Here is a 72089-nt window from a genome sequence, read left to right as displayed (position 1 = left end):
GATTTGATTGATTCACCACACACTTTAACATAAAAGTAAACATGCACAAGTAACACATAGGGCACACACACACGTATAAAAAGTACTAAAATCCCCACACTTGAGTTTGATGATTGATTTGATTAGCTTGATTATTGATTGACTAGCTTTATTGCGTTGTTACTTCCTATCATTCACAGTCGGTCGTTGATTCACAGTTCGATTATCGTCCGATTAGTTTGATTATACAACACTTACTCCAAATAATACGAAAATCAAAATGAAACTAAAATGAAATTAATCTTTATTAATCTTTAATTCCAGTAACAGTCAACACTTGACTTTGACTTTGACTTTTGGAAAACACGGGGTGTTACATGCATCTTTCCTCATAGTCGGCCAATAGTATCCTGTTCTTAGTACCTTCAAGAATAATGATCTACCCCCAGTTTGGTTGCCGCAATCTCCTTCATGGATATCCTGAAGTACCTCCTTGGTCTCAGGATCCTCCAAGCATCTTAGGTATGGTCCGGCAAGAGACTTCTAATACAAAACATCATTTATAATAGTAAAACGAGATACCTTCATCCTGAAGGCCTTAGGATTCTCATCCTTTGGGATGTCTCCTTCTTTAAGTTATTTTATGATCGGAGTTGTCCATGATTCAGGATTCTTCTCAGGATATTCATTGTTAGGATCCTGGATACTTGATACTTCCTTATCCTGAGGCTTGAAGTGTTCCATAGCAGGATACAGGATATGTAGCACTGGTATTTGAGTTCCTTCCGGTATCCTGACTGTAGATCCCAAATTTTCCAAAGCATCTGCCTCAGCATTATCCTCTCTTGGTACCTGTTCAAGTGTAAAAACTTCGAAATATCCTTCTAATTTTTTGACAATTTCAAGATACTCGATTAATCTTTCACCTTTGACTGCATAGGATCCATTGAAATGGTTAGTAATTAACAAAGAATCAATATATACTTGCAAATTTTTAATAATCATATTCCTGGCCAACTCTAATCCTGCAATCAAAGCTTCATATTCTGCTTCATTATTAGTGGCAGAAAATTCACACCTAATAGCCTGGGGTAATATGTCCCCCTGTGGCGATTTTAGTAGTATACCCAATCCTACACCTCTCACATTAGATGCACCATCAATATATATTGTCCAGGATTCTAAGGTTTCTCCTAGTTGTTGTACTTCTAGGTCTACTTCATTTTGAATATCACTACTGAAATCAGCCACAAAGTCTGCTAGAGCCTGAGACTTTATAGCATTTCTAGGTTGATATATTAGATCATAGGCACTTAATTTTACTGACCACTTAGCCATTCTACCCGACATTTCAGGTTTCCTAAACAAATTTTTAACAGGATAATTAGTTTTAACATGAATCCTATGTGTCTCAAAATAATGTCTGAGCTTGGTTGATGCCATAACTAGGGCCAATATCAATTTCTCTAAGTGTGAATATCTAGTTTCAGCATCTAATAAACTTTTACTAACATAATAGACAGGATACTGCTGACCTTCATGATCCTTTACCAAAACAGCACTTACTTCATTCCCTGATACTGCAAGATATAGGGATAATGGTTCACCATCCTCGGGCTTCATCAATAAAGGTGTAGTTGAAAGATATTACTTTAATTGCTTTTCTCCCCATTCGAATCTCTTATTCTTTTTCAGGATATCGTAGAATTCCTTACATTTCTCTGAGGATCTTGATATAAATCTGTTCAATGCTACTACCCGTCCTGTTAATCTTCGTACATCTTTCATGTTGGAAGGTGACTTGATATCCAGGATAGCTTTGATCTGTTCCGGGATTGCTTCTATCCCGTTTTTAGTCACCATATATCCTAAAAACTTTCCTGCCCCCACTCCAAAATGGCACTTGGCATGATTTAGCTTCATGTTATACTAATCCAGTATATCAAATGCTCCTTCAATATCCTGGAGATGATCCTCAGCTTTCTTGGACTTCACCACCATATCATCAATGTACACCTCCATGGTTTCCCCCAGTTTGTCTTTAAACATCATATTCACCAATCTTTGGTATGTTGCACCTGCATTTTTCAAACCGAAAGGCATAGCAGTATAACAGTAAATACATGTTGGTTTCATGAAAGCAGTATCCTCCTGGTCTGAAGGTTCCATTTGGATCTGCTAGAATCCTGAGGATGCATCCATAAAGGTTAACATCTCATGACCGGCAGTTGCATCCACCATCGAGTCTATATGAGGCAGAGGGAATGGGTCTTTAGGACATGCTTTGTTCAAGTCTGTGTAATCTACACAAACTCTCCATTTCCCATTCTTCTTTTTAACTATGACCACATTTGCTAGCCACTTGGGAAATTTAACTTCCCTAATCATCTTGGACTTCAATAATCTTTCAACCTCCTCTTAAATAATTGCGTTTCATTCAGGAGCAAACTTCCTTCTCTTTTGCTGGACAGGCTTGAAAGACCTGTCAATTCCAAGCTTGTGAGTTATAATATCCTTAGAAATACCTGTCATATCCTCATGCTTCCATGCGAATGTTGACATCCTGTATTTCAAAAAGTTAGTTAACTGAGTTTCAATATCCTGAGGGATATTGGCTCCTACGAGCACCGAGATATCTGGATTATCCTGGTCCACGATAATTTTCTTAACATCCTGCTCCGAAGCCTCCACGATATCCTGGGCCCGCATCTTTAATTGCTATCATGTTTTGGGCTTTGTTGAGGATTTCATCGAGGAAGAATAACATTCCTTTGCCTCTTGTTGATCACTTTCAACCTTGACAACCCCCCAAGGGGTAGGGATCTTGATACACTGATGATAGGTTGATGGGATAGCCTTCATATCATGGATCCATGATCTGCCCAATATAATATTATAGTAGGATAAGGAGTCCATGACACAGAAACGTTGCATTGAGTTTACTCCTTCAACATATACTAGCAGCTTTATTTATCCCACAGTATTCTTGGCCTCTCCACTGAACCCTACAAGTACAGTGGATTTTGAAGTGATCTCCATTTGGGAAATATTCATTCTTTTCAGCGTTTCCAGTTGAATAATGTTTACGGAGCTTCCATTATCCACCAGTATCATGCGCACAAAATGATTAGCAATATATAAAGTTATTACCAAACCATCATGATGGGGATCCTGGACACTATCACTGTCATCACTGTTAAACGTTATCACTTTATCAGCTGTGAGGGTCGTCATCCTGGTTAGCTTGTCCCCCCGTTTTGCCTTAGCCTCCTTCGCATGTCTTTTTGCTACAGAATAAGAGGTTCCACAAATGTCGGATCCTCTTGAAATAAAATTAATTATCTTGGCGTCTGCGGGAGGTGATGCTACTCGTTCAGGATCCTTCTCAGTATCCTGACCTTTATTCTTCTTTCTGCCCAAGAGATCCTTTAGGTATCCTTTACTCAGCAGGTAGCTTATTTCCTTCCTCAGGGCTATACAATCCTCCGTTACATGTCCAAAATCCTCATGGAAGGCACACCACTTAGATTTATCCTTCCAATTGGCCTTTTGCTGGTTCTTCCTGGGCCACCTCGCTTTATCTCCCAAACCCTGCATAGCATACATTAGTTTAGGTATATTAACAGAAAAACAATATTCTGACAACTCAGGATATTCCTCAGGATCCTCATCTTCGACAGCATTCACTTTCTTGCTGTCATTCCTACCGTATGGTTTAGAGCGGTATGGTTTGTGTGAGGATTCTGACTTCCTGCTAGTTGATTCATATGTTGAGGATGAATTCATCCACTCTTGCATTTTCTTGTCGTCTTCTAGTCTGATATATCTCAAAGCCCTGTTCCGAGTTTCATCCAGGTTCCTGCAAGGATTCATTACAAGATCCTGATAAAATTGAGAATCCTTTTGCAACCCCATTTTGAATACCTATACAGCTGTAGCAACATCAAGATGTTGGATATCTAAGGATTCCCTGCTAAACTTGTCCACATAATCCCTTAAGGATTCTTGTGGACCTTGAGTTATCCTGTAGAGATCACTGGTTAGTTTCCCAAAACTTCTACTGTAAGAAAATTGACTATTAAACAAATTAACTAAATGAGCAAACGATGTAATTGAATGAGGTGAATATTTAAGAGCCATTTTAAGGCTGATCGTGTCAAAGTAGAGCCAAAACCCTTGCAGAGGCATGCTTCCTTGAGGTCCGGAGGAATAGGATTAATCTCCATCCTCTCCCTATACTGAGCAATATGCTCCTCAGGATCCGTGGTCCCGTCATAGAGCTTCATGTTGGGAGTTTGAAATCTTTTTGGGATTTTAGCATCACATATAGGGTATGCAAACCGGGATATCCTGTGGCTATCCTGGGATACTTCTGGAATTGGCTGGACTACCCCAGGTACACTGGATATCATATCTTTCAACTTTTGAAGCTCCCTAGAGAGTGCCGAGGTTACACCTGTATCCTGCAAGGATCCAAAACTATTAGTAGCAAAAGTATTAAGGGTATTAGACACGTTACCAGCTTGAGGATTCTGGCCATATCCTGGAGCATATCCTGAACTTCTCACAATTGAAACCCTGACCGATGAAGGTATCTCAGGAGTATGACTCTAGGAATGGCTTGGTACAATATTGACCCGGTTATCCTCAGTATATACTGCCGAGCTAAAGTTCAATGCTCTGGGCTGCAAGGGAGTGACATTATCCTCAGCAAGCCTGCTTGAGCTGGATTTCAAGAGATGTATCTCTCTTATCAGCATTTGGTTGGTCTCCTGTTGTTGCTTCATCTGATCCTGTATACTACCAAACAAAATTAGAATTTCATCATTAGAAGCCATAATAGGGGTTCTCCCTGAAGCAGCAGATCCTTGAACATTCTGAGTAGGGACAATATCTTGAGTTGTGTGAGTTTCGGTCCTCCTTGGAGGGGCTTAAGGCTATGAAGGAGCTTGCGTCCTTGGAGGAGGTGGAAGCACCGAACCAATTCTTGCAGATGTTGTAGCAGACATGGTAGAAGAGCTCATATTTGATTTTGAGGCCATTGAAAATAGTTGTGCAAAAAGTTTTGAAAATCGAAAATTAAGTAGTGATTTTAAGAAAGCTTTTAGTAGAAATAGCACCACTTGCCCCACGGTGGGCGCCAAATTGTTTTGGTCAACAATAACCTAAGCAATTTAGTAATCAAATTAGTTTTGTGAGGTAGTGTGCTAACAATGTGTATTGAAAATGTCCTGGTTTGGTTGTTTGTAAAGAAAACAGTTTCAGGATATAGCTCAGGATACCGAGCTATACCTATAATCAAACAATGAGTAGAAAAGTAAAGGGTGACACGAGATGTACGAGGAAAGCCCTTGATAAATCTAGATTGCCGGCACAAAACCTCGGGAGCTGACAATCGCAGTTGCCTTGTTCTTCTTATTACTTCAAAAGTCAAGATACAGTGCAGGATATTGACCAGATCGTTGCTAAGTGTTATAAAATGAAAGTGTGTGAATTGCAAGAGAAAGTGTAAGTGTTCGAGAGCAGTGAATGTGATGTCCTCTGTGATCTGGTTATCCGTCTATTTATAGTTACACAAAGAAAACTAAATTTCCTAAAATAGGGGGATGCCATGGAATATTCCCATATGAACGTTGGCGACCAAGTATTGCGGCTTCAACGTTTCCTTTTTAACAAACTAGACCGAGTCTTCAGGGGAAGAAGTCTTCATGAACGTTATGCACTTGTACTCGTAACCTGCAATCAATTCGTTAGTAATCCTCAGGATACAGCATCAGGATGTTACAAATATCCTGATCCAGCATCCTGGTTGTGAACATCTATTATGTAATCAAGATATAATTCAAGATACTATTCAGGATTTAGAGCAATCAGTGTGATAAGGACGGAACCTAAAGGCAGTTTGATAATTTCATAGTCGGTGAAATTTCAATTGTTCCTCCTCCTTTCACTTGCATTGTGCCGTTGTCCGCGGTATGGATTTGGGTTTTTTGAGGTTTGGTCATTGAACGCATGTCGAATGGTTCGAACGTCATGGTGTCCGTAGCACCAGAATCAAATATCCATGATATGTTCTTTTCATGATTGATTGCCATTTTTCCTTTTTTTTTTACCTTTTTTTCCTTTTTTTAATACTTTACAAATAAAGAAACTTTTAGAATAGTATCAAATCCCTCGATTACACTGACAGATCTTTTGAATCTTTTTAAATCTTTGAAATTTTGTCCCAAATACTCTTTCCACAATAAACTCCACCAAATAGTATGAGTATCCTATGACATAGTCAACGAAATATATAATTATTTTGTTGTTCTTTGGTTTCCAAATCCCATGAAGATCAAACAAGCAAAATATATAATTATTTTGCTAAACCACCAAGAACACAAACACTTGTTCTTCGGTAAAATACCAACGACACCGAAAAATCGCCTGAAATACTTCTAAAAATCACGAACAAACCACCTTCTTGAACCTTGAATTCTTTGATATCACTAAATCGAGCCTTCGTAAAACCCGCGTACAACGTTATCGACCAGATTTAAATACGCTGCTCAGATGTATTTATCAAAATACCCATGTATTAAACACGGAACTAACCAAGCGTACTTAACAAATATGCTGGCACTTGAACTCGTGTTCAAGATTTAAGGTTGCTCAAATCCGCCCAGATAAGAGGTTATAGCGTATTTATCAAAAAATTAGGGTTATAGCGTATTTATCAAAAACGGCGGCGGTGAATTAGATGATCGGATTAGGATTCTGCAACAGAGGGCGGCTGAGAAAAAGACTGATCGGAATAGATTGTGGTTGAATCTGCGGCTAATTTTGGTGTTCGATTGAAAAACGGTAGTGGCTGGACACGTATGGAAGTTGATCTGAAAAATGGGTGTTTCAGATTGGCTGTGTTGGTTGGCTATGCCTGCAGGAATGTTCCAGGATTATTCTAGAACTGATCGGCCTTTGGAGTTGGTTTTTTTGATTTTCAGGTTTGAGGTTTGAGATTGTTTCAAGAATCAGAAACCTGCTCTGATACCATGTTGACTGGTATAGAGAACAATCTCTGTAATAGGGTTGAATTGCATTGAGAATGGTATTGAAAAAACTTCATTTAGGGTTACAAAGAAGGGTGTTTATATAGAACACCATGTTACATATTTACCCCTATACTACGACACATTGCTCACTTTCCGAGAGTCTTTTCTTAGTAGTAAAAGGTTCCTCCGATTGTGCCTTAAATTTAAATATTCCTTCTTTGGTATCGGCTAAATATCCTGATGGATCAGGCTGGGATGATGTTCCCTCATTTTTCTGTGAACTTTCTAAATGACGATAAGCGTCCGACGTTCCTTGATCACTCATACTGTAAACTAACAAATAGTCAAATAACACATAACACATAATCACATAATTTATTTCCTAACACGGAATTTGAAATTCAAGTGTCAGCAGAACACTCTTTAGCTTAAATCAGTGGCTGTAGCTCTGATACCACCTTCTGTCGCAACCCCCGACCCCTGCCCGGGAGCGGGCGGCCGCGAGCTACTCAGAGTGGTATCGGTGTTTATTAATTTGGCAGCGGAATACATCAGGAGCGTAGAAAATATTTTTATCAGAGTAAAAACACCAAATTTTTATAATAATAATTTATGAGGATAAAACCCAAGTTCATTTGGTAATACATTGATAGGGATAAACCCTAATTATTGAAAACAAAATGTCTTGTTTATTTAGGTAACTTTTATAGCCATTATTTCAAGCCTTCAGTGTTCTCCAGCTGGCTTCTATTGGGCTTTCATATTACGTTACCTGAAACGCATTTTAAAACATTTTGTCAGCAAGAAATACTTGTGAGTGAATCCCAGTTTAATGAAAACAGGTTTTATCATTTCACATTATTGAGGGCGATCTCGCAATTGTATTTGTTTATATTTCTACTTTAATTACCACCCACGGTACTGTCAACCCGACTTGTGGTAATGTTACTACTCACCGTGTAGTAACAAATTTTGTATACAAAACCCCAACATACCGACGATAATTGTAGAATACAAATACTCAATCCCTGTTGAACATGATTTAAAACAATTGAGGTTTTGTAAAAACAGTTTACGAAAAGGTTTCACAAAAAGAGGATTACTCACATTGCAAGTTTAGATAATACTAAAGCTTCCTGAAAATCTCTTGGTTATTATCTATTAAATCAAATAATGCACATGTGTTAGTAAAATAACCCAATTCAAATTAACCGCACAACTCAAGACAACATTCCAATGACTGAGTCGGGCAGAGCCGACATGCATTACAGAAATTCTAAATCAATCGGGTGTACACATGAGACAGAATTCCAATGACTGAGTCGGGAAAAGCCGACATGCATTACAAAATTTTAAATCGATCATGTAGGGTAATAGATGGGTTATAGTACTTACAACGAGGCAAAGCTTCGCTACATAGTGGATATTATGCCTGAGCAGAGTTTCTACTATAAAGAAGTCGAGAGAGAATTCAGAAAATGAACGAGGATTCAAATGATCTCGACCCCCCCCCCTTATATAGGCTGATTTGGGGGTCTGTCGCGCCCCGCAAAAGAGAAGGCTACGGCCTTCGCGGCCCGCGAGCGACCACGAGTCAACTTATAGCCTTGCTAAGTCAAGGGGTAGGCCCGCTGAGTCACGTGCCACGTGGCACACCATGTGTCCGGATAAAGATCAGGCTGTCGCGCCCCGCGACAGACCAAGTGGTCTCCGTCGCGGCCCGCGAGAGACTATAAAATTTCGTTTTTGTTGATTTTTTTCAAGTGTAGGTCTAATACGGGTCCGGTTTTCACATACGGGGTATATTTTAAGACATTTCGGGTGCCCAAAATATTTTTAGGAGGGTAGTTATATAAGACATCAACCCGGACTAGGTTGAGTCTTTCCTAATTCCCTATAGTTATGGCTCTAATACCAATCTGTCACACCCCAACCGATGGCGGAATCATCGGGGCGCGGCACTGAGCGAAACAGATTGTCCAAGAGAATCCATAACACTATTAATGACAGTATATTAATCGTTAACGTCCCATACCATCAACATATAAAGCACAAATAGTTATTACAGACATTGTTCTCAAAGACAAATAAATTGTTCCAACAACTCAGATTTTATTCGTGGGTTTCTAGTCCACCTAACTTGATTCATCACAGCGAAGCATAGCATCCTAAACACCTGTCGCATATGTTAAAAATAAAGTCAATACACAGAGTGTAAAGGTGAGTACACAAGTTTAATAGCATATAGTATAGCGAAAACGTTTACACATAACCAGCATGTAACACGTAGAAATGTGAAGCAGGTAAGCTATCGATAATGACATATGCAACCGACATGACTGCGAGTGTAGAATGCGCAACACATTATCACCATTGTGACCATGTGAAGTAAAAACCTTAACAACCCCTGTCCACGACAGGTGCTGAGTCCAAACTATAGTACTATCGTTGCTAAGGTGTCAGACAACAATCGCTGTGTAAACATGACATCAAGCATTCATCAAAAACACGTATAACATACGAGAGCGGTTAGCGTTCAAAGTGTTTGTGTTGTGTGTTGATGTGATTTGATAATAGTAACGTATGTAACACCCAAAAGGGCGTTAAGCGAAAAAGGGTTCGAGTATACTCATAGTATGTGTTCAGTAAATAAACACAATCTTGGATTGAAGGGAGCGCGGGGAGATTAGCCTGAGCACAGAACGATAGCATAAGCGTTGAACAACGTGTAAACAGTGCGTCAAGGAGATAAGTGATCGGATGATGAGTCGATCGGATGATCATCCGGAAGGATGGTCATCCGGACGGATGACCATTCGATTGGCTGGTCATTCGATTGCAGGAGTGAGTTTGTAAAATGTTTGAACTTTTGAAGTTTTCATTGTAGTATAATTCAAGTCATTCAATCGGATGGTCATTCGGACGGATGGCCATTCGATCGGATGGCTATTCGATTGAAAAGCTGATATCCTTTGAAGTTTTGTAAAATTGTTTAAGTGTTAAACTTACAAGTCACCTGGTCGAATAGTCATTCGATCGGATGGTCATCCGATCAGATGGCTACTCGATCGGCGAACTAGTGTTCTGAAAATCTTGTAACATTTTCTAAGTTAAAAGTTTAACGGAGACGGCGTGACGTTGTGTTAAACGACGGAAACCACACCAAGTCCAACTCAGTCGATCGGATGGGAATCACCCCATTCGATCAGACTTAACTGTTCCTGAAGGTGTTTCATGTTCAACCCGTGAATCGGCCATCTCTTCGGTAGAAATCCATTTTCAGACCGGTTCTCCATTAGAGAATGAGTAGAGAGCCTGAACGAGTCCAGATTCTAACAGTTTTGAGTAAAAAAGTGAAAGATGTTGAGGAAAAGTTTGAATCAGTTGATGAGTGTTTAGATCTTGGCGAAATCAGAGTAAAAACATGTAGAAATCCTTTAGATCTGAACCGTTTTGATGAGATGAGGTCACACTTCAGTGTTCATAAGAACTCGAGGTGACGTCACCCTAAAACAGTCTAAACCAGGCGATTTCATGGTGAAAAGTAGTGATTCTTGTGGGGAAGATGATGTAGATGTGTGTAATGAAGATGGAAGTACAAGATTTAGGATTGAAACTTACGAGAATCACTTGGAATCGAGAGAAAAAACCTTGAGAGCGTGCTGGTCGGATAGGGCTGTCACATCAATGAACAGTTGATGTGACAGGGGGTATTTATAGTGTGAGAGGGTGAGAGGCAGTGGAGAGTTAAGTGGGTCGGATGGCCAGTCGATCAGATTGTTACTTCACATAATAATAAATTGTAGTTTCGAAATAGCGTTAACTAATATATCGATTATCGAATCTCGAGAGTATAAGAAATAATTAAGCAAGAAAAGACAGATCTGAATAACAACCTAACTTTTACTTTAACTTTGACTTTGACTTGTACTTTGACTTTGACTTCAGAAAGTCGGGTTGTTACACCATTAAAAAAAATAAAACGCCATTAAAAACAAAACGCCAAAAAATTAGTGATAAAATGCGTTGGATATTACAGGAAGAGGAAACAACACAGTAACTGGATTTTAGTTATTAACATTTATTAGAAGAAATTCCCTCCTAAATTACGCACCAAAAACATCATCATATAAATGACGTAAAACGTCTCTTCCATAATCACTTCAATTTATCATTTCTGCAAAAACATCTTTAACCAAAAACGCCAATTTAACCAAAACGCCAAAAATGGCAACAATCGTTTGGTGGAGATACACTCTGGCAATCAGGCGATTCGTCCTGCATTTTGATAACAGAAGGAGGGTGTATGTTAGGACGATCAAGGCAATTTTGAAGATGAAAGAAGAAGTATAGAGGGGTATCTTATCTCTTGGCATCGCTCTGGATAGCGAATGCCATGAAACACATATGCTTATGAAAACATTAACAAGGAAATTTGGACCAATCAAAGCAGATGTAAAGCTGGACCCTGTCATGACATCATGGCGTTTTGATGATGAAACAGACATAGTGACTGTTATATACGACAGCGAAGAGCAAGAAGACTACTGCCTTGAAAACATCATGACAAAGCAGGGGCTTGGGTTCATGGAAGAATTGCATAACGCCACTTGTTTGAACACATAAATCGACTCAAAATTGGTGTTAATGCAAGACATGTTCAAATGGAGGCTTCAGAATCTTCAGGAGCAAGAAGCCGATGAACATGAAGGTGATGACATGGATGAAGATCTAGATGAAGACTCCGTGGAAGAAGATGACACAAGTGATGGATACTTTTCAGATAAAGTACCTTCTGGCTAAGGGTTTTAATTAATTTTTTCTTCTGTGTTATCTCCTTTTTTAAGATAATTAAATGATATATTTTTTCTATTTATTTGCAAAACGCCAAAAAATACTACAAAAGGTTATTGCTTACGAAACGCCAGAAATAACAAAAAATATTTTTCTTACTTAATATTTTATTTTCTCCGTTATTGTATTTTGTCATCTTGGTCTGCGTAATGCCATTTAAAAAAATGCCAAACTTGGAAGATGGGACGTCTATCACCCTAAAAAACTGATAAAAGCCGATCAAAATAGTAAATACAAACAGTAACTGAAAAGACGGTTACTTTATTACTATCATTTATTATAATAAAAAAAAATCTCACCTAAACTACGCGCCAAAAAACTCCTATAAGAGAGGGGTCTACACACAATGAATTGATCACACCCAGAAAACAAACGTCATGTTCTCTAGAAACCACTCACTTTAAAACGCCAAAAAAGGTTAGTTAAAATAACCACAGATGGCAAAGCTTTCACTAAATGGATTCTTCTCTGAGGGGGTTATCTCTATAATCTTTTGCTGAATGAGATTGACAAATATTCAAGAAAAAAAGACTGATGACAATGATATGTGAGCTTTGTTCTTGATGAATATAGGCATGGCATGAAGGGATCAACACAAGTGTAAAATGCTATTTTGGACTCCATTATTATAATAGCATTCAAGAAAGAGTTGATCTTTAGTGACATGCCACCAAACGAGAATATCACACCAAAACACAGGATGGCACTAACAAGCTTCATCTAAAAAAGACGGGTTTTATGTAGGAAAGTTGGCATCTAGCTAAGGTATTCAAAGGTTCAAAATGTCAAAACAAATTCAAGAAGAAGAGGCTGATGACAGTGAAAATTCAGATGAGAAATTAGATTATCATTTTTAATTTTTTTCCTTTTTCACTTTATACTATTTTATTATCAAATTATCTGTTGTTTTGTTATCTAATTCTCTACAAATAAAATACATTATTATATAAAATGCCAAAAACTACAAACAGCAAAACGCTAGTAGTATGAAAACTGTGAGAACGGGTGCTGGCAAAGCACCTTGTCAATATATTAAAACGCCAGAAAAATTGACTAAACACCATAAAAAACATTTGTCTTATTGTAATCTTATGAAAATATTAATGACACGTAGTGAATTACTATACAACGCCACAAAACGCCAAAAAATTGACTAGAAAACGCTATAACGCCAAAAATTATCTATGTGACACAAAAACAATTAATTCAAAGCTAAAAAGTTTAATGAATACAATTAACGTCAAAATAATCTTAGACGCCAGAAAATGTTATAGCGCGTTGGGAAAATAAAAGAAGATTGAAAAGACAAAAAAAACCCCTCACCCCCTAATCATATCCCGCGCCACGTGTTGGGCCAGGATGCGTTCTCACACTTTTGGGTGTTTTCTCCTGATCCCGACACTATATATATACAGTGGATGGTTCAAATGAAAACCACTTTTAACGCGAAAACTCAAAAACTAACTTAAAAAGCCTAAAAACACACAAAAAAAAATTTTTCAATTTTTTTTATTAAAAATCGCTAGTTTTTGTATATAAAAAAGACTTTAAAAAAAATTTGTAGTGCACGTAATAATTCACATGTGTACTATTACACATGTGCACTGCAATTTTTTTTTTTTGAAAAAAAGTTTTTTATATATATTTTAAATACCGAAAATTGGTATGCAAAAAAAAACTATCGGTATGTTTTTTAGGCTTTTTTAGTTAGTTTTCGAGTTTTCGCGTTAACTAGTGGTTTTCATTTGAACGTTCCCCTATATATATATATATATATAGGATAAGGATTCATTAGGAACCATCCTTTATTACGAGAACCGCGAGAACAAGTGTGAACACATGGCATTTTTGTAATTAAAGTGAAATTCCATCTAACAGGGTTTACATCTTCCATCTTTGTTCTGTTCAAATAGTTAGGGTTTACATCCTCATTCAAATCATCGTTCACTGCTACCACTCCCCTGACAACCGCCGCCGCCGTCGACACATCACCTCTGCCACCACCGCGACACCACCCACACCACCACTTCACCACCGTGATAACTCCTTCGCTGATAGCTCCTCCGAAGACAACTCATCCAGTGACATTCATACATCTGCTCATAAGTGACCACTGCAGTAACTAATTCGGCTCGTCCTTCTACGATTACTCGGTTGAATACATCATTTATCCGGTAGTCACAACAAATTACATACTTTTTATTACATCCATTTTGTTACCAATTTCTATGTTGTTACCAATTCCCACTGTAAGTGTCCTTATACGATTACTCAGTCCGATTATATTGCTATTTGTCATCTACTTACAAATAGACATGATTTCATGTGTAGCGCCTTTGTGATACATATTAACCACTTGGGGCGTCCCAGTGGCCAGCCTCACCCACCTCTTCCCAGAGGACCCGGATTCGAATCCTGGCAGGCACATCATCCAGGCTTTCGCTTCCAGTTGGGTATTAACCGCCAGGTAGCTATGGGGTTAAGCTAGCTTGTGGAGTGGGATCACTCTAGCGGTTGGGAAGACCGTGCAATATCCCCCGCCCCTTTGTGATACATATGGCATCTTCTGATTCATCACATATATACCCTCCTCGTCAATCTGATGGGTTCAAAGTTCAAGTAGCTAGAAAAGTCCTGGAAGAATCTTGCTTTGGGTCGGATTTTAAGGTGTCCGAGTGGCTTAACTAGGTCCCTATTAAAGTTAATGGTTTCATATAGAGGTTACTGCAGAATCAGGTTCCAGTTGGTGAAAATCTGCGTGCGAGAGGGGTTAGTACCATTACTGGTTGCTGCTTAGAGTGTGCAGGGGTTTCGGAGTCGATCACGCATGTTTTTATTGAGTGCCCGATAGCCAAGGCGATGTGGAGGAAGATCTATTTTTGGTGTAACTGGGATCTTACAGGCCTCTCATCCCTGGAGCAGCTTGTTCAGGAGTATACGCGACTAGATTCTTATGTCAATAATATATTGCTTTTGGGTATAATTTACTCCACTTTATGGGTAATTTGGAAGGATAGTAAAAACAGGCTCTTTAAGGGGGGCAAGCGTTCTTTGGAGTCGTCTTCCGAGGATGTTATTAACCTCTCGGATGGGTAAAATATCGTTCGAAGTTCTGTGTTGATAGCTGGGAAGGCTGGATTAATTTGTTTTTTTTTTTGTTATTTTATGTTTTGTATGGCTGTGTATGTGCAGAGTATGTTCTGCACTTTTTTGTCTTGTTTAGATTTTTACCCCTTGCTGTTGTTTTACCAGCTAATCGCTGGTATTTCTTTTGTGGTATGAGAAGTTTTGCTGTTGTTTAAAAAAAATTAACATTTGCTTGATTACTCTATGTTCCTGTATCATTGTTTATTTAACATTGTTCATTTTTTTTGTTTATCTTATTGATCAATACAACGATCGTGCACATGTGCATTATGTTGATAACACCCATACTTGTCACCAATCGTGCACATGTGCATTATGTTGATAACACCCATACTCGTCACCCGTAAACTGTTAACCATCATTAACATGAACATGCACATGTGCATCACGTTAGCAACACCCCATAGTCATAACTAATCATACTTTTAACCATTAATACATAACCGTGCACATGCGCATCACATTGCCAACACCCTTTAATCATCTCCCTATAATCATATGTTAACCATCAGCACATTTCCCATGCACATGTGCATCGTAACGCTAACACCCTATAATTATCACTCTAATACCCTATAATTATCACTGATAAACTGTTGACCCGTTATAATCATCACTGATAAACTGTTGACCCATTATAATCATCACCGATAAACTGTTGACCATGTATACATCATTGACCGTTTAAACATTGTGCGTACACATTCCATATGTTTTATTAATTATGATATTTATATCCTCTTTTTATTCATTTTATTTTTTTATTTATATATAGAAACAATCCTACATTGAGCATTGTACACATCGGTACATAATATGTTCAAAAGAATGGTACATATTATGTTTAAAAGAAAGACAACCAAAAAATACATGAACTACTTATAAATTGATTATCACTTGTTTTTTTGTTTACATTCCTTGTTTAGAGTTATTTTTTATCTACTTAGCGGTGTAGTATTCACTATTGTATTCATGACCAATTAACATAAATTACCATCATGTCTACTCTTTCAACATCATGCACATGTGCATTACCCAACGCGTGCATTTTCAACATTGAAACCATACCATCTAAACTTATCAATGCACGGTTTTTAATGCCATTATGTTTTAACTACATGTACTCCATTTTCAACCCACCTATTATACATTGCATCGTATACATTATGAACATGTGCGTTCCCACCATATACTATGTCAAACAACATTATACATTACTACCTCTACGTTATACGCATGTGCATTGGCAACATAAAATATGCCACTCATCATATACAATAAACCATACAACATTGTAAACTACATATACTATACCAGACACCATCATACATTACCACTATGCATAATATATATATATATATATATATATATATATATATATATATATATATATATATATATATATATATATATATATATAAATATGCACATGTGCATTGGCAGCATAATCATTTATGTCACAACAATAAACACTTGTGTATTTCTAACATATACTATACTAACTACCATATAACATTTGAAAACATTGCAAACTGATTATAATCATCCGGAAACACATCATATATCACCACTATGCATACTAATTCACCTTATGACCATGTGCATTTCCAACATATACTATACCATATTACATCAAATTACTGAATTAACGATCGTATAGTTGTAATCGTCCAATAAACAAATATAGATTATCAATAAAAAATAACTAACATATAAACCACCATACAAAAATAACCACAATTTTCAATATAACACGTTCTATGCAACTTTCTTTCATTAATGGTGGAAGTTTTCCACCGTCTCGTCGCCCTTGTCATCCATCACATCATGCTTTTTACTTGTCCTATTCCTTGTACTTCTTTCTCCTACAATAACTGCACATGACAGCAATAATTGAAACATAACATAACCGAAATGCAATTTCAATTAGTATTTGCATTAAACACCTTTTTTCATCACCGTAAACCATATGCATTTGTGCATCTATATGCATTTGTGCATCTATATGCACTTTGTGCATCAATATGCACATGTGCATCACATGTCATTGTCATTATGTACTTGTGAATCAATATGCACATATGCATCACATATTCTTATAATGATATTTAAAATCAATCCATATGTAAAGTTCAATGTTATGTGCTCAAATTCAATATGCATATATGCATCACTTTAAACAACATCAACAGAATCTAATTACACAAAATCATAATCACTTTAAACAACAACATCAACAGAATCTAATTACACAAAATCATAAACACGTATATTAAACAAAATTACTCATGTTCGCTATGCACATGTGCATCACATGAAACAATAACATCATCATATTCTAATTACACAAAATCACAATAACAGCATCATATCCTAATTACACAAAATCATGTATGTTACACAAAACTGCCCAAGTTCACTATGCACGTGTGCATTACCTAAAACAACAACACCAGCATATTCTAATTACACAAAATCATCTACACGTATCCTAAACAAATCTGCTCAAATTCACTATGCACATGAATGATATTATTAACTTTATTTGCTCAAATTCACTATGACACACTCATTGAATCATCTATTCTTATAATCACGTTGCCCTAATTACGAACAGATTAAAAATCCACAATGCTTATAATCACGTTGCCCTAATTACGAATGGATGAAGAATGTACAATCGATGATTATGTTCCTAATATATATAATACGACTAATTTTGGACGAACTTTGGGAACTAACCTCGATTATATGACTATCGGCTTGTAAAATCTCAGATCTGAGATAAAATCTCAATCCAGATGCTTAAATATGGTGAACTGCTTCAATATGGTGAACTGGTGAACTGATGACGGTGAAGTGATGATGTATTTGAGATGATGATGTAATCAATGAACTGCCGAGTATTGTTGAGAGATTCAGGGACGAACTGTTGAGTATTGTTGAGAGATTCAGGTTGAAGGTTAAGAAATGTTGAGGGATCTGGATCTAATCAGAGGTTAGAGAGAGTGGACGTGAAAGTTTGTATTAAATGTAATTTAATTTGTGCTTGAAGTCCAATAGTTTAAAAGTTGTTTGGTATTTACAAAATTGCCCCTGTTCACATTGGTTCTCGCGGTTCACGCAATAATGGTGGTTCTCGCATGAACCCTGCCCTATATATATATATATATATATATATATATATATATATATATATATATATATATATATATATATATATGGCCAGGATCATTTCAGAACCATAAATATTTACAGAACTCGCAGAACTCCTAATAAACAATCTTTTTATTTATATATTTTTATGTTTAGGATAATTTTATCATTTATTATGTATATTTTTACGATTACATACATGTTAAGAGTAATTTTATCATTTTTTATATGTAATTTTATAATTACACATATGTAAACTAGTTTTTTTACATATATGTAATTAGTTATGACACATATATATAATTTTGGCAATTAAACATATGTAAACTACTTTTAACATGTATGTAATCAAAGAAATACATATAATAGATGATAAAAAGATCCTAAATACAAAAACGTATATATAAAATGATTGTTTATTAGGAGTTCTGAAAGTTCTGTAGTATATATATATATATAGGGTGGCGTTATTGTAAAAAAGGGTTTTTTTTTGTGAGAAGTGTAAGAAGTGTTTTAAACACTTAGATTTTGTAGTTAATAGTTAAGATCAAAAAAGACTTGAAAGATAAATTATGTTTTATTTTTTTGACTAATTTGGCTAGATTGGGGGTAATAGTGTTTTTTTGTTTAAATAAAGAAACTGCCATCAACCTTCATGCATATGCAAGTTTCCCCCGTCTTTTTAAAACATCAGTAACTTTTTATACGTAACATTTAAAAAAAATACATCATAATAACGAGCGTTTTTTTATCTTTAATAAGAGTACCATATGACTATACTTATATAGAGAAAAAAATTACATTTCAATCGGATGTTTTAGTCCATGGTGTTGTGTCTATGTTTATACAATGGTGTTTTAATTGTATTGTGATTCAAGGCATAATGTTTTAAGCATTTGGAAACATTGTATTGTGATTCAACTTAGGGTGTTTTAACATCTGAAATCTGGAAACATTGTATTGTGATTCAAGTCATGGTGTTTTAATATCTAGAATAGCAATACAATCATCCCCAGATGGTGTTAAAACATCATGACTTGAATAGCAATACAATCATTCCAGATGTCAAAACACCATGACTGTATTACGATTCAAGTTGTGGTGTTTTTGGAATCTGTATGATGTTTGATACCTATAAAATAAAAAATAAAAACATTCCAGATGTTAAAACACCAGGATCAGATATTGATATGTAAAAAAAAAATTATCTCCTAAAATAACTCCTAAAGTGGGTACAATTTATTTTATAATTAAATTGGTTTTTGAAGTTAATTATCTTATTACCCTTAATTCATAAAATTAAATAATGCCATGTGTCGTCTCCATAATATTTCTTATAAACTTCACCCTTTTTAAAAAAACCTGAACCTATACACAACCATGCAAGACTTCTTCAGTTTAAAAGACAACAAGTGTGGGAACCTGTTCCATTACCAAAGGATACATGTTCAATTGGTAAAAACACACACATATATAGTCTTAAAGAAAAGAAGATAATGGGAGGGTATAAAAGAAATCCTACATTTATTTACTTTCTCTCTCCACATGTAAGGCACATGACAATTCTCCCCATAAATTTAAAACGTCCATAATTTTTTCATACAACATTTTTTTAGAAAAAAAATTCATCTTAAGAACAAACGTTTTTTATCTTTAATATGAGTATGATATTGCTATGTAAAAATAAAATACAAAATTTTATTTTTACTAGGTTTTCTTTACATTGTATTAAAGATTTAGATCATTGTGTTTGTTACCTGGTTTTGGTCATTATGTATTTACTAGGGCTTCTATACATTGTGTTATTATTAAAACTTATAACACGATGTTAATTTGGGTTTAGGCTACTGTGTTTTTATCAAAACCTTTTACATAATTTATGACACAATGAAGATGGTGCTGTATTTGAGTTTTCTATACATTGTGTTATTGGTTATGATTATTCTGTTTTATTATGTTGTCCATTCTGTTTTTGTTTTGTTGTTCATTGTGTTTTAATTTGTTGTTCATTGTTTTTATTATGTTGTTCATTGTGTTTTTAGTCTGATGTCCATTGTGTTTTACTTTGTTATTTATTGTGTTTTTTTGTTGTTGTCCATTCTGTTTAATCTGATGTCCATTGTGTTTTTTCTCTGTTGTTCATTGTGTTTTTATCTGCTATTATTAATTGTCTTTTTAATCTACTTTCCATTGTTTTTTTAGTTTGATACTCATTGTGTTTTACGTTATGTTCATTGTGTCTTTTATCTGTTTTCATCGATTTTTGTTTTTGGTTTACTTTCCATTGTGTTTTGTGTTTAAAACTCACTGTGTTTTACGTTATGTTCATTGTGTAATGCGCAACTGGGTTTTCGATTATTTTTTTAAACTATAACAATAGGGTACTCATATTAAAGATAAAAAACGCTCGATTTTATGGTATAATTAAAAAAACAAATGATGTATAAAAAAGTTACGGACGTTTAAAAAGTGAGGGGGACGGGATAACATGTGACTTGCATGTGCATATTCTTTTAATTATTTTGGACAAAATTACCCTTCCCTCTTGATTCCTCTTTGAACACTTGTCACTCTATGGTAGCTTCTTATCCTTTTTATTTTTAAATCTTTTGTATTATATATACTAGCGGTAAGACCCGTGTGCAAACACGGGTGGTTTCTTAGAAAACCATGCATAACACATTTTATTAAACGACAAATGACTATAATAAAAGCACACATGTATTTATTGATTTATACTCAAGTACATATACATACCCATTGTAATAGAAGTGATGAAGAAGTAAACATGCACACCTAAGTGAAGTAAATTACATAATCATGTAATCCCAAAGTTGCTAGTATAATGTTACCTATTCGCCTTTGAAGCGGCAGAGTTCTTAAGAACAACATAACTTACAACCTTTTATAAATATATGCCTATATTTATCAAAAACAAACTAAATATATGACTAAATTTATCAAAATTTGCTCTGGAAACATGCACTACACCTTGGCATTGGTAACCTTCATTCATGTCTTCCATCCAGTGAACCATGATTTTAGCCTTTGGGTCAATCCGGCTTCCTTAGTGTCACTTTCGGTGTCGGTGTCACTATCTCTCGAATCCTGCATATGTTGTAGTATCGGGTTGAAAGTAGTCTAAAGTAAAGTTAATAGAATTTAAAAAAATAGCAAAAATGTGTTGATAGAATTTAAAAAAAAATAGAATTCCACCTTAACATATGCTACATTCTTCCCATAAGCTTGCAACCCTCTCACATGAAAATCACAAAAATTCAATATAAAGTGACATGTCTGCCCATTATCATCATTACAATTTAATTGATGAGATTACTTGAGCTCGGTAATTCATCTACTTTGCCTTCTTTTAACCAATTACAAATAACAATTATGAATTTATTCATTTAACGCAATCATGATAAATGAAAACATGTCAGCTTACTGCTTTCGAAGCTTCCTCAGAAGTCGAGAATGAAACAAAACCAGTTCCTTTGCTAGCTCCATTAGGATCTCGCATGAGCTGTTCATAAAAAAAAATCAAAATAAAATAAATTCACAGTTCAAGAGCTTATTTTATGTACAAATCTAAACTTCATCCTGGCTTGACTCTTGTAATGCTGTTTGACCACTGTTTGACCAAAATTAAACCACTGTTTGAAAAAAAAAGGTTTGTTTGACCAAAGTCAAACAACTGTTTGCAAAAATATAATTCTTAGTGGTTCAAAAGTCTGTTTGACCAAAGTTAAAACACTGTTTGACCAAAGTCAAACTACTGTTTGCAAAAAAAGCAACCATTGTTTTCTCCACAAAACATTTTTTTTACCCAACAGTGGTTTCAAACATCTATTTCATCTATCTGTTGACCCAACAGTGGTTTAAAAGTGGTTTCAAAACACTATTTTAATCCAAAAGTGGTTTCAAACACTGTTTTCATCCATCTGTTAGTAGATGATTATCGATTGATGTTCATTCGTTTAAGAGTCTAGAGAAATTAAAACTGAGAAGTGAGGCTCACCATCGAGATGTTCAAGACTTTGTGAGGTACCAACGACGGATGATATTGACATTCGTGGTTGATTTCTAAAATCGATTATCAAGAATCAATATTAGTGATTTGATTTCCAACATTGCCTCTTCATTTCCGTTTCCCCGTCTAGACGACTGCCCAACTGCTTTGGTTTTAAAACTGAATAAACAGATACATAAGTAGCAGGAAAAACAATGATAACCTAGAAGATCAAAGATTAATATGTTCTTAATTTTGCTTATCATCAATGTCTTGAGTATTCAAATAGTGATCGACTAATTAATAGAGAACTAATTCCATATATACTAAGTCAAAAGACTACAAAACCTTCAATATCAATATCACATGCACAATCTAAAGCTAAGAAACAAAGACCTCTGTAAAAAAATATTTTTTTGCTTACTTTGTCACGTAGAAAGACAATGACGGCAAATACGCACCAACAATCGCTGAACAAAAACAACTACTAAAGTAATTGTGTCTACCCACAAACAGCATTCAGATAAAAAAAAATCAAAACAATGATCCTAAAACTAATCCATATAACCAAAAAAAGACTATAAGGTGCTAAAACATACACAATTTGCTAAAACATCCATTTAAAGTGTTAGCTGCTGTGGCAAGTTGGTTAATCTCTACATAAATGTGTTGAAGTTTCGGACATCAAAGAGCTACAAATATCACACTCTTGACTGCTTCCTTCAGGTCAATGGGACAATTTCTACAATAGTACAACCAAATATCATTCAAGATTGATCAAAATAACAGTAAAAATCAACATTAATTAAAAATAATGTTCATATTATTTTAAATAAATAAGCTAGCTTACTTTTGGGACTCAATAATGGGAAATCTAGCTAGTTCACAGCATCTTCTCTTCCCTAATTACATGTTCAACCTGATAAAACATCAAGGATGATTATTAATTCAACTTAGATGAAGCACTAAACCCAAAAAATCAAACGACATACTCGAATTTGTGCCATACGGTCCTCGCCAGTCTCAAGCAACTGAGCCAGCTCCCTCTTCATCTATTAAATCTGTACTCCTTTCTTACTTTTCATCAATTTAATCCCAGATGTAGCTAATTTCAACACCGTTTTAATGAATAATCAATCAAACAACAAAAACACCAAATTTAGCTACTAAGAGCAAATCGAGTGTACCTATACGAATATTAGGGATTTTTAACTGCAAAATTACTGAATTAGAATGGAATAACCACCAAGCAGCCACAACACCTATGAAACCCGATCCACAGTTGAAAAAAATAATAAGTCGATACGAATAACGAAACTGACACTAACTGACCAGAGACGAACCTGAAATCATGTTATTCTCATTGTTCGCCCATCATTTTCTTCTATTCGCCTTATTACCTTCATTCGTAATCCCCTTTCCCCTCTGAATCATTGGTAAGATTGACCTAGATATTAATAGCAATTGCGTTGAACTGAATACTGAAAGCCATTGCACACATTTAAGATTAGCCGAGATTTCATACTTGTGTTAGTGGAATATAACTGTATGCATTTAATGGGTTCTTCCTATTAACACTGGCATTTCGTGCAGTATGTTGAGTATGGAACCGAGGGCAACATTCTGCTTCTGGAGACCTGTTTGGACCACTTCAAAGTTTTTGAAAAGGACTTGAAAAGTACTCATCTGGAACCTGTGGTTGCGTCAGTTTTTAGAAAATTGTTGGAAAAGCCGCAGTTTAGTACTGTATTCTAAATGTCAGTAAGGCCAACAGCAATCACTGAGGAATTTTTGGTTAATTTTTCTGTTGCTCTACATTTGTCGGCACATGAGAAGCTTGGATTTGGTCTTGCTTTAACAGCTTCAGAAAATAATGACATCAGAATGGCTGGTGAGCTTTCTTATTGTTTTGTAATCTTCTTAATGCTCTATGTTTTTGCCGATATGATAATTATATCCCTTTTTGCAGGAAGAAATTTCTGTATGAGGCAAATTGAGGAATTATGTGCTGCCAGTGCCTCTCTATAAATTGTTGACTATGTTCAGGATGCATTGTTGTTTCTTAATAAATCCGAAGCCTCCACTGCAAGCTATCTACCAACTGTAAATTACACAAAATAGCAAAAATAAATTAATTAAATTAAAAATAATAATCAGTTTTATCATGAGATATAAGTGTTAAGGGTCATGAAGCGAACCATTTTGTACGCTTTGGATGCACGTCTTGAAATTGGTCTATGTGATAACGATGAAAGAATCAGATAAACGGCTTTACTAAAACGGGATATCAATATAATGTATGGATGTGATGTCAGTGTGATAATAAGATCTTTAAGTATTTGATAAATCCAGATAAATCAAGATATTAATAATTTAACTGATATTAGATGAAGTGACAAAAAGGAATATTTTTTAAAGAGAGTTGAGACGGTTTATGTAATGGAAATAAACTCAAATTAGATTAAAATATTATCTAAAACAAATTATTTGACCTCTAAATAATAGATAATTAGAAGCACACTCTATTTATATGCATATCAATAACTCATTAGTGTGACTTCACGTCATGATAATCGATTCCAAAACGCAAATATCACAATGAAAGATGATCAGAAGCACACTCTATTTTTTGTTCTGTCACACTTACAGCTAGTATGTCATCTATCTCATTTTGCAGCCTCCACTGCAAGCTATCTACCAACTGTAAATTACACAAAATAGCAAAAATAAATTAATTAAATTAAAAATAATAATCAGTTTTATCATGAGATATAAGTGTTAAGGGTCATGAAGCGAACCATTATGCAGTTGTTATCTCTTGTTCGGTTTGATGAGAATTCAGGATTTAAAAAAACGAAATCCTATAACACATATCTCCTTGTTGCCCAAAATAAAAACCCAGCTTAGTCAAATCTTTGACAGATCGATTTCATGCCAAACAATCAACATATCAAATTGCGATAAACTCAACAAATAAACAGTATCAGTTGCAAATAGATTACTTGAAACCCATTAGTAAGTTGTTTCGAGGTATGAGAAACTGAAATCAACTGCAAATAGATTCACAGAGTCATAATATCAAACACAAGAGTAGCAATTTTGTGTAAAATGAAGTGATAGTCGATGATAATGTGTAATTTCAAGATCTGATAACTCAACAGAATCACTAATAATGTCGATTCTAGTAATTACAAAAGGAATATAGATTAAAAAAAGGATAAAAATTGAACCACAAACCTAAAACTTTGAGTACTACTTCCCCTAATCTGTTCTTCCAGTATCTCCAGCTTTGAGTACTACTTCCCCTAATTTGTATGCGTCCAAATAGATGCATATGAACAACTTATTCAGATGTATACGTTGGGTCTTGGTCGCCATTGAATCCTCCAAAGTAAGAAATTTGGAGTTTAGATTTAGGCTTTATGTAATCAGTTAAACAATATCCGAGTGAAACGTACCGAGAGAGAGAGGAGAAATTGAAACCGTAGAGAGAGAGTTAGGGTTTATGTTTGTTATGAGGATTTGAAATAAAAAAAACTTTTTATATAGTTTAAATTTTGAATCTGGAGCCAGAATTTTGAAATTTGAATTGGCCAGAGGTTTGAAGCATGAATGGAAGGCAGAGGTTTGATGAATAATGACAGACCTTTGCCCTTTTGAATAAGGGCAGAGCTTTGAAATATGAGGGAGGGTTAGAGCTTTGCCCTTTTGTATATGTGGGCAGACCTTTGAAAAGGTGATTGTGGGCCAGATTTTGAATTTTAAAGTCTTTTAGTATTAAGCTTTATGATGCAATAATGACATAAGAAAAGCATTGTTGGACAGCCTCTATGGCTGCCACATCAGTTTTTCTTATATCATTGGGATTTCTCCTTTTATAGAAAGTATAGATTAAATTAAAAAACTCATATAAAACATAAACTTATATCTTAGGCTTATTTAAAATTACCAATCTCATAAGTTATAACTTAAGTCCCTTAGGTATTAGCCCAACATCCATTCTAGTTTTAAAATGATAATAATAATAAAATTAAAAATAACAACACAACAACAATGAACTGCAAAAAAATAGTTTACATTATTTATTTCGTTAAGACTTAAGGAGCACGTGTTTTGGGCCTTCCATAGGGTATCTAAATTCTTAGGACTGGCCCTAACTGTACAATTTTGCCTTTTGTGACTTTTTCTTTATTTTTTATATTTTTTTGCTTTTAACTATTATACGTTTCATTTTTTTAAAAATTTATCATAAAGCATTTTTCATATTTAATTTCAACACTATAACATTTTACTATTTTAGAGTTTTGTCTACTATACTTTTCATCTTTTACAAATATGTCACAAAGCTTCAACACTATAACATTTTAGGCTTTGATCCCTATACTTTTCATCTTTTACAAACTATTTGTTTATGTTTCATTTTAAATTTTGTGAGTTAATATGCTGTAACACGCGTCTGTGGTTCAACGATTTTACATCTATTTTTCCCGTTTAACAAACGGCCCCGTTGCAACTCGTTGGTCCTAGTTTGACTTATTTTCTTTTTTCTATGTTTTACATTTCGCTCTAATTTTTGCGTGTTAACACGTCACAAAGGGCGTGCATGGTTCAACATTTGTACATCTACTTTTCATTCGGTTTATTAGTTTACTTGCCCCGCAGCAACACACATGTAACAGCCACGTTGCAACTCGTAGGTCCTAGATTGACTTATGTTCTTTTTTCTATGTTTTATGTTTGGCTCTAATTTTTGTGCGTTAACACGTCACAACGAACATGTATGATTCAACATTTTTACATTTATTTTTCATTCGCTTTATTAGTTAAATGATCCTGTCCTAACATACGGGTCCCAAATACTGTTTTTACATCTCTTTAATAACTTATGTTTGATGGGATAAATATTTTCTTAATCGAGATAAATTGCAAATTAGTCAAAAACTGTTTTATCTATTTGACTCACATACTAACAAGTGGCACTAGCCAACATAAAATAAGTTGAGTCGTAGATGAATCAACTCCTACGATGTGTACCGCGTTTGCATTGACTTAACCAACACTTATTTAAAAACCGTTTGGTGGTTTGAAATTTAAATTAAAAAATAAATAAGACGTCATCATATTTCCATTTCCAATATCTCGTTCATGTTTTTTATTGGTTGACATGGATGGTCAACAAGTGATCAGGCTTCTTTATTTTTATTTTTTTCATTCTTCAATATATATAGTTTATATATCATCAAAAGCGTATTTCTTCATCAAAAGGGTATGTGGTTGAATGGTTTCAACGTTTGCAGAATGAAAGCACCTGGGTTCCACACCCGGCCAGTGCCAGTTTATCTACAGTTAAAATTAACAAACCTTTTTTTTTTTTTAAGATTATATAATAAAAAAACTCTGAACTTTACCTAATTTTGTTAAAAATCATTTTTTAGGTTAGTTTACGCTGCTACTCTTAAATTTTAACAAAGTTACTCTATAGTTCCTAAACTTCATTAAAAAAAATTCTATGGCAAGCGTATTTTTATCTACGTCTCAATGTCATTTTTATTATGCGATCATGTTATAAGTAGTATGTACAAGTAGACGAAACACAAGCGTGCATGTTATCAAACTAGAAAATATTCGGCTTAGTGTGCCGCAACGCGGACAAGGCGTAAAACTAGTATCTATACAATACTAAAGGACTTGAACAGTAGTGTGAGGTTGTCATTTTTTTCAAAAAAAAAATAAAAAATAATAATAATAATAATAATAATAATAATAATAATAATAATAATAATAATAATAATAATAATAATAATAATAATAATAATAATAATAATAATAATAATAATAATAATAATAATAATAATAATAATAATAATAATAATAAACGAAAAACCTTTTTACCTCCGAAAAAAAATAATATATTCATTAATTCATAGGTAATTTAGATATTGCCATTTTCTAATATCATGTTTAATTATACTAGCATCTTTTGTTTGTATGTTTATTTTACTTATATATTATAATCGATAATCTTCATTTAATTAAGGAAAAATTACAAGTTTTGTCGTTTATCTTTATAGTACTTTACAGGCGGTGTCCTTTTTTTAAATGTTGACAGGCGGTATCCTTTAGTAGGTATTTTGTTACAAGTTTTGTCCTTTCCACCCAACTTGGTTAAAAAACTCAGTTAATTTTTGACACATGATAAGCACATGAGGGTAATTATGTCTTTTCCACATCCCTTTACACCTACCCTATTTATTATTCCTCAGAAACCCTTTTGATAACATCATTCACCCCCAATTCGTCCCTCAGGTTTCACTCTTAGAGTTTCTACCACACAAAATTGTTGATCAAAGAAGAAGATGTCGCAGGACGATCAAGGATGGTACATTTGAGACCATTGTCACACCTCGACCGCGTTAAAACAACGAAACCGCGGCGGAATCGTCGGGGAGTGTTGTAACAGAATCATTGTTTCATAACACATGGAAATTTAAAGTTTCGTTTTATTTAAAGATTAACCATTTACATTGGCTTGAAATCTAAACAAACAAGTTAAACATGGTCTATCATTGTTATTAAGTTACTAAGGCCTCGTCCAGTCCTATGTGAGCATGCATCCTAGCAATCAACATCATTCAACAACACCTGAAACATATGTAAAAACAAAGTCAGTAAAGAAATGCTGGCGAGCACATAGGTTTTATGAGAGTGTCGGATTCATGGCTAGTTTACATGTTGCAATACCTCATTAGACTACAAGAGTCAAAAGTAAAAAAAACTGGTTTTGAAAACTGTATAATATTGCAACATAATTAACCAACTCAAATCAAGTTGGTTATAACTTATAAAATCTCGTTGCCATGATTCTTAATCCCAAAACATTTGTTTAATTAAATCAAATTGTAAAACATCTCGTAAAAATTCGTTAATAAAACTTGTATGGTTTATATCCTTTCGAAAACATTGTTATGTGACATCATTTTAAAATCGTTTAACCAAGTGAACTAAATAATGCCACGGAATGTAATATGATAAAATCACTTATATATAAGATGTACCAACGGCGTATCTACCATGCTTTTATCATATCACACCCGTCCCATTATCTAATCACCATCCAAAAACCAATCGTTTATCCAATTCGTTTAACTCGTTAAAATCGGTTCAGTCGATTAAATCATTCTCGTTTTAATTGTGAAAACTACTTTTGGTCGTCTCGCTAATAACATCCAAACCTTCGTGACTCGACTATCTCAAAACTCGCATTAACAAACCACCAAAGGGTAAGTTAACAATCACAGATTCGGTCGCTACCCACCTAACCCACACATAACCATGGGTGCAATCTGATAACGGGATTTGTCACATCCTATGGTACCATAACCTAATACTGGTCGGTTCGGCCAAAATTAATGAATGTTATTTGTTATGTAACTAGGTTATCACCCGTGAATACTCACGGGTTGAATATTTAAATTTTATTAATCACAAATGTTTATATAATATCTCAAGTGATCTCCATGCTACCATTTTTTTTTATTTTGCATCTTCCATAACATGTAAAAAATTTGACCCTTTATAAATAAATGAGTCGATATATAACATGTCAAATTAGTAAAACAAAATATTAGCTAAAAAAGAAATAGGTTGAATGGGACAAATGTCGTCCGAAATGTCTTTAAATTGTATGAAACTTCCCAAATGACTTCTTAAATTTAATTTTAAGGTTCAATAAGCTTCAAATGAAATCGCGAGGCTTCAAATGATGTTTTGAGGCTTTACAGCTATGTTTCCAATGACCAGCTCTGTTTCCCAATGACCACCTGAAAACAAAACAATTACATTTTACATCATTTATTTGCTACAAAATATGACTATATCTATATATATTACAGCATCGTCATACTAAATAGAGATATGAATATATACCATCGAAATAGGAACATAAACCATATAAGAATATGATTGTTTAAGAGAAAGTTCGTGAACAGTATAAGCCATATATATTGAGAATCGCCTAGTATAGATTTAGTTTAAGAACCCGCGAAGTTCGTGGGTTGGTAAAAGAAATTTTCTTCATTATCACCGTTGACATAATCTTTTAATGAAAGAAACGTTCCGGTACTAACGTAAATGTAACTTACACTTAATAAATGAAATAAATGAATACAAAAAAAATCACAACTTGTTAAAGACTTCTTTATACGCGACATTTGTTGTTACAATAGAGCACATCTACATTACTAATATAAATGGGGTTTAACATGTTTAAAATACATTATATTATTTAATTTTGTAGACCATTAACCAAACCCATTTAGAGACCGAACTTTGGGATATAGAGACCCAAACGACAGAAGCAATTACTGCCCTGAAGGGCTAACCAAAATACCAAATAAAGGGCCTCCAAAATAATTAATCTCTTTGGTCCCATTTAGCAAACGCAAAACACGGTTGACCAACCACTTAATAAAATTACCATAGGCTATCAACATGAATATATTAGGGACCAAAATATGCCATGAAAATAAATTAGGCCCACTTGTCTAAATGCCCATAACACCAAAATCTCTCCCACTTGTTGCCATGGACCATGAAGACAGATAACAGAAGCTTGCAAAATAACAGAAGAACCCCCAAACCAAACAGAATTAAACGAAACGTGCCGAACAGAAGAAGCTTCCGACCCAACATCGAAACCAACCGAATATTATAAACAAACCTCAACCAACAACCTATTACCCACCAGCTAAAAATATAAGGATTCATAATTACTAACTTTTTTGGGGTTTTGCGACTACAGGATCAAAAATTTTACCTGCCTTCATCTAATGTGTAATAAATTGAGCCTGCTGTCTATTATTGTTTTTTTTTTTCAAAAATATCTATTAAGACATCATTATGTATGCATTAGACCTGGAAAACAATAGGGTTGGGTTACGAACTTCCAAGCTCCATCCATCCATGAACTCATAAATGGGATTTGAAGATGAAGTGTTATACATGCCATTAATGCCAACATTGTTCGAAAGTCCACATGGTTTTATATATCTTTTAAGAGCTAAATATTATAATTTGAAAATAAAAGTATTAAGCTAAACCAATGAGTGTTAAGTAATGAATGTTATGTGTTCTTCAAGTATTTCTGTAGGACACATCATTCCCAACGTGAGTTACACAGCTGAAGTGGCTTTGCGAGTTTACCTTCTTGTTGCGAATGTATATGTTAATCAAGACAATACCTGAACGAAGCATTGTAACAGTAAAAAATATTATCTAAAATAGCAAAGAGCATGACATATGAAAGCAAAAGAAGTAAAGGAGTCAACCTCGTTTAAATATTTAGCACCGGGTTCAACTAATTCATTAACTGTACCATAATCGTATAGATCGAAACCAATATTGACCCAAACCCATCCTAACTTTTTTTCTTAATAAACACATCTTAACCGAAACCCATCTTAACCCAAACTCATTGTAACCCATACTCATCCTAACTCATACCCATCCTAACCTTTTGCTTCTAAATCATCCAGGCCAATGTAAATTTCTAGAAGAATATACTAAAAGTAAATACTTTGAATGATTTCTAAATTGTGCTATACGAAAAAAAGGAACTTACCATTGTCGCACTAAACTTTTCTTTTTCATTTTGCTACCAATAAAAATTTCATTTTGCCATCTCTTTGTTTCATCTATCAACAATAAAAACTGGATTTTCTAATGACAACAATGATTTTATACAATTAACCTTTCATACCTTATCGACAAATTGTCTAGGGGACATATGAAGTGCATTGTAGCCACCATCGTTAAAGCTCAAGTTGATGTAAACATGGTCCATAAACCAATATGAATTCCAACTACTGATGTAAAATAATCGATAATCCATAACAAAGTTACCCGCATTCCTTCCCACAAAATCAAACTAATCTCATTTTTGTAATTTATAAAAAATAAATCCCCCCCCCCCCCCCTTCCCAAAAAAAAAGGCCCAATTGTCTCCAAATCAAAATATCGAACACCTAAGTGTATACATACTACACCCCAAAAGTATACAATGCATATACTAAACAAAAACTGAAAATACACAAATAAGCATTATTTGAAGAAACATACTGGACTATCATCGTCAGTAGTTCTATTAACTTTCATTATATGTTAACTATTTTCAAAAGTCACTGGAAAAAAAAAACACGATGGTTTACTGTATAAACATTATTTTGTGACTTTTTAAAATAATAAAGGATGATATAATCAATTTTAGGTCGGTAAAAAAAGTCAACGAAGGAAACAAAATGAAGTAACGATTAGATCAGAGAATACAGTGACCCTTCATTCGAAGTACATCTCTCAAAACCCTAATCGATTTGAGGTTGTCCATATGAACCGGGTTTGACTCAAAACTATCATGCTTGTACCTACTAATCATCATCATAGTCGTCTGATACAAAACCATACCCAAAAAATATTACTAAAGAGTTTTCGACAACATAAGAGTATACTACAAATGACATATTTGAATAAAATCAAAACTATATTAGCAAGCAATACTTACAGAAGCAGACATGGCTTTCAATTTCACCCCACCAGGTTTCCGAACCTATAAATTGATCACATATAAACACAAAATCAAAACCTATTAATCAACTCAATCAACAATCAAAAAACCAAAAACAAAGCCTTAATCCAAATAAACCACTCACAACAGCAGTAGACTTATTATAAGGATTCTCCACTTTAAGCAGCTTCCTCAACTCACCCTACAAAATCAAGATGTCAAATTACACAATGCTATCAAATAGCTCACCCTACAAAATCATGATGTCAAATTAAAATATATAAGACTATTTGTAAGAAAATATGTGATTTTCAGCCATGAAAAATATATAAGACTATTTGTAAGAAAATATGTGAGTTTCAGCCATGATCTAGGGCTTAATACAGTAAATGATTCACTCTTACTTGGTTCTAGAATGTCACTTACATGGTTATATATGTAAAAGCATAATGTAGCTTTAGAAACTGCAATGAGAAAGTCAAAACGTTTTACCGAGGCCTGAGTTGTTTTCCACTTTAGTCAAATTAACCAGTTTATATCTTATGATGAAGCTGTTTGGGCGATTAAAGTAACAACTAATCAGCCTGTGTGTTATGTGTGATACTAAACATGCCTGAGCTTTCTTAAAAACTGTTCCAATATAAGAACAAATTGTTTTCCACCGATCTGCAGTTGGCATTAAAAGCTTTCACTTCATTGACTGTTATCTGCAGTTTGCATCTGAACTAAGGACTTTAAAAGTTTAATGCATAATCCAATATCCCACTTGCATTATAATGTTAAGACCCATACTTATATCATAAAACATCAGTAAATGAAGTTTTATAAAAGTCTAACTGAAGCATTTCATCAAACACATGGAAAGCAATTCATCATATACATGAAATAAACATAAGTTCAAATTTGATTTTGGAATTGAATCAAAAAGAGCATCTGGATTTGCATTAATACACCAGAAATAAAAAATTTGATAATATCATACCTTTGACTGTAGAGTTAACTGTGTGAGTGAGTTCCTTTATGTGGTCATTGACGGACGTGGTTTGCAATAGCACAGCGGTGGAACAACATTCGCTACAGAAGAAGAGATGGGGGCGATCTAGTTTCGGTTGCTAAACTATGCAAAACTAACTAAGTTTCTGTGAATTTGTTCCTTCTTATTTTTTTGTTCATTTCATAATCACAGGGGCGCCTCTTCTTCGGGGGGTGAACAACAATGATGTGTATTACGCACCGGCTCCATCCGTTTCCCAAGTCAACATGGTCACAACCTCTAATTTTCACGATTGGCTTGGTCATCCTTCCATCAATACATTCGAATCTATGGCAAAGTTATTTGGTTTTCCTTTGAATAAATGTTAAATTCTAAGTTTCTTACAAACCTTATTACTAACCTTGTCGGGATCATGTCATTCGCCACCCGTTAGACAAAGAAATTTATCTTTATTGATGCCCAATTCAACCATACATGCTTATATTCTTCCTGCGTACCCGAGCTTCTCGCCATCTCTCTTCCCAGCCCCAGTGTCGAGAACGTCCCAGACGCATCCCTTGACCAGCACCATTTGTCTTTTTCAGTCATAAAGGTGGTTGAGTTAATGACTTCCAAACATTGTGTAAATTCTACCGCCATTCCTTTGAATTGCGGTTTAATAATAGCATATCTGCAACTTTGCAGGTCTTTAGAAATGACAGAAACAGAGGACCTATATTCGTCCAATTGTCAAGCTAGAATTGGGCAGCCTCTTTGTTACCGGTTGTGCATACCATACTTCGGAGAGTATCAATGTTCATACATGAAAGAATCGATTCACTTTTGCATATATTCTTCCAATTTCCAGTTGACAATTGCTTCCAAGGAATTTGTTTGAATGATCTTATGTCTGAATGAACTGCTGTAATAACCTTGACCTATACAATACAAAAAATTGAGCAAACTAAAACACAAAGTTAACATTAATTAAAAGGGTATTGTTAAAATAACAGTAACAAACAACAAACTCAGATTTCCAATTGTACATAACATATTAACATCAAGAATATTAGAAGTATTATAACAGCGGAATTAAAGACCTTTTGATCCCTGCATGTGAAACCTCAACAGATCAACAGATTGATGCACATTATTATTAAAACCATCGCCATTCTCAATCTTATACAGGTAATCGAAAAATGCAATCAACTACCTTAAGCTCGTGACAGCGTGTACCTATATTAACAATCCACAAATCACTTGCATCACCTAACGAACAGTGAAAAATTAAGTTAACAATGCCACAAACCTAAAAACATAAACAACAAAAACTGAACACATGAGCTCTAAGACCAAAGGCACGTGTTAAGAATAAAAGAAAACACTGCACCAAAAGTAGAATGGTGTAAAAGAGAACGGGTTCGCAACCTGTGGCGACCGATTTATGTTAAATTTCATACCCCACACCTACTGGTTTAGTGAGATTATTCAGACTGCATGGAGGTTGGTTGATTAATGTTTACAGGATGAGAAACATCTCTTCCACCACTGCAAGGTGATAATTCTTGTCAACATCATCAATGTCCACTATTGGTTCCTCATATACATCTTCATCCTAATAAACAGATTCAAAAAATTAGTCAATATAACTTTAATATGAAGAATAACAATGAAGGAATAGATGATTAAACCAGTTCACGCAAGGCTGCAATCTACAAAGATGCTTCACTCAGCTACGTTATCTCAGATAGTGATTAAATGTGTCCTCCATGTCTACCTATAAAAGCAATCGTGTCAAGCCATGTTAATAGACTGCCCAAGCACCACCAGATGCCGCCATCTGAGATGGTGGAAGCACCATAAATGCTTCACCTTTGATCATACACACCAAAAGCCATGAAGAATTGGCCATGTTCACCATAAAGAAAAAAAATTAATTCACTTGTAAGCCTTACAAATTTCTTAATATACATTGTAGCACTAATCCCTCACCTAACCTTGTCCACAAATTTGACTTCTATTTTAGGTTTGAAATTATTTATAAAATATAACAATTACACATCTCAGTTAGTTAGTTTGAAGTAATATTTCATGGCAATTCATCTCACCGGCGTAGCATCCCTCACAACTTTAAATCCAATATGCACCATGTTAAGAGTTTAGCCATTGATCACGGAGCAAACGGAAAGAATAGCTAAACGTTTAAGAAACCAAGAGAGAACGATTAAGTAGATACCTGTTTAGATCGAAGAACACATAAGATTTTAGGCAAGATTGATGGAATCAGAATCACTTTTTGATAGTTAGGGTTTCAATTACAAATAGCGATTGATCTACTCAGTAATTCTGCAAAATAGCAAGCAACATTCAAAACAATGACCAGAAATTTCTTGCTGAAAAAGGTGAAGTTAGGGTTTAAATACATCATGAATCTACTCAAATCGATGGACGATTCAAATGAATCAACCAATTTTGTATGGATTGTATTGCAATTAACATCAAATAAAAATTTGATAGCGAAAAATATGACCCTAGTTTGAAAGAACGAACCTGGTAATTGGGGATTGAAGAAGAAGATGTAGCGATTAGGATGATGAATTCGAAGTTGATGCAGAGATTGATATATCACAAAGAGCGTATGAGTATAACAAAGCGGCGTGAAGGAGAAGAATGAGACATTTAGGTTTTGAGAACAATTATATACGATCCAAAATCCGACCCGAAGAATTATGGATCCCGCGTCCCTCTTTTCTTGGTTTGTGTTTTGAAAAATTTGGTTTATGTATATAGAATTGAGAAGGATTCCCTCCTAAAATCACCTTCTACTCCATCATAAGATGCCACATCAGCAAAATAGCTTCACCATTCAAGGACAAATAGCCCAAATCATCTCCTTTATTAATATATATAGATTACAACCAACAAGTTTATTCACATTATCGAAATCGTTATTAATTTAATATAAACCATTTTAATCATTTTTTAAACCATCGTTTAAACCTTGAAATCATTTAACACATGTGAATCACCCTAAAACAATTGAAAACAGTAAAATAGGGGAACTATGTACTCACATGAGAATGCTTAGAAGTCTTGAATAAAACCAAGCAAAGCTAAAGGGATCACAGAAATCAATCGACACCTAATATAAGTAACTACGTTAATAAATCGGACCTAAATCGGAAGATCGGATAGAATGAGGTGTTGTAAAACAAATGAGTATTGGAACTCATATGATATAGTTTAACAAAGCCTACATTCTAAATCGAAACCTATCCTAAGTGCTTACGACCCATTACGACCCATTAAGGTAGCTTATGCTACTTTAACGCGTCGTTCGCGTAAAACGCGTTTGAGACGTCTAACTAGTCCTATGACAAGTATTATATGCCTCACTACAAAAAAAATGTCATTTAGTGGCACACACTTTTAGTGACATTTAGCCTTTGTGCCACTAGTTTAGGTTTATAGTGGCACTTTGAGTATGCCATATTTGATTAACACACTTTTGGTGGCATATAGTTTTTATGCCACTAATATAGATTTTTAATGGCACTTTGTGCATGCCACATTTATTTAACACATACTTTTACTGGCATTTACCTTTTATACCACTAATTTATGTTTATAATGACATATTGCGTATATCATTGATAATTTCAAGCAACTCTAATTTCCTTTATTGAAACCCATATCTAATCTGTAATTCCAAAATACAATACTAAGAAAAAGAATATATAAAAAAACAAACAAAATTTCATCATAGTTAGTTAAGAACCACTGTAACTAATGAATCCATCAATATCCAAAAAAATAGATATGATAAGCCATAATTCATGACAATTTGTGACAACCTGATCCATGCAAATAAGTTATACTATTTTTTTCATTTTTTAAACACATAATTTAAACACATAAAAATTAAAAATGATATATTAAAAAAAATAAAAAGAGTGATTATATTAGTTTCAAATAGGGGTGCAAACGAGCAAAAGCGAGCCCAAGCTCGACCAGGCTCGAGCTCGAGCTAGACTAACTTATGAGAGCTCGGGCTCGAGCTCGGTTTGTTGGTATTTTCTTAACCTCGAGCTTGGCTTGGGCTCGGCTCGTTTATTATCTATAAATTAATATATTAAATAAAAATAATATAAATATACTTTTTAGGCTCACGAGTTCGATAAATGAAGCTCGGGCACATTTACTAAATAAGCTTATTTTTAGGTTCGAGGTCGGCTTGTAAACAAGTTTAAATAAGCTCGGCTCGACTCGGCTCGTTTACACTATGGCTCGTAAGGTTAGACGAGTCTAACGAACTTCACATGTGAGGCTCGAGCTCGAGCTCGATAAACAAACGAGCTTTATTTTAGGCTCAAGCTCGGCTCGGGCTTGATAAGGCTCGGCTGGTTTTGAGCTTTTTTCTCGAGCTGATCTCGAGTCGCTCGCGAGCCGCTCGGCTCGTTTGCACCCCTACGTGAAACCGAAACCAGTTATTAAAATTACCCAGTTTGTGCTCCTCTATGTGTCACTGGCCAAACGTATTTCTATATGAACACAAAACAATGGTTTTAGACCATTAGTCTATGTTAAATTCGGTATCTACACACCTAATCTCCATTTTATTTCAACTTTTCATTTTCTAAACTTTGTTTCTTTCAACATTCGGTTTAGTTATAATTTGCAAGTCATGGTAACAAACTAATGGCACCGCGTGAAGTTTTCTCTGCTCTCCTTTCTCTCTCTACAACCTTTTACCTTCACCATCATCCAATATACATATTACAAGAAAGCTACTCTAAAACTATAACCGTGGATTGACAATCAGACGACCCAAAATAAGAAGGGTATTGTTTCCAGCCGTGCTTTTTCAAATATAAAGTAACTAGGGGTATTCCTTTTCAGTCGTTGCGCAACATCACAATTTAGATTCAATTAGGTACGGTTACAAGCATTCCTCATGTTAATAACAGTTAGTCATTAATCTATCATGGTGTTGTTTATAGTGCACCGAACAAAATTTGAGACGCTTATGCGTACAACTTCCTGTCATTAGCATACGGTTTACCATTAGTTACAAGTTTTTCAAAGGTAATCCGTTGCGCTGTTTATATAAGTAGGCAATAGTGTAGTCAGTACAAAGTCGAAGATGTGTTGTTTCCCTAGCAAAATAACCTCAGCACCTACATATATTAAAAACATATATTATTTCAGTATAAATCGCAAAACTAACTGGGAGAAAAAAAATAGTGAAAGCATGACTTTGCAACCTAATGTGTCCACAATGTAAATGCTTGATTCAGATGTAGTGAGCCACCAAAGGGTGACTCTGTGCCGCATTATTCACCTGTTTTTTCTGCAAGTCCTGCATGCATCATCAACAAACTATATTGACATCTTGAAATTATTAAGCATGTCTAAAGATTTTTAGTTGTCTTGAATTTGTATATAATTTAGAGGTGGAAATTTTGACCTAGGGTTTATCTATAATCAATATGGGTCAAATGGGTAACTGGTTAAATAGAAGATGTAGTGCAAGAACCTGAGAAATACATCCACAAAGTTTAGAGGGAAATTAGAAGAAGATATAACTATAGGATTCTCTAAAGTCTAAACCAAACCTGTCTATTTCAGTTTCAAATTTAAAGGTTTCCTACGCAGATTGTCCTTTTCGTTAGCAAAAGAAGCCGTAGAAAGGATTTCAATTGTGTAACTAGCACTTTTAAAGAAATTGTAACCTGCCATCAGGGTTAAGGGTTAAAAATACCTGACCACTTCCCTGAATTTGCCCTCTATACACTGATCCAAACCCACCCTCCCCTAAAAAACAATCAGGGCTAAAAATACGAGTTATAGCCGCATGCTCACCGAATGTGAAAGTCTGAGATCCAATTTGACCAAATGGCAAAATGATGCCTTTTTTAAATTGACCCATTCTGACTTAAACCCGTTTACATTCAAACATTAACAGAGCATGATCATGATCTGACACCTAATCCAACCCGATTCACATATTTTGACGGCCATTTAATGAATGATGAGAGAGAGATTTACCATCTCACCAGTAACGTATATCAACCTGCTTCTCATCTTTTTTGGACGCCTCATATAGTGCTGAAACAGGTTGCGGTTGAGCCCAAATGACATTAAGCACCACTACTGGTTCAGGCAGGCATGCATGCATCTGTATACCTGAATAGATCATATCAAACCCATTAATCATAACCTTGACTCACCCACTAAATTTCATATTAAACCCGTTAATCATAACCTTGACTCACCCTAAGTTTCATATCAAACCCATTAATCAAAACCTTGACTCACCCTCTAAGTTTCCTATTAAACACATAAATCAAATTCAAAGAAACTCATAGGGGCAGAGGAACTCACCATCCACAAACACAACTCCAGCCACTGACTCCGATATATCCACAAGAATTTTTGTGGGTTTCATCATCCCACCATGCATAAGTACCTCCTTTTCTCCCTTAACTGCAACTATAAGTTCACTAACCTAAAAAAACCAATAGCATTAAGAATTAAAAACCAGTTCAGTGTATAATTATGGTCAGTATATGATAGGTTAGAAAGTCAACTGATCTAACTATGGTCAACTGTACCATATCTAGTAGTATCATATTCAAACAGAAAGTCAGCATTCTAAGTGAACTAAATCAGAAAGTTGACCTCATAGGTTAACATCCTAAAGTCAACATACTCACTACATAATACTAAATTCCGAAAACAAAGTTACATCAAAGGTTTACAATATAATATTTGTAACTAATTAAAAATAAGACTCATCGTCGTTTTCTTCAACATCTACTTCATGTTCCATATCAGGTGTAATGTCAATGCCATCTTCACCATCATCCCCAATCCTATGGAAATTAGGCACATTAAATGTGCAATCATCAAGAACTCCCATGTCAAATACATCTCTTACTTTTACAAATCTGACAACCTCCCAGTCTTTATGCTTGGGATCTGTGACATAGAACACCTTATCAACTTGTGCTGCCAATACAAATGGATCATCAGTTAAACTAGCCCCTGTATGTGCCTTGTATGAGAAATTTACCAATGTTACACCATTATCTGTCTTGTAGCCCCTATTGATATCAACCCATTCACATTTGAATAAAACTACTCGTATTTGACCTGAGTAGTTTAACTCAATAATGTCATTCAATTTACCATAGTGGTTAACCACGCCTTGAACATGCCTTCTATCTCGACTACTAGCGTAATTTTCACCTTCTACAGTAACAACAACACCACTATTTTGGGTTTTTAGTGACTTCTCTTGACTTTTTGTATGAAAACGATAACCCTTAACAAGATATCCAGAGTATCGATTCACACTTCTAAGCCGACCACGAGCAAGCCATTTTAGATCTTCAGTTACTTCATCACCTTGCTCTTCCAAATGTGCAACCTACAACAAAGTTGTTAATAGTCATTTTACTAAGATCCCAAACAATAAATTATAACGTATTCATAATATTTATTTTGAATTACCCTTTTCTTGAACCAGTCAGCAAACTGTTGGCCATGAATCTTGTTCAGTTCATAATCTGGTATCCGACGAGAACCGTATTGTCCCTTGACTATCCGTTTGTGTTCCCTTAAAAGAAAATTGATATTACTATATATTTTTGTGATAGATGAATGAAGAGCAAGAGTAACTAATAAAAACACAAATTATTTTACTCTCGAAAAGGTGTAACTGACTCAACATTGAATAATACATAGCGATGTGCTTGAGTGAGAGACTTCTCATTAATGTCTGAATTTGAAGATCTCCTTCTTTTGCAAATAGGTACTCCCAAATCCAATTTACGACCTAAGGCACGACCAGGGCAAAGATTGTTGGATTCTTCAATGTGATTTTGGTGACCCTCATCATCGTTCCTAACTGCTCTAGTAAAAACAGTTTCTACTTTGGATAGATATCTAGAGCAAAATGTTATACTTTCCTCAGCTAAATAGCCTTCAGCAATTGATCCTTCGGGATGAGCTCGATTATGAACGTATGACTTAAGTTTTAGAAGGTCCCTGTACATGTCATACTTCTAAGTCATTGATCATTTAGAAATAAAATAAACTAGTTTTAGGACATGTTATAGTTTAACTGTTGTTTTTACTTGACTTAATGTCATACAATAGGCCTAGCTTGTATAGTTACAAAAGACACTTGGTTTTGATCTGTAAGTAGTTAGAAAATGCATGAACAACTATTTTGCATTTGTTATGCCATACATAGTGTATTGAGTACCAAAATACACCATACGCAAGGAAGAGGAACAGAGCCAGGTTCATAACTAGTTTTTGGATCAGAAAATCCTACCCAATAAGAACCGGGTAGGATAGGGTATGGAACCGGTTTGGTTCGAACAATCTGAATTGAATCGACTCTGCCTAAGTTGGAAGAGATCATTAAAAAACAGCAAAAATTCATTTTGGCATATGATCGACCAACTTATGTGCACTTTAATGCAATCATTTTCAACATATAAATCAGAATATCAATATACTCAAATGTAACCATCCATAAATCATTCAATATACACGAACCCAACTCCAATTATCATACAAAATCAAACGAGTTGTACTGAACTTCTACCTGAATTGTTTAATGAAACTTGAAATTTATATGGAGCTTAGCTTGTAAAATCAGGTTATAAATTTTGTAGCCAATAGCCAGTTGCGACTATTCCACCCAATAGCCAGTTGGGCCTATCCCCCCCCCCCAGATACACTTTAATTATATAGGAATGTAGCAGATAATGGATAGCATTAATAAAAACATTATTTACCTTTCAACAGGGTACATCCACCGAAATGCGACAGGACCTCCAAGCCTAACCTCTCTCATTAGATGGATCACCAAGTGAACGAATACAGTAAAGAATGATGGAGGAAATATCTTCTCTAGTTTGCATAAAGTGAGATGAACTTTAGACTCGAGAAAATGTAGATCAACTTCAGATAAGTCCTTGTAGCAAATGGTCTTTAAAAATTCGCATAACTCGATTATAACCGAGCTTACATGGTCCGGCAAACTTCCACGTAATGCAATCGGCAAATACTCTTGCATCAACATGTGACAGTCATAACTTTTCATCCCAATTAGCTTGCCCTCATTTAAGTGTACACATCGAGAGATATTGGATGAAAATTCATCAGGAGGCTTCATTAACTTAAGGGTTATTAAAAATTGAGCCTTTTCACCTCGAGTCATTTGATAGCAAGCTTTTGGCATGAAAGTGATACTACTTCTAGGCCGCTTCTTTGGATGCAATTCTTTTCTTATACCCATTTCTTGTAAGTCAAGCCTTGTTTTATAGTTATCTTTCGACTTTCCTTCTTGTCCTAATAAATTCCCCACTATGTTGTCACAAACATTCTTTTCAATGTGCATCACATCAAGATTGTGACGCAACAGCAGATGCTCCCAATATGGCAACATAAAAAAATACTTTTCTTTTTCCATGGACTACGAACATCATTGTCGACAAGAAATTCTATGTCAGCTACTTGTTGTAGAACCTCCTCTCCAGAAGGAGGAATGGAGCAACTCTGAATCCGTGGCGTCCAACAAACGATCTAATATCTGAACGCCAACTATGGTCAGATGGAAGCCACCTCCTATGACACATGTAACAAAACTTTCTTCCATGAGTTAGCCATTTGGATTCAGTACCAAAACCACATACGAGACATGCAAGTTCTCCTTTAGTGCTCCACCCAGATAGATTGGCATAACCTGGAAAGTCTGATATGGTAGAAATAATAGAAGCCTTCAACATGAAGTGTTGTTTCGTTGAGGCATCAAATGTATTAACTCCATCCTCCCATAACTCCTTCAATTCCTTAATCAAAGGTTGCATATACACGTCTATCTTGTTTCCAGTACTTTTAGGACCCTGGATGATTAAAGAAAGAATAAAATTTGGCTGCTTCATAACCAACCATGGTGGTAAGTTGTATGGAATAAGAAAAACTGGCCAAATACTATTTACCGAATTCATTTTCCTAAATGGGTTGAAGCCGTCAGTTGCTAGAGCTAGACGAACATTGCGAGGATCAGTAGCGAATTCAGGAAACTTTTCATCAAAATCTTTCCAAGCTGATGCATCTGCTGGATGCCGCAATTTTCCATCTTTTACACGCTCTAGATGATGCCACTTCATAAGGTTAGACGTCTTTGATGACGTAAACAATCTTTGAAGTCTAGGCTTTAAGGGAAACCATCGTAATATTTTTAAAGCCTTCCTCTTGGGAGGATTTACTTCATGTTCTGGATTAGCTTCATGAAGTTTCCATCTAGAAGATCCACAAAAAGAACACACTTCATCCTTCTCCTTGTCATTCCAAAACAACATGCAACCATTAGTACATGCATGTTTTTTTTCATATCCTAATCCGATGTCGGCCATTAATTTTTTCACTTGTGGTGTTGTTTTAGGTAACAAATTTCCTTTAGGTAACAAATTTCCTTTAGGTAACAAATCCTTTAAAAAGTCTAACAACATAGAGAAAGATGTGTTACTCCATCCACCGAGACATTTTATTTGGTACAAATGCACCACACAAGATAACTTGCTGTATTTGCAATTCGGGTACACATTTTCTTCGGCTTCCTTAACAAGGTCATCAAATTTGCTTCTTCTATTGTTCGTCTCTTGACTATTATTCCAAGCATTCTCATGTATCCCCACTCCACTTCCACCTTCTGTTTCAAATATATCATCCAACATTTCATGCAGTTCATGGCGAAGTATCTCTTCGTCATCATTATGGGGTGTGCTCCTCGATGCAACCGTTGTGCCTTCCCCATGATATACCCAATTCAAGTATTCAAGCCGGAACCCTGAACATATGAGGTGATCCAGAACAGTTTGTCTACTCTGATATTTCATATTTAGACACTTTGTACATGGACATTTTATTTCCCCCCCATTGACACAAGCTCTCTCAAATGCAAAATTCAAGAATGTGTGCACCCCATTAACAAAAGTTTGACTTAATCTTGGTGCAAGGTACATCCATGATCTGTCCATTACTATTCAAAGTGAAAAATAACAAACTTTGTAAGTATTACATATTATACAAAAACATATAACTGAGTACAAACAGAGGAATGAAGCCAAACTTTGTAAGAATAAACCTAAATTGCTTAATACCATGCTAACAATATGGTAGGTGAACTAAATCTATTAGTGGATGTGCTGATCGATATGGAAGTCAGTTACATGGAAACCATGAGTTAAGATATGCAGAGCTGCTGATATTGATTTAATTATGTTTGTTTTTCAAGCTCGAACTCGGCTCGTGCTAGACTCGTTTAGTATTTATTAATTAATTTATATTAATTATAATTATTATTATACATATAAATTTAGTTATTTTTTTCTATTTATATAAATGGTAATTATTATTATATAAATATATGTTTAATATAAAATATATAAACAGAAATCTCATTTAGGCTCGCGAGCCGGCTCGAGCTGATAAGCAAAGCTCGGGCTCGGGCTCGTTTACTAAACGAGCTTCTTTTTAGACTCGGGCTCGAGCTCGAGCTCGTTTAAGCTTGGCTCGTTCAAGCTCGGCTTGTTCGATCTTTTTTTCAAGCCGAGCTCGAGTAGCTCGGCTCGTTTGCACCCCTACTCGGAATCATTTTAATGCAGCCAATGTTACCGTCGCCTTAACTACTAGGGCCCAAAGTTGGGAGCCGAAGGCCTTGATACGCCACCACCGGTTGGAGATCAGACCCATATTCAGTTCCTTGATGTTGATACCTGATATGTGCAGCCCTCGTTTCTTCTTCGAACCCACTTTGTTTCTTGCATGTTATTATAATATTACATACTAAATATTGTTATTGTATTGTATGTTTTTGAATAGACAATATGGGTAGGCGCAAACAACTACATATCACTTCTACCGACATCAGTAAAATACAAGATTATCCATCAAATTCTGATGCACAAGGAACTAATGCAAATTATCTGAATTCTCTGATGTATTTTTTTTCTTCTTCTCATTGGTTAGTTTTTGACTTTGACTAGGTAATGTGTACATGGAAGATAGACTAGCGAGGATTCAGGAGAACCAAAAAAGACTACGAGAATTAGGAGTTAAAAACGTTGTGGACTCTATGACAAGTTTGGTAGACAGTAACAAAATAAAGAAAAAAATAGTGAAACGGAACACTCGTGCGGGGGATGTAGATTATATTCAAGATCCAGGTGAAGATTCAGGTGATGATTGTGAGGAAGATAACCAACAAGTTGGTAGAAGTATTGTAGTACCTAAAAAGGTAATATGATTATTCAAACTTTGTTTATTTTATTTTATATAGAAATGTGATCTAATGAAAATAAATCTGTTTTAGCGACACCATTCACAATATATTCCACCAATGTCCATGAGTAGAATAGCTAATCTAACGAAACTACGTCGGGTGCTTGCTCCAAATGTCTCCCAAAAGGTTCCGTCTACTTCAAATGCAACAAAACCGAATAAAGAAGGAGCAAAGAGAAGGATGATTGATGACGAGGACGAGGAAATATTTCAAGGTATTATTTTGTTAATCTTAAAGTTTATTCGCTTAAAAGTACCTTTTATATTGATTTACTCTTCAATGCTTTAAGAAGGTAATAAAGTGGATACGGAAGTAGATGGTGCTAATGAAGATGATGAGCATGGAGTCATGGCAGATCCCAACTATTCTGAAGATGAAAACAACGATCAAGAACAATTGCATGGCCCTGAAAAAGATAAAGCAACAGGTTCTGATTAAACTTACTAACAAAATTATGTTCTCTTTCAATAGTATATATAAGTTTTTTTGAACATCTAATGGTGTATGTATTCCACCGATGGTCCTAGTAAAAACATAAAGCAAAATTATTCCACTTCCACGCATCATCCCCCAAACTCATCTTCACTTGTTTATCTTCACTTGCTTTAGAACTTGGTGTCCAATTGTTAGTACAAAAGCTCACTATGTTGCCTACACCAACAATATCTTGCAATTTTCAAAAATATTGACCTTTTACTTCAGCAACTCGTTATCTATATATAACTAAATTACCATTATTATTGTGACTTCGTGAAGATGATAATACACATAGACTATGTTTTTTTGTATGTCTTATTTTATCAAAACTTGTTTAGGTGCTCCCAAAAAGGTTAGAGGTCTTACCCAAAAGGCCGAAATATGGAAAATGAATACTACTGAAAGAATAGATGTGACATTTAATGACCATGGACAACCAGTGGGGGAAGAAGGCAAAGAACTTGTTCAGTATCTTGGGATACTTGTGAGGATGGCTGATCATGTATCAATTGAGTATTCTGACTGGAGAAAAGTTCCTATTGTTGGTGCACGGAATGTCTGTTGACTATGTATACATTGAGTCTTAGGTCAAGATAAGTCAAAATAGGAGCTTGGTAATCAAAATTAGTGTTTATTATAGAGGTTTCGCTCATGTGTACATAATAGATAGGTGATTTCGCTTATAGGACAATTAGGGTTTCGCTTATGAGGTTACTTAGAGGTTTCGCTTATATAGACACATGGGGTTTCACACATATGGTCTGTCATATGAGAGAAATCAGCAGACCTATATAAACCCTAATGTGTGTTTTCATTTGTAACTTTTGGAGCGAAACCTGTTCATGCTTGTGGTAACGGAACTCTGTCAAAATCAAGTCAGAAAGCATCAATAAAGCAGGAAATTGAAAGGAAAAGCTGTTGTTACTTTGTGTACATTGATTCCGCCTTTATAAGCAAAGATGAACTACCTTGACTGACTTTTCAGGGTCGCAAACTGGTCCAACAAGTGGTATCAGAGCTCAGGACGAGGAGTTCATACTACTACAGCTTGATTCTACACAATTCTCTTACTTCTACTCACTTTCTCTCATACTTTTTTGATTGAACTGGTTCCTACGGTTGAAATGGCCTGAATTTTGAATATAACGTGTGAAACACAGTAATAACAAACCCTAGAAAGAATCAGGTTAAAATTCGGACTAAAAAATGGTGAAAAGTGACTAAAACTTGATTTCGCTTTTTCGAACAATCGAGGGTTAATTCATTGATTTCGCTCATACGGACAAGAATTTTATTGATTTCGCTCGTGTGTCACACTAATTTCGCTCGTAGGAACAATAATTGCTTGATTTCGCTTATTTGAACATCTGATTTCGCCCATTTGAACATCAGATTTCGCTCATAGGGTTTCGCTCTTAGCAACCTATTGCTATTTCGCTTATCAGTCATTGACTGATTTCGCTTATTTGTCACAAATTGGTGATTTCGTTCATTTGTCACTTTTTTCAAAAATTTCGAAAATTTTTCTAAGTGTTTGCTGATTTTGCAGGTACATTCAAGATGGATGATATTTTCTTGAACCCGTTTAGCGACATGTACGCATTCTCTGGAAATTCTGGAAACGATGATACTTCGTCAAGCAAAGAGAATGAGAATCCACCAAATGCGAAGAAAAAGGAAGCTTGGGAATCTGAAAGTGCCTTTGGAACCTTCAATAAACCTCCAAAGCTAATGGCTATCGAGGAATATAGTCGGTGGTCAAGAAAGTTTGAAGATTGGTTGATGGCATTTACTTTTCCTAGCTGGAAGAGTCTGAAAAACGGTTATGATAATGGAAACAAAAATGGTGAAACTTTAACATCAGCTGAGGAGATTGAATCATTTGTGGCTGAGCAAAAATGTGTGGCATTGTTATTTCAGTCCGTTCGGGAGGACATAATCTCATTGATCGATTATTCAAATGCAAAAGATCTCTGGAAAAAGCTAGAAACAAAATGTCTAGGAAGTGCTGAAATTGTGAAAAGTAAAAAGAAACTTCTTAGGAAAGAATTTGATTTATTTGGATGTCTAAAGAATGAATCAGAGTCAAAGATGTAACAACTCTCATTAAAATTAATAATTAGAATGATAATTAGTCGATAAGGAAACCCTAATTGAGACACCCAAGTAATTCCGCACTAACCCTAAAATTTTCAGAACAATCGGAATTAGGATCAGGGCCCATAAAACTCAGGGGGGACAAAACCTAGTTAATGATTATCAACAAAATCGCGTTGTATATACTGAAATTCGATTTGTTGTTGAATCATCAGGCCTATACCACTGAGTAGGCTAATCTACAATATAGACCGAACCCTTACGGACCGTAAGGGTTATGGCTTACGGTCCGTAAGCGATGCTATTTTCTGGCTATAAATAGCCGACACTGGGACTTGAATTTTGGAATTTAAACGACGTCTGTAGGTTCTGTATACGTCGAATTAGCTCTAAAACACTATAATTAAACACACACTGCACTCGAATCGCTGCCGCGGAACAGGGTAATTACTCGATCGCTATTACGATTCATTTTCCGAGATCAATATATCCAAAGAATGTTTAAGTGCCGCCCACATTTGGTTATACTTTGTCGTTCATCGTTAAATCGATGAATGTTTAAGTATTGCACTTTGTCGTTCATTGTGAGAATTTGATCTCGTGAGTTATCGTAACTTTTGTATTGATCACTAACCCTGTTTTGTGTGCATTATTGTTAAAATTAGGTTAACAGGGCTAAATCATATTCTATCCATACTAAGTCTGCAATGTGAGTCATTCTCTTTTTATCAACTATTTTACAATACTCCAAATCATTTTTCAAAGTTATAGTTACAGTGATTAAGTTTATGTAATCACCAAATTACAGCTGGTATGTGGGGTATTGTGCACAGTATTACTATTGTTTTAATCACATTAGGTGGGCGAGCCTAAAAGTAAGTGATATACGTCACTCATTGGGACAGCCAATGGTGATATGACCACAGTCACAGAGCTGGTCTGTGACAAATACCTATTCTTGATAAATTGGTTGATAATAAACATATGTAAAAACTCTTAATACTGTGAATTATAACAAAAGTGTCGTTTTAGTAAATAGAATGATTCACTCAGTATTTCCCCGCTGACAAAACCTTTTTCAAACATGTTTCAGGTGATCTACTGTAAATCAGGAAAAATGCTGAGGAGCATTTCAAGGCCTAAAATAGTGGCTCATTATAAAATAAAGAGATATGTTTCGAAACAAGGATTTATCGCTAAAACTTATGTATTGTAAATTATCGGGGTTTTATCCCGAATTGTAAAATAAAAATAATCGGGAAAAGTTTGTTTTAGCTTTACAACGATCCTGATGTTAAAATTCCGCTGCTAAGCTCAATTAAATAAATATCACGGGATTTCTGTCCCGCGGCTCCTGAAACGGGTTAAACCGGGTAGGGGGCCGTGACAAAAGATGATCGAGAGGTTTGGGCATTTGAAACTAGAGCTAGCTAGACATGAAATTACGTATTCTAACGATGAGCTAGTAGACAAGTTGTTCGATTCATTACCAAACGAGATGGATTGGAGATACTATGCTCTCATGCTGAAGAACACTATCGAGCCTGAAAAGTTGACTGTTGATTTGCTGATTGAGAGACTTGAAAGTCATGAGCTGGAATTGAAGAAGACATTCAAAGTCAATCACTCATCCTACCAGCAGAATTTGGATTTGTATTATCCAAAAAGCATGATGCCAAAAGCAATTCTCCCAAGACGGCGTTTTCTGCTGACAATGTGTTAACAACTAGCAAAGAAAGTCAAAGCAGTGGAAATCACAGTGGTTATCATAGTGGATCTTCATCATCTGCAAGTCATTTTGATGCAAAGAATCGATTTCAATGCAATATCGCAATAGACTTAAAGAATGCTCAGGGCTAAACAGCAGATGATCTTTCTAGCATCTGTGTTGGAATCGTATGAAGGGTTAGTAGCAGGGAAGATAGGCAACACCAACCTAACGAAAGAGGACTATGATCAAATAGATCCTGAAGAAATGGAATTAATCGACATTCGTTGGTGCATGGCCAGTGCAGTTCGTTGAGCACAACGTTTCCTGGAAATAACCGGCAGGAAGACAATTGGTGGTCCATCTACCAAGTTGGGTTTTGATAAGTCCAAGGTGACATGCTTCAAGTGTAAGCAGAAAGGTCACTTCAAGCGAGAATGCAGAAACACATATGCTGATGAGTCAGAGAACCCATTCAGAGAGGATTACTACAAGAAGGCAATTTATCACCAGAATAAATCTGAGCCGCCTAGATTGAAGCAGGTTGAAGACAACAAAGAGAAATCTAGAGCTCTTGTAGTAGTTTATGATGATGAGGGTTATGATTGGAGTGAAGAGGTTCTACCAGAGGAAGATGCAGTTGGTTACGCTTTCATGGCAAAGAATGAACCTGTTCTGTGGAAAGACAACCGAACTGAAGAGCAGAAGTACAAATACAGAAAAATGTTGGCTGAAAACAGAATAATTAGAATATCTGGTATCTATCTAGAAGCGAGGAGAGCAAGAAGATGGGATCCGGACAGGGAGTGTTATCTTGATCAAAATGGAAACATTGCGATTGATGACAAAACTCTTGATCTGGAAGCCATAATCAAGGAGCTTAAAGATGAGGATGATTATTGGCAGAATAAATGGTGGGGAACTGGGGACGAGAAAGAGAAAGAAGAGAAAGAGAAGAAGGAGAAAGAAGAGATAGAGAAGTCAAAGAAAGTGGATACTGGGGTTATTGACACAACGCAGGAGTTAACTGCTGAAAACCTCGGAAAAATGGCTGACAAAGTGCTGGCTGCTAAGGCACTTGAGGTAGATTCTAACTCCGTGTCTGAGTCAAAAAGCCAGGTCAGTTCAAACTTGTCAACAAATGTGTCAGGTAAGAAAATTGATGGAAATGCTGATTGCAAAAATTGCATCAAAGAATGCAAATTTTGTAACACAGTCACGTATCTCAACGGTAAGAAAGTTGAAGATCTGACAACAAAAGTCAGAAGCGTTGAGAATCAAATTCTGGATCGTGACAAGATGATTAAAGCTTCAACTGAACGGATAAAAAAATTAACTAACCAAATTGAAAATGATAAAATTAATCATGAAAGAGTTAAAAAAGAAAATGAAAAGTTAATACTTGAAAACCGTCAGATTTCTGAGAAGTTTGAAAAACTCAAAAGCACAATGAAAGATAATGATGATCGAAATGGTAAAACTTATAAAGAAAATGTTCAACTAAAAGCAGTGCTGAGAGTAAAAGAAGAATCAATCAACCAACAACTGGATGAAATCGCTAAATTGAGACTTAAAGTTCAAGAGGCTGTTATCGAAAACGAGCGAATCCAGTTGAAGCTTGACAGTTACAGCTCCGCAAGCTTTGTTTTGCAACACATTGTTCCCAAACCCATCGGGAAAAAAAAAGCTGGCGAAGATGTTTATTCTGATGGAACTGGGGTGGGTTTTCATAGAGTTCCACCGCCGATTTTGGATAATTACACGAAAAAGCAATCTGGGTTGGTTGAAATTGGAGAAGAAAGTGAAGGGAAACTTCCTGATTCAATTGATGTCACGTTCACATCTTCCAATGACGATAGTGTCCAACATGATGTTGTAAAAAGTGTTGTTGAAAATGTGCTAAAAATGGATAATGACACTACTGAGGAAGATGGATGTTTCTTGGACAAATACATTCCGAAACAAAAGTCCAAGAACAACTTAAATAAAGAATCAAATCTTGTCATGTACAAGATGTTGGGATCTGATAAGTTGTTTTCGGATTCAGAGTTTCCAATTGAGAATGTAAATGTGAACAAATTGACAAATGTTTTCAAGTTGGTCGAAGTTGAGTTGTTAGAAGTGAACAATCTGAGTCAATCAAAAAGAAAAATGAATTTTGAGAAAAATAAAACTTACTACAAGAAGCCTGTTGTTCCACCACGTTTTTATAATAACAACCGAAACAATTGGTCGGGTGGTTATCAGGGGGTAAGTCTTATCAGAAGAAGAATGTTCCAAAGAAAAGGTTTGTTGAGAAGAAAAAGTTTGTGAACAGTTCGAGTTCACTTGCTGATGAAGAGAAAGAAATTTTTTCAAAATCGAATGAAGAATTCTTTGAGAAGAGAGCTTCACAGGCTCAGTCTGAAGGCACAGGTCGAGTTGTTGATACTCGAACTTGTTTTAGATGTAATCAATTTGGTCACATTGCACGAAAGTGTACCAACACAAAGCCTAAGACTGAAGCTGTGAAGGCTCAAAAGAAGAAAGTTGTTGAAATGGGTAAAACACAAATGATTGTTGAGAAAAAGAGTGTGAAAAATGAACCCGTAAAGAAGTCGGTAACTAAAAATGACAAATTTTACAAACGGGTTGCATTATCTCAACAAGTTTGGAAACCCAAGAATGAGAAAAAGGTTTCACCTTTTGAGGAGTCAATTACTATTGATTATGATGCAAATTTTCCACCTCTGAAGGCTGAAAACTTTAAAATTCAAGTTGCAAGAGTTAAAACTGTCAAGGCTACACCGGAGCAATTTGAATTGCTGGAGCTTCCTTGATCGCGAAGCATGAATCGGCATCTTTATTGAAGTATTTGAATCATGTTATTATATGTGCAGGATCTTCCGAGATTGGTCTCACGCTGGATTATGGACAGTGGAGCATCTCGACATATGACAGGGAAGACTGCATTGTTGTATGATGTGAAGAATATCAATGGAGGGTATGTTGGTTTTGCGGGTAATCAAGGAGGAAGGATTATTGGTGAAGGAACGTTATCCAACGAGATTGTGACGTTTGAGAGAGTTAACTACATTACTGAGCTGGAGAACAATCTGCTGAGCATCTCGCAGATTTGTGACAGGATGTATACCACTCACTTCACTGATAAAGAATGTTTGATCTTAAAACCAGGATTTGTTATCCCTGAGGAATGGATTATCATGAGGGCACCGAGAGTTAATGATCTGTACGTGTTGGATATGAGCGTAGCTACTACAACCACGGGTCAAGCTCATTGTTTCGTGTCCAGAGCAACTGAAAAAGAATCGAGATTTTGGCACCGGAAGATGGGGCATATACATCTTAGAAAAATGAATCACTTGGTGCACAACGATTTGGTTACAGGAGTTTATGTCAAAGGTTTTCATCTGGAAGGGGAGTGCATTAGCTGTGTTAAAGGCAAGCAAAAGAAAAAGTCACACCCTACAAAGCAAGTCAATTCAGTCTCAAGACCCCTGGAGAGACTTCACATGGATTTGTTTGGTCCGGTGAATGTCAAGAGTATTACGGGAGATAAATATTGTCTTGTGGTTACTGATAATGATTCCAGATTTTCGTGGGTTTCTTTCTTGAAGACGAAAGATGAAACGTTTGAAAGTTTGATGGCGTTGTTCAAAAGGATTGAGAATCTGTATCAAAGGCGCATCAAAAGAATTCGAAGTGATAATGGTACTGAATTCAAGAACAGCAAGATGGAAGAATTTTGTGATGAAAGAGGAATATTGCATGAGTTTAGTGCTCCGTACACTCCGTAGCAGAATGGAGTCGCAGAACACAAAAACCGGACACTAATTGAGACGGCTAGAACTATGCTCGCAGATTCAAAGTTACCAATAAATTTTTGGGCTGAAGCTGTTTCCGCTGCATGCTATACACTCAACAGAGTTCTCACTGTCAAAAAGTTCAACAAAACATGCTTTGAGCTAATCAATAACCGTAAACCTAATCTGAAGTATCTTGAACCGTTCGGGTCACCCTGTACTGTTCTAGATCCTTATGGAAAGTTTGGTCCGAAGTGCATCAAGGGTATATTCGTTGGATATTCAAGTCCTACACGACGTGTCTTCGTTCCAAGTGAAAAGCGGATTATTGAAGCTGCGAATGTTGAATGTCAAGGTTATAATATGCCGCCACAAAGTCCAGGAGATTCATGGCGTTATAATTATGACAAGTTGTGGGAATCATTTGACATGATGGAAGAACAAGAGGAAGAAGAAGATTTCTTTGATGAATTGGATATTTTGCGTGAGTACGAGTCACAGCAAAGGTTCCCAGCTGAGTATTCGAGAAGACCGTAGGAAACTTCAAATGACGATGAAGCAGGTCCGAGTAATGCTGGTGAACATGATGATGTCCAACAAGATAGAGTTGCTCAAGATAATCAGTTGGCAGAGGATGAAAATCACGAAGCTGAAAACATGCCGATATTTGATCATCGAGATTCAGATTCAGATTCTCAGGGGGAGCAGATTCAGGATTTAAGTCAAACAAACCAAGTTAGTGAACAAGGTACAAATCAAAATGTGACTAATCTGGAAGGCGACGTGGATGTTCCAAGCGATGTAATGTCGCGAACTCTTTCATATCATCCAGAGGAGTTGATCATAGGAGAATTGCAAGCAGGCGTTCGAACGAGACGTCAAATCGACCAGGGCTTAACATGTTTTTATTCTACAGTAGCACCTTTACAAACTGATTTCTCATTAAGTTGTTTCATCTCGCAGATCGAACCAAGAACGTATAAAGAGGCGCTTACTGAAGACTCTTGGGTCATTGCGATGCAAGAAGAGTTGAGTCAGTTTGAAAAGTTGGGTGTGTGGAAGCTAGTGGATTTACCGGATGGTCAAAGGAAAATCAATACAAAATGGGTATTTAAGTGTAAGAGAGACGACAGAGGAGTTGTTGTAAGGAACAAAGCTCGACTTGTTGTTCAGGGCTTTAGTTAACAGGAGGGAATTGATTTTACAGAAGTCTATGCTCATGTGGCATGACTAGAGGCGATCAGAATTTTCCTTGCATTTGCGTCTTGGAAGAACTTCAAAGTATATCAGTAGGATGTAAAATCAGCGTTTCTTTATGGGAAGGTCAAAGAGGAGGTTTATGTCGGTCAGCCGCCAGGCTTTACCGATCCAATCCACAAGAACAAGGTCTACTTATTGGACAAAGCGCTGTATGGTTTACACCAGGCCCCAAGAGCTTGGTACGAGACTTTGTCTCAACACCTACTAGCCAACAGCTTTATACGTGGAAAAGTGGATGCCACTCTCTTCACTAAAGAGGTCGACGGATATCTTCTGATAGTTCAAATTTATGTGGATGATATAATCTTTGGGTCGATAAATGAGAATCTATGCAAAGATTTCGAACAGGTGATGAAACAGAAATTCGAAATGTCTTCAATGGGGGAGATGAAATTCTTTCTGGGTCTACAAGTTGAACAACTTCCTGAGGGAATTTTCATTCATCAGATGAAGTACGTGCATGATATTCTAGAGAAATTTGGAATGTCAAGTTCTACTCCAGCTGCTACCCCACTTGCAACAAATCATGGGATTCACCCAGATCTCACCTGAGACAGGGCTGATGAAACGTTCTATCATTCCATGATAGGTTCTTTGATGTACCTAACTGCTTCACGTCCTAACATCATGTACCCAACGTGCCTCGCAGCAAGATATCAATCTAACCCGAGAGCTTCGCACATGATTATTGTGAAGAGGATATTACGCTACCTGAAGGGAACTCCTACATTGGGGTTGTGGTATCCTAGAAAAGGTGACTTTACGCTCGAAGGGTATTCCGATTCGGATTTCAGATGATGCAAAGTCAATACAAAATCAAAAACTGCATGATGCCAGTTCTTTGGACCTAGATTGGTTACCTGGCAGTGTAAGAAACAAACGTCTATGGCGCTATCTACATGTGAAACGGAGTACGTGTCTGCTAGCAGTTGCTGCTCTCAGATCCTGTGGATACAGCAACAGATGCGCGACTATGGTTTGCAGTTTCTTAACACACCTCTTTTTGTTGATAATGAGGCCGCAATAAATATAACTAAGAATCCAGTACATCACGCTAAAACTAAACATATAGAAATTCGACATCACTTTATTCGCGACTGCTTCGAGAAAAAGTTGATTCGAATTGAGAAAATCCACACTGACGAACAGAAAGCTGATTTACATACCAAAGCTTTTGATAAAAATCGGTTGAAATATTTGTTAAAATTGAACGGTATGAAGCTTCTTTCGGTGTCGGGTGGCATAATTGGCGTTGATGAGAGTACTGTTGCGGATGAAGATGAGAAACAATCTGCGATGGTTTGTCATTTTTTTACTTGTTTTGGTATTTAGGGGGAGTAGATGTAAATAGTTTATTTTCGGATAAATACAAAACAGTAAAAAATGCAAAAATACAAAAACATGATAAAATTTCAAAATTTCAAAAACAATAGAAAACTGAAAAAGAGCTTGTGTATAAAGGGAAAATGATAGTACATCGGCTAGACAGTTACAGTATGCTAAAGAATTGTAAAGATTATATGAGTTAAACAGTCTCACTAATGATGTGTCGATTGGTTTTCGTACATCTAATAGATTTATTCGGGATATAAACCTAAAATTTCAAACTTGCGTAATTCGTGGGGAACACTACTTAGATATATAGGTAACCCCTGAAATCTCGTTTGAAAGGTCCCATATTCTGAGATACTAGGTCTTTATATTCAGTGATATCTGGGGTATTATTCCGGGACTTCTGCTGAATGGAAGTTCTGACCTAGTCCCCGAATAATACTTTCCGGATTGCTTGAAATACAGCAAACGCCCTCAGCAAGCTGATAAAACAATAAAATTGATAGCCGCTGCTGTTGTAACTAAAAGATCCTCTAAAGGGGACACACCGAAAAGTCGAAGCCGTCATCTCTCTGCGTATACGGAAGTATCGACCTGAGCTCTCACGGCCCTCGCATTTAACCCCTTACAGATATCATCTGTGGTATACTCACCTGTAAGACTGAATATCTGGGATTCTGGATACGAGAGTATATTCAAGAGGTGGGACACATGAATGAGCTAAGTTCATAAAACAACTAAATCGTATCCTGAATAGATTGAAATTTGTGTGAGAATTTAAGATGGATCAGTATATCGACAATCGAGGTGAATTGTTTAAATCTGAGTATGAAATGAAGCTTAACGGTACTTGTGATTTGTCTGAAAAGCTGATATGATTCCCTGACACGCTCACCAAAAATATGTTTGTAAATAGTTTACTTTCTGCAATTTAAGTTTCTGTATTTCATTTCTTAGTTTAGAACACTTTGTTAAAATCCAAAAAGATTTTTCATTTCTGCTTTATTTTTGACAAACCAAATTGGAGAGTTAATCGTTGGATTCTCAAAGATTGAAGCAGATGCAGGAAAAGTTCTGAGCTGAAGAATGAGGAGAGCTTACCTTGTTGGAGATTGAGTTATTACAAAGTTTAAACAAGTTCATTAATTTGATGCTTGTTACATTTTTAGAAAATGTTTGAAAATGTTAACAAAATCAGTCTGTATTGTCAAAAGATCAACCAAGGTCGTTAAATTGGACTTGGTAGATTAATTGAGTAATCAGGGTCATTAACTTGGACCTGAATACTTGAGTGGATTTCTAGTACTGATTGATTGTGTGTTTTTGTGAAGAGATAAGTTTGTAATGATTGATGTTTGAGACACAGGTTTTGGACTTCATCATTCCCATGGAAGCTAAATGTCAAAGCTTGAACCAGATCAAGACATCAGATTCTAGCATACTGAGAGGGGGAGTCTGTGAAAGGGGGAGTCTGGATCAACAGCCTAAGGGAAGTCTGAAGATGGAGACAGGATGTGATTCTGAACCTGTGAAGATAGAGTTTTTATGAAGAAAAGACAGAGTTGGAGAAAAGACCAAGACTGAAGACTCGAGGCCGTAGACTTCGTCAACATCCAATGGGGAGTCTGTTGGTGCACAGAATATCTGTTGACTACGTATACATTGAGTCTTAGGTCAAGATAAGTTAAAATAGGAGCTTGGTAATCAAAATTAGTGTTTATTTTAGAGGTTTCGCTCATGTGTACATAATAGATAGGTGATTTCGCTTATAGGACAATTAGGGTTTCGCTTATGTGGTTACTTGGAGGTTTCGCTTATATAGACACATGGGGTTTCGCTCATATGGTCTGTCATATGAGCGAAATCAGCAGACCTATATAAACCCTGATGTGTGTTTTCATTTGTAACTTTTGGAGCGAAACCTGTTCATGCTTGTGGTAACGAAACTCTGTCAAAATCAAGTCAGAAAGCATCAATAAAGCAGGAAATTGAAAGGAAAAGCTGTTGTTACTTTGTGTACATTGATTCCGCCTTTATATGCAAAGATGAACTACCTTGACTGACTTTTCAGGGTCGCAAACCGGTCCAACGCCTGTGAAAAATAAAGAGGATATGTATTCGCTTGTTAAGGTATGTCTTTTATCAAACATGATATGCATCCATTCATAAGGTAAGAGGTATACGCTAATATATTGTAACTTTTTGTAGTCCAAATTTGCTATTCATCCAGACGAAACAAGTCAGATTAAAGAATGGATATTCAAAAACATGGGGAAAAAATGAAGAACGCAGAAAGGTATATTAAAGTCACGTGGATATGATCCAAGCCTTACTATTGACGAAATTGTGACGCAACAAACTAATAATGACGATAGAGTGAATCCAACTCAATTTAAAGAACTTGTTACTCGTTGGTTCACTCCGAAATTTCAGGTAACAATGATATGTAAATTTGATTTCTTATGCAATATATATAATTCTGAAACTAGATGAAAGAAATCCTATCATGTGTTAAATTACCATTTACTATAGACTACATGCGCTGCAAAAAGATTGAGCCGCTCAAAGATGAAGGAGCCTCATGTAACTGGGATAAAGTCGTTTGCTAGACTTGCTCATGAAGTGGTATTATTCTAGTTATTTTGACATATTATTGTAAAATTTAGTTTTTCATCTCTTTTACTAATCATTAAGCATAAATTATAGGCAACGAAGAATTATGGTGTATACCCGACCCGAGGAGAAATGTATATAACAACTCGCACTCGTAAAGATGGAAGTTTTGTTGATGATAAAGCACTAATGTTGTGGTAATGTATTTTTATGCATTAAAATATTTTTACATATCATGTGCGTGTTCACTTTTTTATAAGCTTACCTATATTATTATGTATTTAGGCTTCACTAAAAGCTATTGCAAGTGACTCTGCAAGCAAACCCATAGATTCGCATGATTTTACAAATGATGATACTCAAAAGTTAAAGGCCCAGAGAAAAGAGGGTATGTTCGATTAGTTGGAAGAATGCCAGCCACAAAAAGTAAAGGTGATTCTTCGAATAATTCACATACTATTCATCAGCTTCAGAGTGTTGTGAACGTTATGATGAACATTATCCAAGAATGTATCCCCGATGCAAACTTGCCTACAATTCTTAGCAATATGAACATACAGGTACTTACGTACATGTACTACTATGTGGTCTTTTACACATATATATCTTTGTATTAGCATTTATTCTCATTAAAATTTTTTAGGTCCCCCATGTCAGTTCTTCGGCTGCTAGCAACTCTTTACCTAGTAACGAATTATCATCTTCAAGAAGTGACGATATTGATGACAGAGCTGAAAATATGTGAAGCCTTGGAGGAATAGAGATAACAAGATTAATGGATTGCTTAGCACTAAGTTTTTTTAGAGTATGATTCGTATCGAAAGAACGTTTTGACTTCTTTTGTAGACATTACTTTTTTTTCTAACACTTATAGTATGTTTTGGATCTAACTTTTAGTTCAAGTTATGACATTATTATTTTGCTACATGTTTTCATTTTTATTTCTATATTATATCGTAAATAAATAACAGCTAAATTAATGAAATTAATATGATAAATGTTTATAGTGGCATTTTATTTTCGTGGCAAAAATTATGTGTCACTAAAAGTAGTATAGATATATTACTAGGATTAGTTTTTACTGTCATAAAAATTGTGCCACAAAAAGATAGTTTTTTATATTGTGGCTAAAAGAAAAGTGCCACTAATAACTAAAAGAATTATAGAGGCATACTAAAAAGTGTCACTAAAGCCTTTTAGTGGCACTGCTTCTAGTGACACTTTTTTTGTGTGCCACTCATTCCTTAAGGGGTCTTTGGTGGCACTTCTATGGATTTTGGTGGCACTTTTTGTGTATCACTAAATGAGAGTTCTTTTGTAGTGGCCTATAGATGTTTAAATATGTTGCATAATCAGTTAAGTGACAAAAGTTTAAGTTACATATGCTTAAAATTCAATTATGCATGAAAAGGGCATTTTGGTCATTTACCTAAGGCATATAAACTACCTATCATACAACTACTTAAACTATGTGACCATAAGGTATAATCTCGGAAGGTTATTCTCTATACAACTATGGTCACTAAACATGCTTGGTCGGATCCTAATGATCGACCAAACGGGTCGAGTTCGAAAGTCTAAGCGGTGGTTTAGACCGCTTGACTTGTGACTCTACATAAGCACTAAACTAAAAGTGACGAGCTAAACATGTTAAAACATGTTTAACTAAGTTAGAAAACAGGTTTTGATATCAAAACAAAGTGTTTTGATACCCAAGAGTAGTTTGGTTGCAAAATACACATAAATACGCATTTTGACCAAAACTACGACTCGCCACTATGCCTAATCAACCTGGAAATCAGTAGGTATAGTCACAAGGGACTATAACCATTGTTATTACGCTCACGTTGCAAAGTTCAAACGAACTTTGCATTGACCAAAGACTTGTCAAAGCAGAAAGTCAAACACTGTTTGACTTTCACGCTTGAAAAGCAATAAAAGAACGAAAGAAGCTTACAAAGGGTCCAAACTAGGGAGAACTTGATCTATAACACTCAGGTATGAAGCAAAGGCTTCAACTTAGAGCATTAATCAGATCAAGGGTAAGCAGAAATGAAAGAAGGCTTGGGTATTTATAGTTTTCGGTAAACCGTTAGGATCATTTCTTGCTAAAGAGGGATCAATCTTGGCCATCCAAGTGGGCAAATGGTTTTCAACTACAAGGGGACATGATAAACCATCAAAAACAAGCAGATGGTAATGAAAAACCATGAACAAAACCATCAAAAACAAGCCCAAAGTCCAGATTCATTGTTTCTGACCTGTAAGTCTGATCTTGGCCGCGTAAGAATAGGCTTAGGCTTACGCCCCAGGCCTAAGAACTTTGTCAGAATTACAGTTTTAGTCCCTGAATGCCCAAAACTTGGTTTTCGATGCATTTTTGACACGTTTAAGCCCTGTTAACCCCATTTCAAGGCTCTAAAATGAAGTTAAAGTATAGGGAACTTAAAATATGCTCAAAAATATCTCGGATGTCGGTTTGTTTGGTCGTTCGGTTGTGTTATTCGGTTAATTATGACGGAAATCGTAACGAACGCAAAAACAATCCAAATTAAGCGACGAATGGAATTTTATCTTGCCAATCACTAAAATAAAATATTTTAATGATTACATAAATTTTTGGATGTCCGGATATATTCAGAACGTAAGATATGGGCGAAAATGCAAACTTATGCACTTTTTGACGCTTTTAGTCCCTATTGATCAAATAAGTTTATTTTAGCATACCGAACCGCTCAAAGCCTATTTCTAAGCTATGTTAAGGATATTTAGGGTATGTTTAACTTATGATCAAATTCCGGAATGTTCGTTACAGTACGAATCGGCATACTTTCGCAATTTGTTGAAATTAGTCCTTGTAAGCGAATAAACTTGATTTCGACACACCAAACCTTCCAAAACTTATTTCTAAGTTATGTAAAGGTTATTTAAGGTATGTTAAGTCTATTTCACTATTCCGGAGTGTTTGTCGCATTAAACTGATTACGTTTACGCATCAGTTCGCGTATAACTTTCCAGAGAGCGATTTAGAGCTCGAAATCGAACAAGAATTGATATGTGCAAATGATACACATATTTATACAAATCTCAAGTATGAAATACAATATTTCATTGATTTGGTATTTGTTTGATGGCTGTGGAGGCACAGATGTCACAGTCTCCCCTACTTCAGGAAATTTCGTCCCGTAATTTATTTAGAGGAAACTTGTGAGACCTCGAAACATGAAGTCGAAAAGACAAAACAACACCGGCTAGGGTTCTAAACTTCTAGTAACTTTAATAACATTATTCTTGCAATGTAAGAGGGACACTTATATACAAGTATGAAGCGCCATTGGTGCATCCACCGTACCTCCATTACATTGTTCACGTTCCGTTATTGTTGCCACTATCGGTTCTTACACATGATAAATCTTACTGTGGTTTCCGTGCACTGAATTTCATAATTATGTATGCATCCATAATTACGTAATTCCTTGCATAGTCCACACAGTGCATTTGATAATGTGTAGGGGAAAACCTAATGAACAAACCTGTGATGAGTGTGACTAAACCACCATAGGGTCCTTTAAATTAAATCAATAAATGATCTTTTTAAATAGACCACCAAGCAGTCTTTCGAGCTATATCATCACATGCCATTCTTAACCAGATTCTGAATCAATCTTTTTTAACTAGACCACTCAAGGGGTCTCTTTCGAATTATGGAATGGTACTATATAATCCAAGGGTCTTAACTATTACGTAGAAGCCCATTAAGGATTTAAGGTAGTACCTTTGGATATCCTACCCTGAATCCCTCATATGAAAATATGAAAGATTCTACAAGGATTTGGATAACGAAAATTCGAATCACACAAAAACATAAAAGAAAACATATAAACACATAATTATTTAACTTGAGCTTCAATTTGTTATCTTTGGACATGGGTATTTAAAGCACACCAGGAATCCAATCCGTGGATTTCATTTGGCACTTTAAACATATCAAGAATCTAACTATGAGGATAGGAAGATCCTAATAGGAATTCGGCTTTGTCCTTATTGGATCGTAATGTTCGTATTAAAGCATACAAAGAATCCAATCAAGGGCTCCGATTTGAGCGATAATAATCCACAAGGATCTAATTGTGAAGATAAGAAGATCCTATATGGATTTTTGGAATTCGATTAGCAGGAGATGCTTCGAAACCTTGCACTAGACGTGCTTAAGTCGACACACGAGGTAGAATCCTCATGAAGTTGAGGTGCTAGATATGCCAAGGCGACATATGAAGCAGAATTTGGAGGTTGGGTATAAGATCGAAAAATACCCTTAGTTATCTAACCAAGAATTTATAGTGATTACTCAAAATGCCACTTGTATTCAGTACTTCGTTTCTTGGAATGAAACGAGTACTTAGAATTTTTGAGGAAATCATGAGCGATCACATCAATGGGAGAACTACAAGAGTAGTTTGTAAAGAACATAGTTCTTTGGTGTAGGTATTGTAGGGGTATGCCATACACACATATAACTAAACTTGTACAACAGAATTGTAAACAACGATTTTATTTATAAACAAAACCGATTGTTTCAGAGTTCAAGAAAAACAAAAGAAATAAAAGCATGAGATTCATATTATTCAAAGCAGCAGCATCTTCTAATCAGCCAAATGCTCATCCGTGGGTCAGATTTGCATTGACAAACTTTGGGTATTCATTCCTGAAATGACTCATCTCATCATAGAAGTAGCAAGTACCAGGAGGAAAACGAGCTTGTGCTGGATCTGCTTGAAGTTGAACAGGGTTCTGAATAGTTTGGTTTAACAGAGCGACTGAACGACAGACTCTCACCGTATGACCAACAAGTCTACAGTTGAAACATTTTCGGCATTTGACACTGGCATGGTGGTAGAGGTTACACTAATGACACAAAGGAGTTGTTCCTTTGTATGGTGCTCGAGCAGAAGTAGGACCTGCAACAACTTTGTTTTGGAGGACAAAGCGGCACATGATAACCAAATGTCCCCATCGTCCGTAGTGGGTACATTTGAAACAGGGTCTTTGATTCGGATGATGGCCATTGCATTGATTGCAGAAAGGAGCAGTTCCCAAGTACAGCTTCTTGGCTGGTGGTGTTGCCACCTGACCAGGTCCTGCTTGATTTGGTGCAATGGCTGGAGGATTCTTTGAGGTTTTACGCTTCTTTGACCTTTTCAAAGGCTTGGATTTTGCTTCCTTTGATGCTTCTCGGGTGGCTTCATCCTGGAGATGGGACATGGCAACAGCTAACTCAGCAGTCTTCTGGATTACTACGCCTATTCGTTGGGCAAATTTGTTAGTCTGCTCGGACATCTGGGCGTCACTGTGATGAAGAGACATTCTAGAGGAAATGGAAGCCATGGGAGGAAACGAATGAAATGCTATCGGGTAATCAAAACAGAATGACAAGGCATAAAAATTGTGATCATTTGTTTGTTACCTAAGGCAAACAAATGAGACGGTGACTAATCAAAGTAAACGGGTCATATTAATGTATCACTGAAGACATGCTCGCCTATAAGTGAACACTCACCCCAAGAGTTCCCAGGTAAGAGTGATTGGTCCGATACTGTGGATTTGTACGAACACTCTAGCCTTAGATAGAAAACTCAGGGTACAGGCATTCACCCTTCCAGTTTGCACGTGTTCACATTATAAGACCCAAACTTTGATGAGATTTTGAAAACTTAGAGGGTTCAAAACCTTATAATAAATCATCCTAGAACATATGATTTGTTTTCAAAGCGGATTTGCAATTTGTGTTCTTGTTGTGGTTGTCACCTAAGGATAAGTGACGGTATTGTTTTTAAATCTAAACGCAAGAAGACTCGAGTTAGGGTCCTAGAAAGTTATAGTCTAGGTCAAAGCATTACTAATAACCTAATTCCCTATAACCATGAGCTCTTATACCAACTCTTCTGTCACACCCCGACCGCGTTAAAACAACGAAACCGCGGCGGAATCGTCGGGGAGTGTTGTAACAGAATCGTTGTTTCATAACACACGCAAATTTGAAGTTTCGTTTTATTTAAAGATTAACCATTTACATTGTCTTGAAATCAAAACAAACAAGTTAAACATGGTCTATCATTGTTATTAAGTCACTAAGGCCTCGTTCAGTCCTATGTGAGCATGCATCATAGCAATCAACATCATTCAACAACACCTGAAACATATGTAAAAACAAAGTCAGCAAAGAAATGCTGGCGAGCACATAGGTTTAATGAGAGTGTCGGATTCATGGCTAGTTTACATGTTGCAATACCTCATTAGACAACAAGAGTCAAAAGTAAAAACCTGGTTTTGAAAACTGTATAATATTGCAACATAATTAACCAACTCAAATCAAGTTGGTTATAACTTATAAAATCTCGTAGCCATGATTCTTAACCCCAAAACATTTGTTTAATTAAATCAAATTGTAAAACATCTCATAAAAACTCGTTAATAAAACTTGTATGGTTTATATCCTTTCGAAAACATCGTTATGTGACATCGTTTTAAAATCGTTTAACCAAGTGAACTAAATAATGCCACGGAATGTAATATGATAAAATCACTTATATATAAGATGTACCAGCGGCGTATCTACCATGCTTTTATCATATCACACCCGTCCCATTATCTAATCACCATCCAAAAACCAATCGTTTATCCAATTCGTTTAACTCGTTAAAATCGTTTCAGTCGATTAAATCATTCTCGTTTTAATTGTGAAAACTACTTTTGGTCGTCTCGCTAATAACATCCAAACATTCGTGACTCGACTATCTCGAAACTCGCATTAACAAACCACCAAAGGGTAAGTTAACAATCACAGATTCGGTCGCTACCCACCTAACCCACACATAACCATGGGTGCAGTCTGATAACGGGATTTGTCAGATCCTATGGTACCATAACCTAATACTGGCCGGTTTGGCCAAAATTAATGAATGTTATTTGTTATGTAATTACAACCAACAAGTTTATTCACATTATCGAAATCGTTATTAATTTAATATAAACCATCTTAATCATTTTTGAAACCATCGTTTAAACCTTGAAATCATTTACCACATATGAATCACCCCAAAACAATTGAACAAGTAAAATAGGGGAACTATGTACTCATATGAGAATGCTTAGAAGTCTTGAATAACAACCAAGCAAAGCTAAAGGGATCACAGAAATCAATCGGCACCTAATATAAGTAACTACGTTAATAAACCGGATCTAAATCAGAAGATCGGATAGAATGAGGTCTTGTAAACCAAATGAGTATTGGAACTCATATGATATGGTTTAACAAAGCCTACATTCTAAATCAAAACCTATCCTAAGTGCTACTTTAACGCGTCGTTCGCGTAAAACGCGTTCGAGACGTCTAACTAGTCATATGACAAGTATTATATGCCTATACATGATTAAATATGTTACATAATTAGTTAAGTGACAAAATTCTAAGTCATGCTTAAAATTCAATTATGCATGAAAAGGGCATTTTGGTCATTTACTTAAGGCGTATAAACTACCTATCATACAACTACTTAAACTATGTGACCATAAGGTATAACCTCGGAAGGTTATTCCCTGTACAACTATGGTCACTAAACATGCTTGGTTGGATCCTAATGATGGACCAAATGGGTCGAGTTCGAAAGTCTAAGCGGTGGTTTAGACCGCTTGACTTACGACTCTACATAAGCACTAAACTAAAAGTGACGAGCTAAATATGTTAAAACATGTTTAACTAAGTTAGAAAACAGGTTTTGATATCAAAACAACGTGTTTTGATACCCAAGAGTAGTTTGGTTGCAAAATACGCATAAATACGCATTTTGACCGAAACTACGACTCGTCACTATGCCTAATCAACGTGGTAATCAGTAGGTATAGTCACAAGAAACTATAACCATTGTTATTACACTCACGTTGCAAAGTTCAAACGAACTTTGTGTTGACCAAAGACTGGTCAAAGCAGAAAGTCAAACACTGTTTGACTTTCACGCTTGAAAAGCAATAAAAGAACGAAAGAAGCTTACAAAGGGTCCAAGCTAGAGAGAACTTGATCTATAACACTCAGGTATGAAGCAAAGGCTTCAACTTAGAGCACTAATCAGATCAAGGGTGAGCAGAAATGAAAGAGGGCTTGGGTATTTATAGTTTTCGGTAAACAGTTAGGATCATTTCTTGCTAAAGAGGGATCAATCTTGGCCATCCAAGTGGGCAAATGGTTTTCAAATACAAGGGGGCATGATAAACCATAAAAAACAAGCAGATGGTAATGAAAAACCATGAACAAAACCATCAAAAACAAGCCCAAAGTCCAGATTCAATGTTTCTGACCTGTAAGTCTGACGCTGGCCACGTAAGAATAGGCTTCGGCTTACGCCCAGGCCTAAGAACTTTGACAGAATTACAGTTTTAGTCCCTTAATGCCCAAAACTTGGTTTTCGATGCATTTTTGACACGTTTATGCCCCGTTAACGCCATTTCAAGGCTCTAAAATGAAGTTAAAGTATAGGGAACTTAAAATATGCTCAAAAATATCTCGGATGTCGGTTCGTTTGGTCGTACGGTTGCGTTATTCGGTTAATTACGGCGGAAATCGTAACGATCGCGAAAACAATCCAAATTAAGCGACGAATGGAATTTTATCATGCCAATCACTAAAATAAACTATTTTAATGATTACATAAATTTTTGGATGTCCGGATATATTCAGAACGTAAGATATGCGCGAAAATGCAAACTTATGCACTTTTTGACGCTTTTAGTCCCTATTGATCAAATAAGTTTATTTTAGCACACCGAACCCCTCAAAGCCTGTTTCTAAGCTATGTAAAGGATATTTATGGTATGTTTAACTTATGATAAAATTCCGGAATGTTTGTTACAGTACGAATCGGCATACTTTTCCAGTTTGTCGAAATTAGTCCCTGTAAGCGAATGAACTTGATTTCGACACACCAAACCTTCCAAAACTTATTTCTAAGTTATGTAAAGGTTATTGAAGGTATGTTAAGCCTATGTCATTGTTCCGGAGTGTTTGTCGCGTTAAACTGATTACGTTTATGCATTAGTTCGCGTATAACTTTCCAGAGAGCGATTTAGAGCTCAAAATCGAACAAGAATTGATATGTGCAAATGATACACATATTTATACAAATCCCAAGTATGAAATACAATATTTCATTGATTTGGTATTTGTTTGATGGCCGCGGAGGCACAGATGTCACCACTATCTTGACAACGATCAGGTTGTTGATCTATTTGGTGAGTTCTTCAACTTAAATTTGAAACCCTAGTTTAATTTTTTGAGCTAAAAATTGTGCATTTTGCAATGTAGTAGTGTATTAGTTGATAAATGCTATGAATGTTTGATTATTTGCAGATGGTTTTCCCCATATCTTCTGTTTCCGGATTCATCATGGTGGTAGGCTGACGGTACCTCCAGGACGTGCGTATGTAGGAGGCAGGGTAGATTTCGTGGACTTGATCGACATAGATAAGTTGTCTGTGATTGAGCTTGATCTTATGTTGGACCAGTTAGGATATAACAGCACTAATCCAATGTATCATATGTTTTTAAACCCTGAAAAAGACTTAGACAATGGTCTTGAACACCTAAGCAGTGATCAGGATTGTCTTAACTTGGCTAAATATGTGGGAGAACATAAGATCATCAATGTTTATACTACACATGGTTTAAAAATTATGAAAGAACTGTTTTCCTCACCAAGTAAACCTAAACCTGCTATTACTATTGAAGAAATAGATGAAGTTGGGCCATATGCTATTGTCCCTAGTAAACTGAATTTTAATGTTGGGTAGAACATAAGTATTCAAGTTAATCAGAATATGGATGTTGGGTCATCTAGTGGTGTTGGGTCATCTAGTGGTGTTATAGAAAATGCAAAGTGGGTTGAGACACTAGTTGATGGTGGGACTGAGGGTGATGCTTTAGATGAAAATGAGGGGGGTGATGGTTTAAATGAAACAGAGAGTGAAGGTTTAGATGAAACAGAGGTTGATGATTTAGATGAGGGTGAACGAGATGATGCAACTGATGATAGTGACAGTGATTATATTTTAGATAAGGATAATACCATGTCTGATCATGAAGTAGACATGAGTGATTATAGGATGCATATTGACACTGAAGTAGAGGGTGTTTTAGATGAGCCACACCAACCAACTGAAGATGGGAATGTGCTAGATAATGATAGGTTTGACAGTGGGTCTGATTCTGATGGTGATAAGGCTGGAAAAAGGAAACACCTTTTGCACCAACTTAGGAGATCAAATGAAAACTTGGCAAACTTCCATATTTGACAAGCATTTGGAACCAAAGAAGAAGCAAAGAAACTAATAAAAATACTTGTTGTAGAGACCAGAAGAGTAATTAGAAGAACCAAGGATGATAATAGGAGGGTAAGGGCTTATTGTCATGGTTCAAAGCTAGACTTTGAGGTGGATGATAGTGGTGTGCATGTTTCCATCCAAGCACAGACATCTGCATGCAAAGATAAAGGAAAAAAGGCTGATTTAGGAACAAATAGAGAAACTAGGGAAAAATCAAAGGAAAAAAAAGCTAAAGGGGTTGTTTTGGAAAAATCAAAAGAATCTGGGGCCCAAGAAAAAAGCAGTTCTGTAAATGTGGGTGGTAGAGGGAAAAAGACAAACCCACATCAATATCAATGCCCTTTTGTCATATTTATTTCAAAAGAAAGAGAATCTGAGACTTGGTTGGTGAAAACACTTAATGCCAACCACACTTGTGTACCAACCAGAAAACATTATGCTTATACCTCAAAGTTTCTACCACAAGAAATGGTAGATCAGCTTGAAGAAAACCCAGACATCCCTGGTGTATTCTCACAAGATAAACCAATTGAATGGCAAGGCTTTGTGGACAAAAATTGAACTTCCGACAATTATCACACCACCTAAGCATCATAATCAGGTGGGAAGACCAAAGAAGTTAAGGAAGAGGTCTGCGGCTGAAATTGAAGACATGACACTGTCCGGAAGTTTGACAAAAAAGCACACTCAAGGAGCATGTAGCAAGTGTAAGCAGATAGGCCACAACTCCAGGACCTGCAAGGGGAAAAGTACGACGGCTAGAACAAGTGTCAAGGATGGAAGTGGAACAAGTTCGAAGGCTGGCAAGGGTGTGAAGGCTGGCAAGGGTGTGAAGGCTGCAAAGGATGGAAAGGCTTGATAGACTAGGCTTTATGTTCGCAAGGTTACACGTTTTATGTGTTTTTGAACATGTAAGAAGTTATGGTTATGTATTTTGAACATGTAATGGTATGGTTATGTATGCAAACTGATGCAACATTATGTTTAGGTTTATAACTCCTTATAACTGTAATTGTAATGCTTATTGATGTGGTTTATGGTATTTTCAAGTGGTCGTTATGTTTTGGTAATTGGTCGTTTAGTTTTGGTCATTGCACTTTGGTAATGAAGTTGGTCGTAATGTTTTCGACATTCGTCATAATGTTTTCGACATTGGTTATGTATGTTTTCGACATTGGTCATAATGTTTTCAACATTCATCATGTCCTTACATCAGTATATAATACCTTTGTATTTCATTAACACAAAAAAACAATATACATTACATAATGTCCTTACATCAGGATTAAAAACTACTGCACTTAAACAAACAACACATAAACTATGAACAAGACCCAACTTAGAACCAAAATCTTCTTCAATTTTATAGCTTTTGCTTCACTTTCTTTAAGTTTGCCTTCAATAACTATGTTGGCCTGATGAAGCAACTTGTTAGATTCTTCCAATGCGTTCTTCGTCCTTAGCAAACCAGGTATGATATCAATGCATCTTTGACACCTTTCCTGATCGTACCAGTCAATAAATCGACAATTTCTCCCTTATATTACACACCATAACATGTATTAATGATCTACATCACAATCAATTCAAATTCAGAGTACTTACCGGTTCAGGAGATGCATAAAAACGACGACCAGGGTTCTTGCTAGTCCATGATGTTACGATCACAGCCTCTTTCCCACATTGGCAGATAACCATGCTTAATCGCCCAAGATCACATTCAGAAAACCCTAAAAGTTTAAGACTTTTTGCTGCACATTGGAAATTAAGGTTTGTGGGGGTTATAAAAGGGGGGACATGAAGTGGTGGGGTGGAAAAGACATAATTACCCTCATGTGCTTATCATGTGCCAAATATTAACTGAGTTTTTTAACCAGGTTGGGTGGAAAGGACAAAACTTGTAACAAAATACCTACTAAAGGACACCGCCTGTAAAGTACTATAAAGATAAAGGAAAAAACTTGTAATTTTTCCTTTAATTAAAGGGGAAAAACACTGACGACAACTATATGTAAAATCGAATAACTATATATAAGATTATTTAATACGTGGTTATGAATGTACAAATTTGTGTTCATTAACTTAAAAAAAATTTAAGACGTGTGTGTGTTTAATAATATTAAAAATAAACACTAAAGGATAAGGTGTAAAACTAGTTTCCATTTCCATTTCCAACATATACATTTACCATGGCAAGGAATAGTATTTCCATGCCATTGGTCCAAATGGGCGGCCATCAATCCCCAATTTGTGACAACCCTCATAATTACAAGTATCCGTACAATTAATTAATATTGTTTAATGCTTAATGACTGTGCTTAACTTCAACTGATGACTTAAACTGCTTTCTGATT

The 72089-nt window shown here is 35.7% G+C and overlaps 1 protein-coding gene and 2 long non-coding RNA genes across 25 annotated transcripts; all 3 read right to left on the bottom strand.

Annotated features, from left to right (window-relative positions):
• Positions 1-22700: 22700 nt before the first annotated feature.
• LOC118491401 lies at positions 22701-23433 on the bottom strand. Its single transcript, XR_004891641.1, has 4 exons — positions 23367-23433; positions 23172-23284; positions 23030-23098; positions 22701-22921 (listed from the first exon to the last, which is right to left on the bottom strand). It is a non-coding gene; the product is annotated as an uncharacterized LOC118491401 (long non-coding RNA).
• A 6348-nt stretch (positions 23434-29781) lies between these two features.
• Positions 29782-36459, bottom strand: LOC110915793. Of its 23 annotated transcripts, XR_004891635.1 has the most exons (9): positions 36261-36399; positions 35947-36056; positions 35402-35487; positions 35171-35325; positions 34924-34979; positions 34811-34820; positions 33720-34648; positions 32883-32939; positions 32622-32779 (listed from the first exon to the last, which is right to left on the bottom strand). It is a non-coding gene; the product is annotated as an uncharacterized LOC110915793 (long non-coding RNA). The 23 variants fall into 23 exon arrangements; XR_004891625.1 differs by having other exon boundaries at positions 34924-35325; XR_004891631.1 differs by lacking the exon at positions 34811-34820.
• Positions 36460-43240: 6781 nt separating this feature from the next.
• LOC110919751 lies at positions 43241-44629 on the bottom strand. Its single transcript, XM_022164010.1, has one exon. The coding sequence runs from the start codon at positions 44627-44629 to the stop codon at positions 43241-43243; it is 1389 nt and encodes a 462-aa protein (XP_022019702.1).
• Positions 44630-72089: the final 27460 nt, after the last annotated feature.

This window comes from Helianthus annuus, chromosome 4 (assembly GCF_002127325.2).
Source record: "Helianthus annuus cultivar XRQ/B chromosome 4, HanXRQr2.0-SUNRISE, whole genome shotgun sequence".
In the NCBI taxonomy this organism is placed as follows: Eukaryota; Viridiplantae; Streptophyta; class Magnoliopsida; order Asterales; family Asteraceae; genus Helianthus; species Helianthus annuus.
Note: the sequence above shows the minus strand (reverse complement) of the source record. Positions and strands in the feature narration are given on the sequence as shown.

Excerpts from the sequence above, each read along its gene's own strand:
- LOC110919751 (XM_022164010.1), bottom strand. The coding sequence starts at position 44,629 with ATGAAATATCAGAGTAGACAAACTGTTCTGGATCACCTCATATGTTCA.